General features: G+C 38.8%; 1 protein-coding gene across 3 annotated transcripts; it reads right to left on the reverse strand.

Annotated features, from left to right (window-relative positions):
- Positions 1-29,636: 29,636 nt before the first annotated feature.
- LOC136707621 (CD209 antigen-like protein E) lies at positions 29,637-53,154 on the reverse strand. Of its 3 annotated transcripts, XM_066681801.1 has the most exons (13): positions 52,896-53,154; positions 48,990-49,076; positions 46,264-46,302; positions 44,658-44,813; positions 44,451-44,477; positions 43,327-43,389; positions 41,954-42,016; positions 37,593-37,655; positions 37,358-37,420; positions 33,144-33,203; positions 32,295-32,443; positions 30,956-31,083; positions 29,637-30,790 (listed from the first exon to the last, which is right to left on the reverse strand). In XM_066681801.1, the coding sequence occupies exons 1-13, from the start codon at positions 52,969-52,971 to the stop codon at positions 30,628-30,630; spliced, it is 1,137 nt and encodes a 378-aa protein (XP_066537898.1). In that variant the 5' UTR covers positions 52,972-53,154; the 3' UTR covers positions 29,637-30,627. The 3 variants fall into 3 exon arrangements, with proteins under 3 accessions (XP_066537898.1, XP_066537899.1, XP_066537900.1); XM_066681802.1 differs by lacking the exon at positions 52,896-53,154 and having other exon boundaries at positions 44,658-45,783; XM_066681803.1 differs by lacking the exon at positions 52,896-53,154 and having other exon boundaries at positions 44,658-45,497; positions 48,990-49,067.
- Positions 53,155-72,089: the final 18,935 nt, after the last annotated feature.

The raw sequence follows: 72,089 nt of genomic DNA on the forward strand, positions 1-72,089 counted from the left end.
ATGTAGGAATAAGGAAATAAAGGAAAGGGTGGCAATAAAAAAGCATTCTGTTAATGTGTGAATGAGTCGACTATGAGAATTGTGTTGAAAGTGATGGGTGTGTAAGCGCTGTTTGGGGGATGTTGGATGATGTGTATGTGTGTGTGCTTAGTGAGTTAAGAAAAAAGGAGTGTCTTGCTGTGTATGTGTGTGTGTAAACTGAAAGAATTTTTTTGAGAGTAAAAGGAGAAAGTGGGGGAATGATCAACCCCCTCCCTTCTTTGGTTGTTCATGAATGTGTGTGCGCTGTAAAGAGCCATACTTTTTCTGTGGGTGTGTTTAGAGAAAGGGGGAAAGGACACCTCTGCCCAGAGAGTGTCAGAGAGAGAGAGGAAATGTGATGAAGAATGAGAGATTTAGAAATTAATAGGGAAAGAAATTTGTAATGGTAAAAATTATGAGCTTCGTTCAAGGACAGTTATTTAAAGGATTATGAACCTCAATAAAATGAGGGTTTGTTTATTTATGACAATGAGCCTGAATGGAAGACGTTTTTAAATTAAAAAATATAAAGTAAAAATAAATTAGCTTTCTGGGAGACAGTAAATTAAAGAAAACAGTAGAAAATGAGCTCCAGAAAGACGATTTTATGAGCTTTCTTGGAGACTATACATTAAGAAACTATAGACAATGATGCTGAGAATAGGAGAAAGGAGAGCGAGGTTAAAGCTGAGTAATTAATAGGGCACATTGGGGAAACTGTAAGGTTTAATCATGGGAATTAAAGGGAAAATTGTTATTGGGGAAAGGAGAGATTTTGAAATCTCCATATGATGGCTTTTATTGGGAGAAAAAAAGAGATCAGAGTTTGGGTTCTCTTTGAATACAATAGTTTGATGAAATTGAGACACATTGAATGGGGTAATTGTTTTAGGCCATTGGAACTGAGGAATTGCCTTATATGTTTGGTTGGAAGGTTGAGCTTTAATGTTGCTCATTTGGGTTTAATGAATTACAATTGTTGCTCAGAAAAAGAGCTGAAAAGGAGTTGAATCTTATAGTCTCTGGTGTTTAGATCTCTGTGAAGTACTGTTACTTTATATGAAAAAAAACAAAACAAATGTTTAGCTGCCAACTGATAAGTGAAAGTACTGCCAATGTGTGAATATTGGAAAACTTTGAGTATTTGACATGGGTGCTTTCTGGGGTTTAAACATACCACTGCAATGGTTTATATGTGAAGATTACAACATAGTACATTAATCTTATCTTAGTATATAAGTTTGAAGAACCAAGATGCAGGGTTGAAAATTTACTATCAAGTGATCATAAAATAGTATGTGACATGTTTATGTTAAACTGGGAAAGCAAAACCAGATGTTAAAGGAAGCTGTATTGAGGATGGACTTAGTTTTGCCATCAATCACTTTAGACCCTTTCTAGGGGGGTTGAGAAAAAGGTCAGTTAGGCTTTAAGCCAATGAAGAGATTTGTTGGAGGTGTTTACAATATTGAATGAAGGGGGAAAATGTTATGAATGAACTAAATGTTGGTAAATAAAATACAAATAAGCATATTGAATGTTTAATTACTAAGAAGTAAGCTGAATGTATTAAATTTCTATTTGTCTGTTTCTTTTATCCTGTGGGGTGTATGGGTGTGTGTGTGTGTGCGTGTGTGTGTGTGTGTCTGTTTCTCTCATCTGTGAGGGTGCGTGAGACGGTGAGATGAGGAGCTGGTTGGGAAAAAGGGGGGTCGAAGTTACCCAGAGCAAAGCGGACTACATAAAGGCCAGTCATTTTATCCACAAACTTCTTTCACAAACACCTGCATTGATACATTTAGATTAAATCATTAATAGGTCTCATTATTAAAAAGTAATAATTGGAAATTCATTGATTTGTTTATCTATTTGCATTTAGTCCATTATTTGTGCTACAATACATGACATATACTTTTTCAAAGAAAGCTTGGCAACAGGTTGTTCATTTTAAGATAATAATTTGATTATAAAGAATTAACAACGAGGTTTATGAAGAAAAATAATTATTGGGAAAGGAGTTTCTGATTTAAGCTTTGCTATAAGTGTAATGGGGTTTCAAATATTTAGTGGTAATCATATTTAGAAGTGCTTGTTGAGCCTTATATAAGTTTGTATATTCTTTAATTACAAGGTAGTTATTGAATGTTTAATAAATCTAGGTTTATGGTGCACTTAGTAGTTATATCACTTAGTAAAGGGGATTGAGTGGTGTGAATTGTATTGCATATTAAGGTTTGATTTCTCTGAAGTTGGCAAATTCAATTGGGGTTTAATTTTTATTGTTTGTGTTAATATAGTGGCCTATAAACAGAGAGAAATAATTAATAAGTCTAAGTTGGGAACATATTTAGTCATTATTATGCCAAAAATGGGCACTAATGTTTCAAAAGGGGTTACTCCTGTTGATATAGTTAAGAAAAATAATCCTTTAATAAAAGGCATTGCAAGAATATCAGAAAAATTTTATAAGCGATGGCCTGACATAGACCAACCATGGCCGGTAGAGGGGACACTTAACCCAGATGTAATTAAAACAATAGACGTACTTGTATCAACATATAAGGCAGGACATAAGAAAGGGCATCAATGAGAAAAGTGAAAGGAAAAAAGAGAAATAGAGCTTGGCATTCTCCGGTTATTTGAACAAGAGAGTCAGAAACTGATAAAGGTGGCAAAGGAAAAGAGGGAGAAAGGTGTAGAAGCAATAAATCAACGTACAAAGAAAATTGAAAACCAGATGGCAGAAGTTAATGTGTCTTTTTCACATTTGGACTCAGTTAAGACACCACCACCTTATGAGAAGGAAGTGAAAACTGAGAAAGTCTATCCTCAGCTTCCAGTGATTAGTCAAGGCGGAAGTTATCACATTGAAGACGAAGATGAATGCATCATTGAAACAGGACAAGCAGAGACAATGATAAAACTGTATCTGAGTTCCAAAAGCAAGAAGGAAACTCGACGTCTGCAGACTAGAGGTGAACTGAGAATGAGAAGGAGGACCACTGGAGATGAGGATCTGAGTGACCAGGAGGAGGCCATGGGTGGATATGACCCAGCTATCAGATGAATGCTGGCTAAAGCAGAAAAAAGAGATGTGAGTAGAAGGAAAGAGGACTCAAGAGAGGGAAGTTCTGATGAAACAGAGAATGAAGAAAGTGATGATGGATGGAAGAGTAAAGGATCTTTCTCTGGAAGAGGATTCTTTCCTGCAACATCCAGCACAAAAGGAGAAGACGACAGACGGAGAGCTTTGAGAGAAGTAGAAAAAAGTATAGACCAATGTTTATTGAACTTAGATAATGCTTCTAGCTCACTGGAGACACAACTGAAAGATTTGCAGACATATGAGGAGGATCTAAAAAATAAAGACACTAAAAAATCTGAAATACACATTGCGTCCAAGGAAAGGGAAAACACTTGAAAAGATGTGTCCAGTGAAAGTCTGTGGACGGAACTTGGAATACAAGCCTTGGCAAAATATAGGTATGTCAGATATCATGGAAAAGTTGCCTACTTTGAAAGAAGGAGTACATCCTTGGATTTCAAAATTGGAAGAGCTTCTGGTGGGAACGCAGCCTTCAATAGGTGACATAAAGAGACTTTTAGCAAATCTCCTGGGAGTTCCAGCCATGGAAGAAATTCTACAGAAAGCGGGCCTAGATCGATATGTAAGAACTGCTGTTAATGATCCAGAGCTGTTTGCTGCAATCATAGGTCGAATGTGGAGAGCATTGAAAGATTCATTTCCAACCAATGTGCATCCTGACAATATCCTGATTGAGCCTTTGGGAGAAGAAGAGAACCCGAGAGCCTTATGTGTCAAGAGTCCATCAGGTATGGAGAAATGTCACAGGAAATGATCCAGATTTAAATCAGATGGAGCAGTCAATTTTGCGAGCCAAATTACAGAAGCGACTACCCTTACCAGTGAGAAGTAAACTGGCAGAAGTAGTGGGTCTCGGAAGCATGGCAAAGAGTGTCTATACAGATCATATAGCCCATCAAGTGGAGCTATATAGAAAGAAAGAACATGATCAGAAAATACAGGATGAAGAGACCCTCAGAAAGCTGAACCAAATACAACTGGTGGACAACAAGAAAAAAGAAAAGAAACAAGCTGTAGTCATACAAAGTCAGCCTCCTAATCAGCCAGGACCACATCTGGATCAGACTCAACCTCAAGTGAGCCAGTCAACATCAGATGCTCCAGTGACTCCCTGGCCACAGCCAGTGTTTGGTCAGGTGCAGACATGGAGAGGAAGAGGCCAAGGAAATCTAGGAAGAGGAAGACCAGAAAGATTCAGTCTGAATCAGCAGCCTCCTGAAGTGTGCTATAATTGTGGACAGTTTGGTCATTTTGCTCATGAGTGCAACAGGCCAGGAGGAAACTTCAGGGGATACTTTAGAGGAGGATGCAGAGGAGGATTCAGAGGACAACCAAGGTCAATCAAGGGACCTGTGAACCCTTATAGGGGCCCGGAACCAGGATTCTAGGGATGCACGGAGAGCTCATGTGGGAGGTGTCAGTTGGTAGCAATAGGGCCGGAGAGAGATCCAACAAGAGAGGTGAAAATAAATAATCGGCCATTGACAATGATGGTAGATAGTAGAGCTGCTTTCACCTGTATTCGGCCTGAAGATGCTATACACCTCCCCAGGTCTGGTCAGATGATTCGGAGGAGGAAGAATTCTTGGAACTGGCCAAGATGTGGGAGAAGTTTATTGTAGCAAACATGCCTGATGCAAAGACTCCAGAGTATCTATTTCATTGTACACTGAAATATTTTAAGGATGCTGAACAATCAGATGCAGAACAATGGCTGAGTCATCAACCAAAGCAATTTGAATTACGTTCATGTTGCATAATTTTGGGACCACAAGGAGCTGCTATGAAGATAGACAAAAATGATTACTTGCATAAAGAGTTTGAGATGGGAAAAAGTGTACCACATGCGACTTTACTGGTGTCTGAAGATTGTGAGCAGAAACAAATAGGTGAAATGATGGCAGAAGCAGAAGAAGTTGTCTTTAAACTGCTAAAAGAGAATCTTTCCATCTGGAGGAGTGAAGATCAGCGATTTATTAAGATTATGATTACTGCTCAAGGACAAGGACAGCCACAAGCCATCAGGATGACACATGGATCACTTTACAATGAGAAGATGGATTCAAACTCTTTGAAAGAGGAAATGCTGCGATATGTTCCAAAATGTTTATGGTCACAACATAGCACTGACATTGGATTTGTGAAGTCAGCTCAACCAGTGAAAGTTGAACTCCGACCGGGAACAAAACCTCTTTGGAAGCCTCAGTATCCTTTGAATGAAGAAGCAATCAAAGGCAGATGTTCTGAAGATAACACAGAATCTGCAAAGTAATACACCTTTGTTGCCTGTGAAGAAGCCAGATAACTCTTATCGTTTAGTACATGATTTGAGAGCAGTAAATGAAGTAGTAGCAGACTTTCCAGCAGAAGTGCCAGATCCACATGTTTTGTTAGCCCAAATTCCTCTGGATGCAAAGTATTTCACAGTATTAGATTTATGTGGTGCATTTTTTAGTGTTCCACTAAGTATAGAAAGTCAGGGTTTATTTGGGTTCATGTACAAGGGACAATTCTATGAGTATAAGAGATTACCACAGGGATATAAACATAGTCCTCACATTTTCAATAAAGTATTGAAAGATGATTTAGTTGGGGTAGATCAGAAGTTAAAAAGTACTGTCATTCAATACATGGATGATATTCTTCTGAGTGCACCAGATGAGGAAATAGGTCATAAACTAAGTGTAAAGATGCACAAACTGTTGTCAAGTTTTTGTGTAGAGAAGTCATAAGCAGGTGGGGACTTCCAGATCGAATATCCTCAGATAATGGGAAAGAGTTTGTGGATAAAACAGTGAAATTAATTTTGCAAAAATTGGGAATTAAACAGCATCTGGGAGCTGTGTACCATCCGCAAAGTCAAGGGATTTGTGAAAAAAATGAATGGTGTCTTGAAAAATCGGATTGTTAAAATCTGTCAGCACATTCGGTTAAATTGGATAGCAGCACTTCCATTAGCATTGATGGTGTGTCGCTCAAGTGAGCTGCGTGATTTACACATGACTCCTCATGAGTTGATGACAGGCAGACAAATGCCAACACCATGTTTGCGTACAAGTGGGAAAGGTCCAAGTTTAGCCCTTTTAGAATATGACATGCGAGCATATGTTTCATACTTAGCTAATTTACATAAAAGAATATCCACATACATTTCAGAAAAGCAAAGAAAAGAGGAGGAGCAGGAGAGGCTGGATGAGCAAAGGAAGAACACAGTGCAGCCTGGAGACAAGGTGTTTGTAAAGATATTTAGAAGAAAATGGTATAACGAACGCAGAGAAGGACCTTTTGAAGATGTTTGCAGTACTGGAACGGCAGTTCGTGGTATCATTTATCTCACTGTGTTAAAGCACCAAGTGAAGAAAAGCCTTTCTCAAAGGGAGGAGAGGTTGCAGGTTCAGGAGAACCAAAAGAACAGGTTGAAAATAACATGCAAGAAACAAACCAGAGTAGATCTCCTGAAGAAGAGATTGTCCCTGGTTTGGATGATGCTGATGACTCTGTGTATATTTCTGATGATGCCAGACATGACACAGCAGATTGTAAACAAGACAAAAAGTTTGGAGAAATTGAATTTCAATATGTCCCAGAAACAGCAAGTCCCATTCCAGAAAGCAGTAATTCCATTTCAAAACAGTTCAGAGACTTGGATCAAGAAAAGAGTCCATGACCAGTTCGGAAAAAGGTTAGACCTAAACGGTATGAGAACTAAAGAGAATGAAACTTTAGAGAATTTTACTTTTCCGGTACTGAAAGTTAGTGAGGAGGTAAATGGATCACATCTAACTACACTAATGCCTTTGTAATGTAATTTCAATGATGATGTAATTTCAACAACATCATCACCTTTCAAGATGGTGGTTAAAGCTAAATTAGGTAAATCAGTTCATCTTCCCTGTAAATGTGGAAGATTTAATACAGGGAGTAATAGTCCTCCTGAGTGGAAAAATAGTCATGGTGAAGAAGTGGTGTTAACAGGACCTGAAGTTGATAATTTGCCTTGTGACCAGAGAAAGTATCTTTTGTTTAATGCCTTTAGGTGGTTCAGAGTTAGAGATGATTGTTCAATTCTTTTGCGTAATGTTACATGGGAAGATCAAGGGGAATACACTTGTACTTATTTGGAGCCAGAGCTTAAATTTGTGCCATTTCAAAATGTGTGGAGAGAAGGGTACATAACTCGTACAGTGATAGTGATGATAAAGGACCCGAGTCCTATTGAAGTTTTTACATCTACTAAAAGAGTTCAGGACCAAACCACTATAGCAATGACTCTGAAGGTTACTAAAGAACAAATTAAACCAATTACTTTAGCTCCAGAAATAAGAAAAGGAAATAATGTAACAAATCAGGTTACTACTATAGATATGCAATTAAAGGAGATGAATAGTATTACACTGCCAATGATAACTTCTGCTTCGGGTACATCTGAATCTATCACAACTGTTGAAAATGGAAAAATAACAAGATCAGATAATGTTGTCAAAGTAACCCAGACTCCAGAAGTAATGTCCTTTCCATTGCAAAAGGAAATAAACATAACACAGGGATCAGAGTTAAATATGGATATTTTGACTGGACCTCTAAAGAAATGATTGACCATTATCATGCATTACAGAAAAGAGAAACAAAATGGAAAGCATATGGATTTGATTCTTCAGTGTTACAAATCACAGACCCATGGGCAGCTAGACATTTATGGTTTCAGCAAATAACCCATTCCGTAAGAATGAGTAAGATGTTGACTGGTCCATGTGTGGTGAAAGTTCCATCACCAAGCACATGGCCATCAATTTTAGAGACAGTACCAGAACCACTGCATGCTATGTGTCAATCTTATGCTTTATCATGATTATTATATCAGCAAAACTCTGAAGAAGATAGAATAATGGCTTTATCAGTGCATTTGTTTAGACCTAGATTAAATTGTACTTGGTTGATGAAGTTGCCATATGTGAATTTCCTTGATCAGCATGAAAATCTACTGACAGCACAGCCTGATGCGATGGAAGTAAAATCTGTGGAGACTAAAGACTGTTTTTGTTCCAATGATACTCACAATGGACAGGGGATGTTTATGGGAATATCTGATTGTGCTCGTGATAAGATGAATTTTAAAGAGCTTAAACCTAAGGATGTTTTGTTTAAAGTGAATTTTCATACACCAGATAGGAAACAGAGTAGAACATTAATGGTGCAGTATGACATTTTGCCTGTAAATGTGACTATAGGAAATTTTAAGGTTATTTGGTGGGTTTGTGGAGATAAAGCATACATATTTCTACCATATGGGTGGACAGGCTGTTGTTATATGGCAACATTAAAGCTTCCTTATGAGGTTTATACTCTCCAAAAAGTTGAAGCAACTGATGAAGGGAATTCTGTGAGAAGAAAGAAAAGGGAAATGGCTCAGTTTCATAGCTTGGAAGCCTATCATTGGAGAATCAGTATAGGAGAAAAATGGGGGTATAGGATTATTCCCATGGTATGGTGTGACATTTTTAGCGGATCATATAGATAATATTACGTACACTTTACAAGGGTTTGCTAGTGAAACAACAAGAGGGTTTCAGTATTTGTCAAATACACAAAAAAGTCACAGATTAACATTGTTGAAACATGACATGGCTCTGGATTACATTTTAGCTAAGCAAGGGGGTTTATGTGTGGCTTTGAATCTAACAGGGGATGCCTGTTATATTTTGATTCCGGATAATTCGGATAATATGACTAGTGTTATAGAAGCATTGAAACATATAAGGGAGGCGTTTGGTCCATCACAAGGAGCTGGATGGTCTGTGAATGCTTGGTTATTGGAGAAATTAGGAGCACTTGGAGCAATGTTGGCTCAAGTTTTTGGAGAAGCTCTTTTAGCAGTGTGTATAATGCTTTGTTTTTGTACACTTTTGTTAACTTGTGCAAAAGCTATGATTTGAAATGGGTTGGAGTTGTAATGCCTGGAGATCAAGTACAGATGCCATTATTAAGTAGAACCGACTCAGACAAACATGTGGAGGAAATTTTGGAAAACAACCTGGTGGAAAGATATCCATTTTGAATATCCACCATTATATATTTTTCTATTCACTTATGTCATTCTTTTCTTTTGTTAGGTTTATTATTTAGTAATCAATTATAAAGATTGTAGAATGAAGTATACACTGTAGCTTATAAAATGTATTAATCCATTAGTATTACTATTATTAATGTTTTATTTGATGTTTATTTGCATCTTTCATTTTTGCAAAAGATACTGGCTGTTGTTTCTTTCTTCCAGAAAAAGGGGGGGGGGGGGGACCACTGTAAGGGAGGATGGTTGTTCGAGATTCCTGAAATGCTACGGGGATCCAAAAACTCAAAAGAGGACAATAAAACAGAAGGACTTTGAAACTAGAATGGTGAAGACTTGCTGAAGCTTAATATGTCATCAACATCACATCAGAAGACAAAATTGCTGAAAAGACAATATTATGTCATATGTTCCTATTGAATTGTTTATTATTAGTAATCTTTGGTATTGATAAACCATTATATGAGTGACACTAAAAATTGTAACAACTGTGTATTATGAAGATTTATAGACTGATGAAATGTAATCTGTGTAAGTGTATTGAAATCTCAGATTTTTTGTTTTTATCGATGTTAGGGCCAAGGGGTGTGTCAGGTAGGGACAGGTCCATTCAGGACCAGCCTGAATTTGGACATGTGTATGAAAATCTCAGAAAATAAAATCAAACCAATTTACTTAAGTCAACTCCCTACACATATAGAGTAAATTTAAGTGGACTGGAGTACAGTTTTGTGATCACCTAGGCAGAGGGATCGTGGGGGAATTTTTTCTGTCTACAGTGTTTGAAGGATTTTCAAGAAAGATGGCTGCCTGGCAGGTTTTTTCGCCCTCACACTGCATGAAATTTTGTTACATCATAATGCATGTGATGTTAAAATTGTGTGTAGGAAGGTATCACTTATTTGTTATGACATTAACATGTATGGGTTGCTTAATTTTACGAGACTTTAACAGTCTCGAAGGGAGGAAATTATGAGGTATATTTAATCAGAAGGCCTCATAAGGCAGTATTAAGGAATGTTCACTGTTTTTCATGTTCAGCCATATGCTCTGTGTCTGTGCTCCACAGAGAGGAATGTTTAGGATAAGCTGTCAGTGAGGGCAGGAAACTATAAATTTTACCCCTCCCTTAAGAACATGCGATTGTAAATTATCCTCTATGTTTACCTTATTTGGAAAGGAGAGGACTATATAGATCGGGGTCCTAGCCAGGAGGGAGAGAGAGATTTTAGACATGGGAGAGAGACTTTGAGCGCTGAATTGAACACTCCTCTCACGGGATCCTTAAGAACCCGTAAGACACTGTTTTGGTAAATAAAGATGTATTTACACTTTTAACCGTGTCTGCGGAGGTTCTTTTCCATCACCTGTCTTCACAACACAGCAAAGAAACAACACTTGCCTTGAAGATAGAGATACTGTGCCATGAGAGTATTTCACTACTTTATCTTGAGGGCCACAAACATATGAAAAAGTAATGCTTAATATTATTGTCTTATGAGGTGTTCCAGTCAGTGTTTACCACAATTTATCTCATGAGTACCATGAAGACCTGCATGAACATCATGAATAAATGTCACCATGTTTTTAATCTTAATTCCTACATTAATTAGTACATTTCTTAATAACTAATCAACTGATTAACTAATCAAGAGCTGCAAATAACTAACTTGTTTCAAGGGGTCCATCACTAGCTCAGCAACAGGCCTGGACTGAGGTGAAGTAGAAAAATATCCTATGGTCCAACAAATCAAAGTTAGAAATTAATTTTAAAAGTTCATTCATTCATTCATTCATTAACCCCTTATCCAGTTCAGGGTCGTGGTTGGTCAGAGCCTACCTGGAATCATTGGGCGCAAGGCGGGAATACACCCTGGAGGGGGCACCAGTCCTTCACAGGGCAACACAGACAGACACACACACATTCACTCACACCTAAGGACACTTTTGAGTCACCAATCCACCTACCAACGTGTGTTTTTGGACTGTGGGAGAAAACCGAAGCACCCGGAGGAAACCCATGCGGACATGGGGAGAACACACCAACTCCTCACAGACAGTCACCCGAAGTGGGAATCGAAGCTGAAGCCTGGAGCTGTGTGACTGCGACACTACCTGCTGCGCCACCGTGCTGCCCAATTTTAAAAGATATGGATCCAAATGTGTATAAGCATACAGTTCAAAAGCCAGAATCTGTTATGATGACAGTGTAAATTAGTATGCATAGCATAGTTACTTGCACACCTGTGAAGGTGTAGGTACTGCTGAACTATATACAATGGGACCTCGTGCTACAAATTTAATTTGTTCCAGAATCGAGGTCTTAACTGGAACTGCTTGTAACTGGAACGAATTTTCCCCCATTTAAAACAATGGAAATTTAATTAATCCCACCCTCTGACAAGTCCCCAAAATGTCCTAAATTATGAAAAAAATGCATGTTTTTCAATATGTTAGAGTCACACAAAACTTAAAATTACACAACAAAATAAATAAAGGGAAGAACATATACCAAATAGATTAAGAAACATGTATAAAGTATGGTACAGTAATCTTAGCTTGGCAACAGATGAGTGTAGCTAACAGAGCGGCTGAGGAGAGAGGGAGGGAGGGATACTGGCATGGAACCAAGGGTAGATAACAGGACTTTCTTACACTTTAAACAAAACTACAATTGCAATTTCTTCCACTAAGCCACTACTAAAAAACTTGTGAAACTTTATAATGAACCAGATACGACTTTATACTGCACGGTAACTAATGAGAAGAACGTGATGGCTGTGAATCTGTGAACGAACACCACGCCAACTATCGGTCGGATCCCAAAGGTCAGCTCTTCATAACTCCGGAAAACATTCGAAACTGGATCAGAAATTTTGCTCTCACCTCTACTCGTAACTCAATTTGTAAGTATTCAGAACACTTTGTAACTCGAAGTTCCGCTGCATACAGGTTTTGGAAGAAAATACTGCCATCCAGAAAACAATTTTTATTTTATTCTGGGAGGGCCTTGCTTATTTCTGTAAGGCAAGGCCAATTCACCTTCAGCATGGTTCCTTACTAAAAGGAGTCCAGGTGCTAACTAGGCCAGACCTTTCACACATTTAGCATTGTGTATTATGTAATCACAAATGCTCTAATGAAGACCCTGAGCAGGTGAGTAGCTGAAATCCTAAAACAGGCAAAGACTGGAAAATATTTTACTTTCAAAACCACAGCATTCTGTGTCCTCAGTAAGCAAACACTCTTGATAAAAGTATCATGTAGCACATTAGTAAACATGTCCCTGTCTAAATTTATTCGGAACAAGTTGCTAGCATGAAATTCCCAATGTGTAAAAACTATAAAAAGAAAAACATACACTTTCCTAGTTTCATCATTTAAATGTGGTCAATTCAATCAGGTTTGAATTATTTGCACATAATTGAAATTAGTTTTCATTTATATTGAGACCCACATCATATTTTTTATTTATTTTTTTTTCCTTCATAAGCAACTTGATTCTTCAACTTCATAAAACTGAATTGAAAACTATTTAGGGATATATATATATATATAGTCAAATACATATAAATGTATTTGCAAAAATTATATGGACTTAAGTAGATACATTTTAAGATATGACTGATGGGAAGCTATAAACAGAACTCTGTTGTTCCTGCACTGTAATCATTTTGAAACCAGTAAAAGAAAAGCAAAAACAAAACACTCACTGTTGGAGGGCTCACCGTCTCCTGTCTCTCTTTCCTGATATGTTCGATAATTTACATTGGAGTAGATAGCTGCCATTGAAGCCGTACCCGTGGGAAGTGCCTTTAATTGTCTGTACAGTCTTATGATAAACTTTGAATAAACCAAATTGATCTGTGATTACTCCTCACTCTGTATCTATGACGTTCTTAACACATCAGAGAAATTCAGCAGCTTAGACACCACACTTTACTACTGACAGAGTAACAATTTCTTATCACATATACAATTGTAAAAATAAAGTGTGAAAATGTGGTATATTTAAGTGCTGGACCCCACACCCCTTAAATATGCAAAGTCCCTTTTTCACATCACTTTTAGTTCCTTTTTTTCTCAGAAGTCCAAACACATGACTTCTGAGCTCACATCTTACACTGTGGTACACTTTCCGTTGGGTTTTGTGTTTGCTGTCCAGTATGGATAAATATGGTTCATTTAATGTATTGCCCTCTTGATGTTTGGTATTCTCCACAAAGCCTCCCCCTTTTCTAGAGTCAAACATAAAACATCTGAACACTCTTGGCACTGCTTGCTTAAATTTTTACTATTATGTGAATTACTATTGATCATTTACATCATTTTGCAGATGCTCTGATGCAGTTGTGGACAGTAATGAAGTAAATATAATTTGTTACTGTACTTAGGTAAAGTACAGATACACAAAAAAGTATTAAGATTTCCATTTAGGGAGAATTTTTACTTTAACTCCAGTACATCTGTCGTTACTTTTTGGTTTGTGTGAATAACACCGAAACGTGTCTGACCAAAACAGATGAACAATCACAGTTGCCGTGCTAAAACAACCACACTTCCCTTTCCCTCCACCTCCCTACCAATTACAGCAGTGCTGTAAAAGTTAATTGCACTATGGGGAGCCCCAGGAGCAGAAGAAATACCTCAAACCTCACCAAGTGTTTGAGTAAAAAACTGTTATGCGTAAATTTCCTATGCTGTTATAAAAGTTTATATTTATGCGTTGGCGCCTGTGTCGCTCTGCCATTACACCGCCAAACCACTTGCAAAGATGTTTGGGGTGACTTGCAAACATCTTTGTTAATATTTAGTATAAAGATTTGAGTTAATATTTCTGAACTTTTGAGCCATGTTCATCCAACTGCAGACCAATCATAGTCGTTATAACCTGTTTAGATGCAACAAGTTACATTTCTGGAGAGCTGTGAATTAGGCCACACTGCCTATCGAATAGGTTCAACACAGAAATATTATTTGGGCTTAATACTCAGGAGAGAGCGACTTCTGTTGGTCTGGAGGGGCAGCACAAAGACTGGGGAACCAAGAGTGACACTAGATTCTTTTCATGTGTTAAGCATGAGTCTTGTGACAAAAATGATGATAGGTCATTAGAGCCATAATAAATCATAATACTTTTACATTTCATACTTAAATACATTTGAACTTTAACTCAATTAGAGATCTACAACCTACCTTCTACTGACAGTATATGTGCACATTGTAGTTCTACAATTACAAACTGTAGTTCATCTGTTGCTCCACCCCGTGTTATCAAATGGCCAGGCCCAGACAGTTCACAGAGTCAGAATCACAAGTTTGGAATCTGTGATATGGTTAGGTTGCACTTTTTGTGGTTGTTGAATTTGTGGATATCATTTATTTGGTGGTTCATTGGAGGCATGTTCAAAAGGCCTTGGCATGCCTCCCCTTCACAATTCTCTTCTGTTAAAAGCGCCTCCGCTCACATAGACATTAACTGGAGGTTGATTGTGTAGCTTGAATAGCCTGCATTTTAGGCTGAGCCGTTAAGGCAGCTTGTATGGTGGCATTATTTTGAGGTGTTTGTGGTAAACATTTGTTTTCTTCTTCTTGTTTATGAGTTCACTTAGCTGGGCTCTTTTTAGTTGCATTGTTAACTGTCCTTTCATTTCCTGTATCGCTCTACAGTGTACAACAGGATCCTTAGAATGCTTGACAGTTAATGCTGTTCAGGCCTCAGCATTACTCTTACTTCTAATAATAGTCTATGTTTGTTGATTTGCTCACTGATACAGGTGTTTGTCTGGGATCTAGAGTTGCCACCTTTTCGAAATTTAAATAAGGGATGGCCACCACGGCTCCTCTGGGCCATGGGTGGCTATCCAGTCAAGGATGTGCCTCTTCCCACTCACGCCTGCACTTTTTTTTTTTTTTTTCAATCGTTCAATCAAAAGCAATCGTTTTTGCTTTTGAGGACGTGGTGGAGTATCGGGTGTAGTGGACATTTTTAAAAGGCGTGGATGTTGTGTGTGGTGTCTGTCTCTTGGCAACCGTGACAGTTCACAGGTGTGATGGGAAAATGCAGCCCTTAAGGCTGATTTGAGGATTCTTCAAATCAAATCAAATCAAATTTATTTGTATAGCGCTTTTTACAACTGACGTTGTCACAAAGCAGCTTCACAGTTTCAAAACAGAACATTTAAATAAAAGCCCAATGCAAGCAAGCCGAAGGCGACAGTGGCAAGGAAAAACTCCCTCGAGGCTGGAGGAAGAAACCTTGGGAGGAACCAAGACTCACAAAGGGGACCCATCCTCCTCTGATCAAACTATAGATTGAATTTTAAATGATCACCAATGAAGTGTCATTATGCTACATAATAATAATAATAATAAGGTGAGCAGCTGGTCTGGTCTGGTCTGCAGGAGAATCCAGCAAACAGTCTTCCATCAGTGGGCCACCATTCTCTCAGAAAACAGTAAAACGGAAGCAGTTAGTTTAGTTGAGTGCAGCAGAGAATAAGAGCATGTGAATATTTTCTTTAGTGTAGTGACGGATCAGACTGTAACAGACTGGGAGTAGGGAAACCACTTCTTCCCCAGGGGCAGTGCACTTCTTCAGTATGTAGATGATATGTTGGTGTGTTTGTCTGATGCTGAAGCATGTCATGAAGATACTGTTGCATTGTTGTGTTCTCTTGAGGTTGTAAGTCCACAGGTGCATATTTCCCCAGCAAAACTGGCCATCCTAGCTTCCACAGATATCATGGTGTTAAAAAATTTTGATGTTGACGGTTCAACATGAGGTGTTAATGATTTTTGTTTCCCAGAATAGGAAAAATTTCATATGTCAGCTGCACGCTGGTTATGACATCATGCTTTGTTGCTTGAACTGCAGTGTTGCACAATTCTAAAGCCTGCACAGGATGATGGAGAGCCTCATGATGAGAGACATCTCTCAGGTCTGCTCCTTGAGACCTGATTTAAGGGATATTCCAATTCCTAACGCTGATCTTAATTTGTTTGTTGATGGGTTAGCATCCCATGACACTTGTGGAAAGAACCAAGTTGGTCCGAGGTTGTTAGGGGCAATACCTTCACAAACAGCAGCCAAGCATGTCGCTCAAAATAACCCATTGTTTCCTCTCTTACAGGAAGTGTGTGTTCCAGCCCGTCTCACACTGAACTCACTTCAGTCCTCAGATGCATACTGCTTGACGAAAAGATGGGTTATTCCCTGACACATTGGCTGTGACAACAGACATTAATACAGCTCAAGGAGAAATTGAACATAGAACTGAAATTGCTTTGTGCATAATATCCACAAGGTGTATGTTAAATGGAAAGAGGAGATGCAACGATCAAAAGCAAACTACAGAAATGTTGTGCAGAAACAGGGCTCAATTGGGTGCAGGCATTGCCACTGGTCTTAATGTATATGCGCATGCGAATCAGAGTCAGAGCTGGTTTAACACCTTTTGATATTCTGTTTGTCATACCACCAAGATGGGGGTTGGATCCACCAGGATATTTGAATGACAGCAGATAGTTGGAAGACCATATGTTGATGTATTGTAAGTAATTACTAATAACTTTATGCTCTGTTCAATCAGGCAGCAGCAGCTCTCCTCAACCCATTTGAGGGGAAGTTACACTCCTTGAAACAGAAGACTGGGTGGGGATAAGAGACCACAGGCGTAGCCATTGGAAGCAGCAGCGGTGGTCAGGTCCATTCCAAGTCCTGCTGACTACGGAAACCACTGTGAAATTTGAGGGAAGTGTGCCTTGGATCCATGTGAGCAAGCTCCATCGTTACAAAGCAACAATAATTCTGTAAAGCAAAAATGAATGTTTTTTTGAGTGTCAATCACTTGGCTGAGGTTATTGGCACTAACTTTGTAAAGGCTATATCGGCACGGAGACCATACGATCTGGTATTAATCTCTGCTGTTACAACATGCTGTTACATCAGCTACTAATTCATCATGTTATGTTTGTATGAGCGCTTGGGAAGTTTCCATTGTCATGCCATTTCCTTACAATGCTACCACTTGTGCCAAATATGTGAGATATATGCATCCAGAACCATTAAAAAAACAGTGTCTATTACATGACAATAAAAGTAAAGTATGTGAAGATCAGACATCCTAGATCAGTCAATGAAGGGAGGTTATATGTGTCCTCGAGATTGTGCTCTTGCAGTTGGCTCTAAAGCGTTCAATTACTCAGTAATCCAACGTGAATGTCCTACTTGGTTAAAATCTTTTCTAATGTTAACACCTACAGGAATGATTGAAAACCCAGATGACGACAGTGATAATTTGGACGCACTGTATGAGTGTTTCATGCGAAATTTGTCAAAAGACAGTCTACTTAATAGGTAATCATTCTTGTCCGTGTGTAATAGAAGTGGTACATTTCCCAGGGCATTGTTAAAGCATATGGGTTGTTGTTCAGAATCTAAAGGTGTTCCAACAGGGCTTGGATTACAAAGCCACGCTTTAAAATGTGTATATGCATCTGGACTCAACGGAGACCAAAGGCTGATATATTTTGGTTATGGCCACGGAGATCGCCTTAGATCAACCCTTCCTTCAAATTGGACATGTACGTATGCACTAGTCACGTTGGCAGAGCTGACACTTATTTTCCCTAAATTCAAATTATCTGACCTGGAGGGTGGGGTCTCGCCTGCTCAACTCACGCCATCGCGCGAGGGCCTCCCTCCCCAGCTCAGTGCCCCCTGCTGGTGCCACGGATCTGGTTCCTGTCTGCACTACTGGGCCGGATCCTGCCCCGACTTCTGTTCTTTCTCTTTTGTCTCCCCTTTTACATGCTTCTGAACTTCCTGTCTCTCTCTCTCTCCCTGCTACTACTTCTTCCACCTACCCTGTTTTCCCCTTATCATCCCAACCCCTCCCTTTATCATCCCAAACCCTTCCCCCATCATCCCAACCCCTCCCCTTCACAGGCACGCAGCACCCAGTTTTTTGTCATAATGTTTCTCTCTGCAGGTTTTGCAAGCCAGCCTCTCGCCCTGGTGCCCCGGGCTCCTGACGCCACATTCTCTCTTCACCACTGCTCCAGGTCCTCCTCCTCCCAAAGCTCGTGTCTTCAATCCACCCCTGGTGCAGCCTACGCTTCGTCAGCGGATTTTCCAAGGTGCACGTTGACTTGTCCTCTCTATTGCTTCCCTCAGCTTCCTGTGCAGCACCCCGCTCCATTGACGTGGGGGATGTGACCCTCTCATTGAAGATTTCAGAGTACAGAGCTTCCAAACTCCTGACGACTTCCGAGTTAAATCCTTCCCGCAGACAGCAACTGGACGATTACCTTGCCATCATCCTTGACCTTGCGGTCCGTTTTGGAGGCTCAGGTTTTTACGACTACCAACGTCTCTTCTCCGCACGGGCCGCCGCCCGCTTGCAGCAGTGGAATATTCCTTCCTACACAGGTGCGCTCAACTTGGAACTTTACTGTCGCATTTTCGCTGGCCAAACTGCACTTTCCTGCTGGCTGTGCGGCAATCTTTCTCATCCCACTTCTGCGTGCTCATTGGTCGCCCCGGTGCCCATGCCGGGCCCTAAATTTTCCTTCATCCCTGACCAGGCCCCCACTCAGTGTATCAACTCTTCTTGCTCCCATGATGCCTGCGGTAGACAGCTGTACTTTCTTAATACCTCCACGTATGTAAAAACTGCGCTCAAGCACACGCTGAGCTGCCTCAAGCGGCCGCCTAAGTTCGGTAACAGCTGACTGATCTGATTCCTTTACCATTTCCTTTACTATGATGCACTAGCTAAACCAGAGGACGTTGATTTGTTCATCGACGCAGCCCTATCTGTGGGGTATGGAGGTTTTTAGAAGGGACACTGGTTCGCATCTTTCTGGCCTGATCAATTCACCCATCTAGCGCTAGACTCCGGTGACTCCATTGTGCTCCGTGAACTCTTTCCCGCTGTCATTGCTGCAGTTCTTTGGGGACATGAATGGACTGGCCGAGTCATCCTTCTCCATTCAGATAACGAATCAGTCGTTCAAATTATTAATAAAGGACGCTCCAGTTCACCCAGTCTCATGCCATTCATTCGCCGCCTCACTTGGCACTCAGTCGTGCATCAATTTCTATTAAAAGCAGTTTACATTCCTAGTCACATTAACCCTATTGCTGACTCTGTCTCATTTCCAATGTCAGAAGTTCAAGCTATTGGCTCCACAGTCCGACCTACATCCTACTCCTGTTCCACCATTTTCGGACCTTATCTTCTATCTTCCCACAGACTCAGCAATCTGACTCTAAGATCCCAAGATTTTATCCTAAAATCTCTGGCACCAAACACTTTGTCTACCTACTGGACAGGATGGCAATGCTTTCTGCGCTTCCATCACATACACTCTATACTGTTCCCTTCTTCTGATCTACACTCTTTCACAGCATTCCTCTCATTCGCTAGCTCTCAATATTTTATCTGTTCATCCACATTAAAAATCTATGCAGCCGCTATTAATGAATCGGGTTCGGTCGCCACTCGCCACTGGTTTCAATCCCACTTACGACGAAACCTTTTAGCCCATCACATTTTTCCGCTCACTCTTTCAGGATCGGGGCTGCCTCTACAGCTTACCATCAAGGCCTTTCAGATCATACCATCCAGACACTCTGCCAATGAACCTCTCAAGCACATCATTTATACATACACACCCATCTCCGTGATCTTTTCAAAGCTCACCAATATATCGCTTCCCTGTAAATTTTGGGGCCCTCTTTTACACACGCTCAAAACCGCTCTCTACTCTATTCCTAATCCCCCCCCCGTCAATTTAATAAAATTGTCAGTTTTAAAGCAAATTAAGCATGCTATTTTAATTTTAATTCATACTTGTCACTAACTAAAATAATGTGAAATATTCATGGAGGTCCATTAAGTGGTGCTTAGGATTTAAACAGCTATGCGAAACTAAAGCTAGCGCTAGTTTTTATAAACATAACTCGTTTTGAAACACTTATTTCCCATTTTATCCATTTAACACATGACCAAGTGCACATCGTGTCACTGAAACATCTATCTACCAGTGAAACGCTTATATTTGCTGTGTGCTACCAAAATTTGATTTCTTCATTACAACTAAAATAGATGAATATGTGAGGCTTTTCATCTCATTTTACTCTGTCTCTGGTCATGGAGATTTTTAGAAGGGCAGTGGGGTTTTTTGGGTCTGGTAATATATATCATTAACACTGATTGGACACACTGGACATTTTATGACTAAGACTAAAGTAAATATCCTAGGGTTAGATAAGAAGTGTAAGAATAAGTCTAATAATAATAATAATAATAAGTCCAAGTTAAGCTAAATTTACAAGCTCACTAAATAAACTAGTTATCATGACTAGGCTAACAGTTGAAAATGATCATAGCTACAATGCCCAAATATATATACACCCTTTAACAATGCTAAAAACCCTTTAAGGGGAAAAAACAAACAAACAAATAATAAAAAAAAAAAAAAAAAAAAAAAAAAAAAAAAAAAACACACACGGTTGAGTAACATTACAGACAATGTGTAACAGGCCAGCTATCTACAGGAGAGACTCTGATAGTAGTCCCGTAAAGTTTACCAAAAGGAAAGACTGAAGTGCAGATAAGAGTGCTTTGCACACGGTAGGAATCAAACCCGCGTCGTTTGGGTGCAAAAGCAGTGTGTACTATGTAGGAGATAGTGGTAATTGTGACAATTTGTTTTAAACCAAGAGAGGAAAAACTCCAAATACAATATACAATATTCTCTTCGGGAACGAAAATCAAAAGGAACAAACAGATGACAAAGCAGAAAATACTCAAACACAAAAAACCCACAAGTAACAATTGTGAGAGAAGCAGCTAACAAACCCGTTGTGTCATCAGGAACCTTACAGCTGCTTTAACAACAGAAGAGGGGAAGAAGAGAGCCCAATAAAGGTGAGAGAAACAGAAAAAAATGTATTCATTTATTTATTTTTTTTTAAATGACAAAGGAGAAAGCAAGGCAGTGAGACCAAAGTCCCAACAGGAAAACTCTCTCCAGACTGCTGGAGAAACGAAAGAAAAAGAGACCCATGATTCAACCCAAAGGGTAGCAAGATCAAAAGGAACCTGAAAAACTACTTTTGGAGAAAAAACACCAAATTACCAGCATGGTCTGGTTTAGTACAAACTCAAGACACAGCACTGAGAGAGCAGCGCGGAGGCCTTATGAAGTGTCAGCACCAGCTGTTCTCACTTGGGCTGATTACTAGGCATTACTAGCCATATTACTGGAGCGTGGTCTCCCTCTGGAGGTGGGATGACCATGGTGCAGGTGGTCCCTTACACAATGCTTCTACAAGTGCTTTACAAGAGAGAATGGATCTGGATGTTAATCGAGGACTGCAGCTAGACAAAAATAAATAAATAAATAAATAAATAAATAATAAAAAAGAAAAACCTTTCCCACAAGTCAAAGGGCATTTACCATGACACCCAAACAACCACTACACATTTAAAAGGAACCACTGCACTAAATTAAAGTAGGCTATGTGCCAGTATACCTTTATATGCTTTCATATTTTTGAGTTTGATCTTAATACATCAAATATTATTACATATAAAAGTTATTCTTATTATTTAAACTGCTTATGTTTATGTGCTTTAATCACGACATGGCATGGACGAGTTCTTTGAGTGTTGCAACTCCAGTCTGTATTTCAGATGGTAAGCTCATCTACGCGCCCTGCTGTACTAAGTAACTAACCAGTACAGACTTTAATAAATAACATGAATCAAGTTTAGTGAATTTATGGAGGTATATTTGATGCAGAACCCATGAGCACCTGTGACAGTGAAATTTATAGTTGTAGAAAATAGTCAAGAAAATCTCTTTAGGAGTTTCAAATCTGTAGATTTTCTTTCCTCTACCACAAATACAACTTATCATTATACTGTTCATATGTACAATAACAGTAATAATGTGATTAATAATATGTGCAATAATTCAGAGATGCAATGATCTATACAGTATAATTTATCTTTATTAAAATATACTGTATAGATCATTATATTATCAAAGCCAATGTCAAAGCCACTTTACTCTATTTTTAAGAATGTATATGTGTACATATTGCAAATTTCTCTTTGTTTTAAATTATTATTAGAATGTTTATTCTTTACATAAATGGTTGCAACTGTAATAACTGCAATTTCCCTCTGGGATCAGTAAAAAAATTCTGAATCTGGAACAGAGAACAGTGCTGAAATTAATTATTCCTGGTGATTCAGCACTTTGGACAGAGTCTGATTGAGACAAATATTGATAATAAACAGGAAGAGAGAATATTAATTTAAAATAAATTAAAATAAACCTTTCCACGTCCTTATGTTTGAAAGAATCTGCCTGTCTGCCTCACTTTTTTAAAGCCAATCATATCATAGACCCTTTGCAAAGTTATCTCATTTATTTCATGAATAAACAAGAAAATATATGAACTTAAAATGATTGAAAGTAAAATCAATCAGATTTGACATCTGTACAAACAACATCATACAATAAAGAGAGTTCTTAGAACTGTCCTCGTCACATACAGACCCCCTACAGTGGTGGTCCTGGAAGGTGGGAATGTCAGTGCTGTGTTCTGCTCAGATATGAATCACAGTGTTAAGGGAAGAGTGGGTTAAAATGGACAGGATCTGAAGTGAGACTGGAGGGAGTGTTACCTGACAGGACTGGGGCTGCTATTACAGCCACTGGAGTTTTAACTAATGAATTGATGTATGAGACTGATTTTTCATCCATGACGTGTACAGAAGTGGAGCATGATTAAAGATGAAAGTGATCAGTCTCTAAAACTCATTTGAATAGATTTTAAACACACAGAGGGAGTTCTTTCTACACTGAGTTCTTCCTCTTGAGATTCTCACTCTTTTGTGGCTGTGGACTGATCGGTTTGAGCTGGAGGTCAAACACAAAAACATTAAAAATGACTGAAAAAGACCTAAACATTAAAAATGATCTGACATCAGTAATTTACATAAAAAATATATATACATGGTGGTGACATGTTAATTTTGCACGAGTAAGAGTAGATCAGACAGTAATATTGCTGAAGTTTTTAAAAACCTCACCCAGACACATTTGCAGTGCATCAGTGCATCTTTATGGTAAATGGAGCGTAAAATGCACAGTCAATCATCTTTTTATTTTTTTCTATCAGTGTTAACTGAGTTTTACCTGCTGACATGTGACCTTCGGTTCAGGATCTCTAAGAGACTGACAGTGCTTGTGGATCTGCTGTGTAACACCCTGGTAGTAGACCATGGAAGAGTCATAATTCCCAAGCAATGCATATTCCCATCCCTTTCTGGCATTTTCAAAAATCTCGGTTAAATTCATCATGAAAGAGAACGTTCACAAAGTCCAAACTGAGGGCTCACGGTAACAGTATAGTTGCCAAACCAAAGGTGCTTTCGTTGATGTTGTTGACTGAAGTTATAAGATGTAATTTAAATATTCCTGGAGATTGAGGCATATATTAGGTTACATATTTTGATGTAATCATATGAATTACAATCAAAAAATTTTTATTACAAATGGGCGTACAAATACAGCTCGAAATCAAGCATCAAAGCAGGCAACTGATCAAACAATACAAGAAAAACTCCAAGTGATTTTATATATATAATATAAATCTATATTTTACATTTAGCTCTATCTCAATGGCTGCGCCCAGGCTTTATGACAGACTTAAACATCTCCTGGGTGACACAAGGCTATAGTGAGCAACTCTCGCCCACTACTTGTTCTATTCTTGATTACACATTAATTACCTTAAGAATAGCCTTAATCTTCTTGTGTAAAGATTAAATCACCAGGCCTCAATCCCCGTTCTCACATGGAACAGCAGGAGATTTGACCTGCTGTACAAGATAAACACCTTAGAGAAGAAACGAGGCATTTCTCTTTCATTAATTTGTCCAAATTACAATCATTTGTAAGAACAGAACCAACCTTCACCTTGGAAAATGCATTTGACAGATTTAGCCTTACAAAATGCATCTAAGATTTTCTGTTCTCTGTCAGCAGAATGACAATCATCAAGAAATCCCTGTTAGCACCATCTACAGCGAGGTGCGCAAACCACGGACTCCAACAGGGAACAGTGCCGCAACAACGTCACCAACAACACTCTACGATGTTCCTTCAAATCGTGTAAATTTTCCACATCTTCTTTTCTTTCGCTGAGCTCAGATAGATGTAATTATACACAGAATGTCATAGGTTAATATGTTGGTGAGTAATCGTGGCAGGGATGCACACTTCTCACGAAAAATATCAATGGCAGGTCAAATATCTTTTGCCCGATCTCAGCAATAAAGCCTTACTAAAAAAGTCTTAATAAAGGGCTTAGTTTCCCAAAAACATCTTAGTACAAACAAGATACTTAAGGGGTAGAGTGAGCATCACACTGAACATGCTCTCACCCCTGGACAATCTTAACACAAATTTGTCTTTGGGAAACTGGGCCGAGGTTTCTGAGATAGTAGGATTTCTGTAGAAGAAATAACCCTTTCTTATCGCTAATTTTTGTTACTGTACATTGATAAAACCTATAAAAAAGTAAATATTTTACTGCTAAACATATCTATTCTGAGAGGCCTTTTAGTCACAGTATACAAAATTTAAAAATAGCCAAATACAGGAAGAAAAAAGGCCCAAAACAGTGACAGTCACACTCCAGTTAGTGCTTCAGATTCCTGTGCACAACCCACTCATGAGGAAATGTTTCAGATTAATTCTCTAATATTTAAATGAAGCTATTGTTAATTTTACGACATTTTGTCTGTCATGGATTACACTGAAGGGAACTTGCATAAAAAACAACCTTGGTATTAAAAGACTCTGGAGAGTCGTATTAAGAGAATCTGGACAAATCTATTTATTACTGTTACTTTAAAGACTTTGATTCTAATTGACTTTGATTCTAATTGATTCTGTAGTGGAAATCAGTGCTCAGTAACAATTCTCACACACACTGTCCGCCCACATTACACCATGCAAAGTGGAAAACACCAAGCACCAAAAATGCTGCTGCCTACACTGCTGCCAACCAGATGATCTTTTTTTCCACGGAAAGGCCTTGCAACATTGCCATACTCTATTTGGCACATATTGCAACAGAAAGGCATTGTAGTAAAAAACAGTCTGTGTGAAACTGGCCTACCTGCACTCCAGACCTGTCACACAGTGAAAACACAATTAAAAACTATGAGAAAGAAGACCTTGAACTGATGAGCAGCCAAAATCCTGTAGCAAGCAACAGTGGGAAAACATTTATCTTTCAGAATTTCAAAAGTTGGTCTCCTCAGAACCTAAAGAACCAATATTTTTAATATTATCTTGTTGCCATCATATACAAAATCAGCATTTAAAACAGTAAATAAATAAACGTTTTGCTGAATAAAAGACAGTCAACAAAGTCAATATTTTTGCATTTGAAACCAAATGTTTCAGTGTCCAAAGAAGACAATTTACATTTGAACATTATTAGTTCAAACTTATTTTAAGGTGGGATTATTGAAATTGAAAATTATTTATTTTTTATAGGTCAAGGCTCCCCAAGGTGCAAGTGTATAAATGTCAAATGAAACTCAGAAAGCACCTTTGGAGGAAAAGAAAATACGTGTGATTGCAGAAACAGAAGAGGAATCTGATGAACAACTTACAGTTTACTGGAAACTGGGGCAGAAATAACAACCAATACAAGTAACGTATCTGAAAAACTCATCACTGTTTGTAATCTACACAACTGAGATTATTTCAGTATTACTTTCATCATATATTTAGACATTTGTCTTTATGCAATTAAAATTATATGAATAAATATATATATATACTATATGAATAGTTTTCCTTGACATCTTTATCCACAGATAAAGTTCTGCTGAAATTTCTATCACAACCAGAGCAGTCATATCAGTATCAGTTTCCTGCTATGCTCAGGAAGCACCTCTGAAAATGTTTTGAAGACCTAACCAAATGAACCGTTTTGTACAGCCAAAGTTCAGCTAAATGTTTCTTAAAGTGACAGTACAACAATAATCTAGTTAGCTTCACAGATAAAAAACTTATGGTTTTCTATCAGCTGCATTCCCAAATCCAATTTATTAAAAACTAATTTGTAAAATTCCATACAAAGGTACTACAGACAGGGCTAGAAAGAGTCAAAAGGTAAATAAAGTTAGATAAATTGATTGATTAAATAATCCTCCATTAACCCCACAGCAAAATGTCAGTTAATAGCAATGAAGACGATTCTACAGAAGTATTGAGAGTATACACAAGTGTTAAAAGTCAAAATATAAAAATATATTTGTATATACAATTAAAGGATACACCATTTCACAATTTGTATACACTGAACTAAACAGTCAAAAGTGATAATGCATGGCTGTTTTGTCAGATTTGGTGACTACTGATTGTAGACTACTGAGAGCAGACTATTTTACAGAGTCTGACTGCAGCAATAAGGAAAGACCTGCTGTATCTCTCACTACTGTTACTTACTGTATCTACTGTCACTAATGGAGCTGTTCAGTGCTCTCAGAATGTGATGAATGGGATGGGACATATTCTTCAACATGGATTACAGTCATCATTCTCCTAACTCCAGCTCCCACATTGGCATCTGGAGAACATCCCAGGACAGAACTGGACTTCTTGCTCAGCTTAATAAGTGTCTTCTTGTCAGCAGTAGCTTGCCGCAGCGAACCACTCCATAACATTTGACTGATGCCTGCAGATTGTAAAAACTGGTCTTCAGCAGTACCTCATGCAATCCAAAAGACCTGAGCCTACTCAGAAGGTGAAGTCCAGTCCAGTTTACTGCTCAGGTGAAAACCCAGGTAATAGTAGGAGCTCAATACCTCTACATCCATTTTTTTGCATGTTCACAGACACAGGAGGAGACAGTTTATTCATCAAGTGTGATGTCAAAGCCATGGGCTTGTAGCTGTGTAGGACCTTGAGGTTGGGGTTCTTTGGCACTGTTTTTTTCCACAGCTGCGGCACTATCCCCAGCCACAAGCTGAGGCTCAGGTTGGACATGTGGTAAATTATCCCACACATCTGGTCTTCACAGGACATAAGAAACGTTGAGCTGATGCCATCTGGACAATTCTGAGTTGTTTCCTCACCTGGTTTGTGATGGAGAAATTAGATCCGGACAGTTGTGTGCTGAGTGCAGTGGGACGGGGTGTGGAGGTTGGGGGAGGACAGTGGGGTTAGCAGAAGGGAGGAATATACAATTCAAATCAAAGTATATTCATCATATACATAGTCTCACACTCCACAGCCAGCAGTGAAATGCTTTGATGACTGTCCAGTCCCATTAAATATTAAAGTTAAAATGTGTAAGATAGAGATAAGTGAAAAATATATGAAGATAAATACAAGGATATAAAATAAACATAAGAAAATGACAAACATATAACAATGTAAGCAGCTAACAGTTGGTGCACAATAAAGAAATGAACTGTACAATCCTGTGATGTCCTGTGAAAAAGTCTAGTGTGTGATGTAATCATATTTACTGTTCTTGATTCAGAGCCTAGATGGCTTGTGGGAAGAAGTTCCTCTTATCCTTACTGTGTTTACCTTTAGAGAGCAAAAGTATTTCCCTGTCCGCAGCAGAGAGAAGACGCCATTGTTTGGATGGCTGAGGTACTTCACCTTCTTGGGCCTGGTTTGATGTAGAGGTCTGCAGGTCAGGAAGCTTGGTACCAACGACATGCTCAGCTTAACACACCTAATCAAATCTAATATATTTGTATAGAGCTTTTTACCACTGCTGAGAGTGAGGGCCAGAGCCAGATATGTAACATGGCTTAAAATTAAAACATTTTTTTTTGTTGTTTGTCTAACCAGATCATTATATCAAACCTCAAAAAATATCTTTTCTTCCTTGCTTATAATATTCCATAAATTTTAACTATTCATGCTTGTTTTGTACTGTTTGTTAATGTTCTGTATACTGCATTTGCTCTGTTTTTATATGTGTATCAATGTTTACTAAGGATTGATTATTGTAAAAGTTTTTGAGTTGAAATGTGCTATTTAAATATAATGTACAATAACAACAACAACAACAACAACAATAATAATACATTTTATTGTATTCTGAGATTGGCTTTGTGGTGCAGCAGGTAGCGTCGCAGTCACACAGCTCCAGGGACCTGGAGGTTGTGGGTTTGAGTCCAACTCTGGGTGACTGTCTGTAAGGAGTGTGGTGTGTTCTCCCTGTGTCTGTGTTGGTTTCCTCCAGGTGCTCCAGTTTCCTCCCATGGTCCAAAAACACAGGTTGGTAGATGGATTGGCAACTCAGAAGTGTTCGTAGATGTGAGTGTGTGAGTGAATGTGTGAGTGTGTGTTGCCCTGTGAAGGACTGGTGTGCCCAGTGATTCCAGGTAGGCTCTGGGCCCTCCGCAACCCTGAACTGGATAAGGGTTACAGATAATAAATGAATGAATATTCTGAGATATCTCACTTTATAGAGTAACCCAAGTAATCCATTTGAGAATATGTAAAACCTGGCACTTGAAATCCCACAAGGAAAGCTTTGGGTAGAACACAGAGGAAAGCCACTTCCAATCTCTCAGCTGGAATACCTGAGCTGCAGGCTACACTGACCTGAACACAAGGAAGTGGTTATCAACCTTGTGGCCACAACCTACCATTCACTACTGAACTGTCTGGTTCCTGAGCATAAAAAGAGAAACGATTCCTATATTAATGTACTATATGTAAATTGTTTCTGGGCTAAAAGGTCATTGACTTACAGTGCCATCTACAGGACAGTCCAGGCCTTACAATAACCATTCCAAAAACAGCAAAATCTTAATGTAGAGCACGGTTATACACTTCAAACCCAGAACTGGCTGAATCTCTTTCTATATATATTTGCCATGCTGGGTGATAGTCCTGGCCACAGCTTACTACGACACAGAAATGGTGTCATAATTGGTGAGACGTGTTAGGTGTGGGAATAGATAACTTGTAAACACAGGTTACTTATTGCATTTGCCCTGTCACTGTGTGATCGTTGGCTTGATTCCAAGTCATGCATCAGCTTTCTGAGACTGGGAGTCAGATAGAAAACTGGTCTCACTCTCTTTGTGGGTAGGGTGGCCCTAATTCTCTCTCATCACTAAACACAATGCTAGGCACGACATCTGCTAACTGTCCAGTGGTGTTGTTTAACTGCAGCTTGGAAAGAAGCATGGTCACAGAAGAGATGATGTTAGTCTCACCCTCCCAGGTTGGTAGTGTAGCCCAGGTTAATCAGCTTATTTGCTATGGATATATCATAAGTTAATCATAGCACCCAACCCTGCATTATAGTTTATTCCATGTATTTGTCATTTATAGACAACCATCTTCATCTTCTTGTGCCACTTTACATTGTCTCTAATAACTGTGTAGAGAGAATATGCTGTTACAACTATGAAGATCCACTTGTGTAGTTACAAAAGGCAAAAGTAAAATTGATAAACATAAGAAATTACATAAGCTTTGCTACTGTAATCCATCTGTAACAGGCACTAATTCATCAGTTGTTACAATGTTGTTGCATATGTTGTTCATATATGACTACACAGTAATTAAAGGCACTTCATATAATGTGGGACCGCATTTTCTTGTTTATGTAATTACAGACATGTAATGATATATAAGAGCTACACAAAAAATAAGAAGAGTATGTCAATCAATAATCTCACAGCACCTTGTGTTCATGTTTCATTCTCATTTCATTCCTATCATTTAATGTAAATCCACACAGAAGCAACAAGGTTTTGAAGAAAACCAATTTAACAAGATTTAATTTTAACATTTCATTTTCACTGGAGGAGAGATCCAGAGAAAAGTGTGTCAGTGACTCGTCATTTCTGAAAATGTTAGTAACAGATAATAACACTTCATATTCATACAGATATTTAAGGGCTGTATACTGTGAAAAAATATCTAATAAATTAATTATTACTAAATCACATTAGCTCATGACAACACTAGGTTCTTAATATCAAGGGATGGAATAAATGTTAAAACTTTATATATCAGTCATCCTCTGATATTAAGATCCCAATGTTGTCATGAACTAAACAGATTTAGTAATAATTTATTGGTTTGATTTTTTCACACCCCACCACCATCCCAAACCCTCCTTTTCAATCAATGACCCTGGCTTCAGCTTTTGTCCCAGCAGCAGCTGCCCAGAACTCCAGCCCAAGTCTTTCTGAGCTCACCTTCCTTGCATTTCCTACTTCAGGCTCAATTAACAAAAATAAAATGAATCAATTAAAAGTAAAAGACAAGTAAAATGATCAGAAAAAGTATAAGGAGCATATATTTTTAGAGCCCTCTCATTTCTGTCATAATTGTAATTTGTTTATTTTATTTGTGTTTTTGCCTCACAGATGCGATAAAAACTGTCATCACAGAATTTGTCAAATAAACCATATGACGTACTACTTGGGGCCATTGCAGCACAGTTCTCTCCTTGTTTATCTCTCGGTCCCTTCCAGTTATCAGGCTGGCCTGAGGACCACATCCTGGAAAACAAATAAAATAAATCATTATTTGTCACAATGTGCCATTTTTAAAAATATATTAAAAAGATATTTTTACTAAATCAGAGCTAGAGCTGTAATCTACAGTAGATATAGCTCAGAAATCACGGGTGTGGTATTTTACAGCTGAGTCTGAAATGGACTTACCGTGATTTAGCACTGAGTGATGTTCCATCTAACCAGTGCCAGTCTCCCTCCGTCACAGCATCAGTCAGACCAACCCAGTAATAATGGTGTCCAGTATTAAGAGGTAAAATCCTCCTATTCAGAAAATCCTACAAACACAAACACACTGCTAAGTGAACTGTACAGTAAACATTAGACAGCTCCAGCAGAAAAAGCTTCAGTGTCTGATTAACTACACCATCAACAAAAAATGTAAACTTTATTTTTAACAGCAAATTTCAGCTGAATTCATATAACTTTCCTCTGTGTGAAGACAACACTGAGAACACTATTATACTACATTAGTGTTTCTCAATCAGCGCTAAACCTGGAGGAACTCTGTAATTGTACATTCTTGTATTTCTCTGCTCTAACACACTCAGTCAAACCTGATCAGCTCATTAACAAACACTGAGTTGAACCGAGTGTTTTACAACACAAACAATGGCTAACACTGTTGGATCAATCCCTTGATGATGTCATCCATTAACATGACTCATCTTTATAACTATTACACTGACTTTATTGCGTTATTTGATTAAAACTTGATTTTATTCTGTTATAAATCCCATTTACAAAGCAATTGTGATGCTTTATAAAATGTAAACAAAAACAAAATCAATAATGAGCCAATCATTTAAATATTTATTAGACAATTAGTACAAATACAGTAATGCTGACACTAAGAAAGTTTAATATATTTTTTTAAATACTTGCCCAGCAACACCTTCCAAAAGTTGGGACAGAGGCATGTTTATCACTGTGTTGCATCACCTCTTCTTTTAAACATACTCTGTAAATATATAAGGAACTAAGGAGACCAGTCTCTGTAGATTTAAAGGTGAAATATCTTCCCATTCTCTGCCCAAATTCTCGCTGTTTCCATTGTTTTTCACTTCATAATGCACCAGTTGTTTTTCAAATGAGTTTTTCACACTAACACACTACCACCATGTCAGTGTCACTGCAGCGCTGAGAATGAGCTACCACCCAAATCATACCTGCTCTGTGGTGCTTCTGCAGGGGTCCAGACCACTGAATATATTACATTACTGTAATATATTACTGTGTACAGCTTTACCCTATGACACTGATTACAAAGTATCACACAGAGTCTACTGCTGGCACTGTCTGATTTGGTTTTCTACATCCGTGATTGTATTTCTTTAATATAATATAATAATAAAAGCTACTGCAAGCAGTGGGCCTTATTTAAAACTTGTAAACATTTGAAGCAATAGGAACTTAATGCGGCTTAATCTCCACCCAATCTATCAGTGAGTGTAATGGAATAAGTCACATTTATATTTGAGTATCATACCTGCTCTTCTGTACTGCTGGCAATCACCAAGTGTCCTCCCTCAGCCACACAAGCATCTCTACTGGCAGTCCATGTCTTTTTATCTTTAGAAAAGTAGTAGCACTTCCCACTGAAGTATTTCCAGCCCTTAGCACAGCAATCATCACCCTCTTTCAGAGCAGAGAACATTTGTTAACATTTTGAGAGAAAATGTTGGTGAGATTGTGATGGGAAAATGCAAATGAACACAGTAATGATGATGATAACCCAATATACTTTTTAATAAGTATTACTAGTAAGGCTGATTGAAGTGTAGAACATATTGATGACCTTAAAGTGCTTATTACATGATGTACTCAGGACATGACCCAGGAGAGACTGTTGGAGGAGGGAAAGTGATGAACATTGTACTTTTGTAGTTAGATTAGAGACGGAAGGTCCATAGATAGATTAGAGCAGTCTAATGAATATGGTGAAGAACACCCTGAGTGGAAAACTTGACCTATCCTCATCTGCAAACATTTGAGCTTTTTTGAAAAAAAACATTAATTCAAATTCAAAATTATTGTTCAGTCATTCCTCTGCTGATGCACACCATTGTTCCTCATATTGACGTAATTGACCTTACTGTTCATGAAAAGGCATTCTAGATGCAGGAGCATTTATTTGAATGTTTGAATCATACTAATGTATTCATCTGCTGTGTTGGGTGTACTTCCCGTACTTGTTCCTGCTTGTGTTGCTAAGCAACTGAAAACTAGCGGCTGTAGTGAAAACAGACTGTTTTCCAGTGATGCAATTTCCGTCTTTTTTTTTTAATCAGTAAATCTGACTTTTCTAAATTTCAATAGTGATAATAATGTATCTTACTTAATTGTTCACTCAGCTTTTGCTTTTCTGCCTCAAGCTTCTTAATTTCTTTCTCTTTATCTGAAAAAGACAGAATATCATGATGGTTAAATTAACCACACTACAGAATGAGGACAGACTGACACAGTTAAAGGAGCAATCTGTAACACAGCCTATATACTGTACTCAATCATAACATGACCAAGGTGTATCATCTGAGATTAAGCTAACTTAAGTCCAAATTTAAGGACTGTCCCATAAGACTCTCCCTCAGCTCTGTTCTTATTGGACAGGCTTTACTTTGGGCTTAAGTTATCTGGCTAAACTGAGAAATCTTGCTTTGCGGAAAATGCCCTGCATGGTGTCTCTGACAGCAGTGCTGGAGCCAGTATATTCTCTTTGAGAAGCGCCCATTCTGGAGTGGAGCTCTATCTTGAGTTTAAGTCTGAGATCCCACCGTCTGTCCAATCACATTACAGTCCAAATACACCGGGTTGCCAGTACACACAAAGCGGACACAAACAGTGTCCTTCAGCCATGACATAAAGTGAACAGAGATAATGGTTTTAACTGAAAAATCTAACAAATTTCAGCTTCCTTCAACAAATCTCCACGACCAGAGACAAATGAGAAGAAATACTGGCCATGTGTTTGAAAGATGGAGGCAGCTTAGAAGCTAATCGCTTTACAATGCCCCAGTGTCTGTAAATAGTTTTTGTCTATTCTAAGTCTTGGTTCAGTATGCTAGGCTTTCTCTCTCTGCTCACAGCAGAATAACACCATCTGGAGGTTTTTAGACAAGTATTGTAGACCAAATATTAAAAAGCATGAACCAAGATGAGGATATTGCTCTATTTCTTCTCCATAGGTGGGTAATATTGACTGATTTTTGCTGTAGATGGAACTGAGCGCTAACTGCATGAAAGTAACTGAAAGTGCTGCTAATCTAAACAATTCAAGTTACAAATGAGTTTCTGTGGTAATTGAAAGTTAATAAAACACTTAAAAAAAATTAAGCCACATACAAACAGTTGTATATTTTAGCCTCAAACATACCACTGCACCTTAAAAGATGCAGAGCTTCTGAATATACACAAATGTGAGAACAGAGTTTATACAGAATCATAGATGTGTCCTAAAAGGGCAACAGTTCAGAAAGGAAACAACTTGCAGCATTTGGACTTGGTGTGTAGAGAGGTCCAGGGGCTAGACACCCTTCTGGCTGATGGTGAGTCCCCAAAAACTATACATTTCCCTACACACCAATCCCAAACAACACACAGAAACATTATTGTCAACAGATTAACCCCAAATATCCCCCTAACAAGTGCTAGGGTGAGTTGCAAGGCATGCTGGGAGCCCTTTCCAGTCCCCAAATTTCTGTGTCCGTTTCCTAGGCTCAGTGAACTGATCACTAGTCACAGTCTCCCATTGTGTGTTATTTGGGGCTATTGTGCCACTATGACTCCTTCTTTTCTTGTGAAGTTGCTACTTTTCATTTTTTCATTCGTTTTTCATTGGACAGCAACACTATAGACCTAACAGGAATAAACAAATGGGTTTCTCACTCAGATTATGTTTGTCCTGTTATACAAGTCCAAATCTACACATCACTGTCTACAATTCCCATTTGTATTTAATGTTTAACTCTTGTAGAAAATATTTTACATTTCACCTGTGATATTACTAGTCAATGTTTTTTGTCGTTAACAATAAGATTGTTCCTAGGATTAGGAAAAACAACATATATATATTATTTTATTGTCTGTAACTGCTGTGGTGTGATATGATGAATGTGCATTAATTTCTAATAAGAAATTTGACTTTCTGAGATGTGATTTTAATACCCTTAAAAAGTAAACTTTAGCTGGTTTCAGAGACATCTCCACAGAGCAGACTCGTAAACCACTTTCCAAGAAGCTTTATGACCCAAGGCCACACAGGGTCAAGAGGAGAATCTTTTGGGCGACACTCCTGATGATCAGTTTATGCTCTGTATAAAACTGCTTAATGAAGAACTTAAGTTAAGAAACTATAGAATTAAACCATAATTCCCATTGGTTTAAAACAATCTGAAGTTACATATGGGCACAACTGTTTGAAATTAATTCCATTTGGACAATCAAAAAGGGTGGGATTAATTTACATGCATTTAAAGTCATTTCTTTTTCATATGAACTTATGTAGAACCAAGGTAGCCACATACTGTGTGTGTAGTTGGTTAATAATTATGTAAAACATGGTTGTCTTAATGATATTACTTTGTGTTAACATATAATCTTTTATATTGCAAAGTATGATTCAGAATCCTGGGACATTCATTCAAAAAGGGATGGTCTTCAAGACTTTGTCTTGTCAAGGGTCATCAATTTTATGTGATGTCACTACTAATGTACAGAAAACAGCTAAACAGGATCAAGAGAGGCTCAAATCCTCAATCTTTGAGATATTCAAGGCGGGCTTTTTAAATTCTGGTAAAAGCCAGTGGTGCCAAATGAGGCTACTCTCCAGGCTTCGGATTTTTGGCTTCCTCTTTTCACACACCTTCGCTTCACTTCACACTTTTTCTCTTTTAGCCTTTTTCACTTGGGTTTTGAAATGACTCTGCAGGCTCCTCTGCAGGCGTCAGACTCATATGGCTTTCTTAAACAGTCTTGGGCCCCTCAAGCGTGGTCCAGATAGAACAGAAGTTCTATTTAAATTTTATCTCTTGCAGAAAACTATAGTTTAAGGAAAGCTGTAGTTTAACTCCAGCAAAATTCAACACCACAGCCAGAGCATGAAGGAGACTTCAGACCTTCAAAGTGATAACAAAAGCTTCCGGACCAGCGACAAAGACGGCCACACGCACCCTCAGAATGACCTCCTGAGATGAGGCCCAGGAGAGACCTGCATAGACGTGTCTCTCTCAATGCGGCAGATCAGCGATGATGGAAAATCCCCACAGAGAACTTCAACACGACACCAGCTCTGATGGAGGGGTCGCCATGTCTGAAAAGGGGGAGAAAAGGAATGCCCGCGACTGCAACGCTACAAGGCCCACGGCGGAAAGCCCGCATTGGAAAGCACAGCGTGTCCGCAACATGATCCCAGCTATCTCCAGTCTCCAGCATTTTCCGGGATATGTAAGGTCACATGGTTTCATTACTTTCATTGCTCAGGAGGTTGGTGCTGAATCTTTGCTGGGATAAACAATAGCCTTTCTAGAATATAGGGTAATTATCATAGAGAAATTCCCTCATATATTAATCTCCCTGTTCCCTCATGTATCACTGTAATCAGTTTCATTATATGAATGTATAATCAATATTCAATATTTGATATTATTATTAGTAAACCAATTGTGTGATAAAACCAGTCCTTGGTTATTTGTATGTACACTTTTCTTGTACGGAATTATTCCTTCTATTTCATATTCAATTTCAGAGTCAAGAACCTACGGCGGGTCAATGAGCATAATTCATTAATAATAATTAATTCTAGCTAATTCTGCTATATAGTATGTGAAGATGGCCTACTTGTCCAAGCTAAAATTGGACAGGTAAAGACACTACATATTATTTAATGACTCCCAAACATGGAGCTTATCAAAATGAATTAAATAATTAATTATTAATCAAGTAATAATTAATTATCATTGACTCCGCTATATAGTGCTTATGCAACTGCAAGGTGTGCATAACTATTCCCACTACACTGCTTATCCAGTTTAGGGTCACTGTGGGTCTGGAGTCCACCTGGAATCACTGGGCATAAGGCAGGAACACACCCTGGAGGGGGCGCCAGTCCTTCACAGGGCGACACACACAGAGTTGTGCATCCACGTACCAAAGTGTGTTTTTGGACTGTGGGAGGAAACCAGAGCACCCAGAGGAGTCCCACAAGGAGAACACACCAAACTCCTCACAGACAGTCACCAGGAGCGGTGCTTGAACCTGACACTACATGCTGTGCCACACTGGGACAGTGTAAATAATTGCGATAAATAAAAAAAAAAAGTGTAATTAATTGATGTTGTTCAAAACCATTTTCTGCACTCTCTTCTATATGGCACATCAGTAAATCAGATTGTGAAACTGCTCACACTGTAAGTGAACACAATTCTTCTTTATCTGTGTCTGGTTTATGGTTAAAAAACAAAAATGAATGAGTAAAAAACACAAATCCCTCATAAAACTCTCAATATTCTCGTTTATTATTGAAATCTTACTGAAAGTTAAAGATGAAGATCTGACCTTGAAACCTTCTGTTAAGTTCTTCCTGTATTTTTTTGAGCTGTGTAATAGTCGCCTGATTTCCTGAAAAGTCATGATTTCACATCAATAAGTTCAAGAAGTACAAACAGATGCAGAAAAATATAGAATAGAAAAAATGGGTTTATCATTCAGATTATCCTGAATAAACTTTATGCAATTCCAAGACTACAATTCCCATTTTTATTAATTATTTAACTGTAGTCGAAGATCTCACCTGTGACATTACTCTGCAGTGTTTTCTTTTCTGTCTGAAGCTGCACAATGTTGATTTCTTTTTCTGAAAAGTCAGGGTTAACATGTTAATGAAAGTGAGGATCAGATTAAAGAAAATTATCATTTTAATATATACACACACTAATGAAAAACTGGGAAATAGCTATAATCATAAAGACATAATAGAGAATAATATAAAACTGAGAACCACCAATGCATTAAACAGTATACTCAGTGTATACTAAACAACAAAACACTGTAGTAACAAGACAAGAATAGACACTATAAAATGGTGATCAGAGGACAACAGGACTAGATAACTTAAGGAACAATCCACAACCATAAACGACAGACTATATCCAATGAAACCATTAACATAGAAAACTGAGCACAACCTGCTCAGGACGAAGAACCAAGACCAATGACACCATTGAAGACAAAAGGCGTGGGCTGGGTCATAGGTAACCTAGTGGTTCTCAGTCCTGGTCCCGATGGGCCACTGCCCTGCATGTTGTAGTTCTCCTCACCCCATCACACACAATTCAACTTCAGAAAGGGTTGGTAATGAGCTCATTAGATGCATGGTGTGATGGGAACAGAGGATTCTCTGGAAACACTATGGTTAGTTCAGTATTTAAATAAAGTGTAGTTTAAAGACTTTTAACACTTTGATGACTGCTTTGGAGAACAGCAGATAGAGTTCAGTCTGGCGTAGTACAGAAATATCATTATTTGTTTAGCAGGCATTGGTGCCCCAGTAAAATGTTGCTGTGTTTCACTAAAATCAGTCATAAAAGTACATTTTCTCCTGAATGAAAGAGTAGAATGACAGGACATTCATTCATTATTGGTAACTGCTTATCCAGTTCAGTGTTGCGGTGGGTCCGGAGTCCACCTGGAATCACTGAGCGTAAGGTAGGAACACACCCTGCCAGTCCTTCACAGGGTGACACACACACACACACACACACACACACACACACACACACAGAGTTGTGCATCCACGTACAAAAGTGTGTTTTTGGACTGTGGGAAGAAACTGGAACACCCAGAGGAACCCCAAGAGGAGAGCATACCAAATTCCTCACAGATAGTCACCAGGAGTGGGACTTGAACCCTACGCTACCTGCTGCACCACCATGCCACCCTTGATCTTATATGAATTACTTAATTTTACATTAAATATTCATTCTTGGGCAGCATGGTGGCGCGGTGGGTTTGATTCCCGCTCTGGGTGACTGTCTGTGAGGAGTTGGTGTGTTCTCCACATGTCTGCATGGGTTTCCTCAGGGTGCTCCGGTTTCCTCCCACAGTCCAAAAACACACGTTCGTAGGTGGATTGGCAACTCAAAAGAATGTGTGTGTGTCTGTGTTGCCCTGTGAAGGACTGGCACCCCCTCCAGGGTGTATTCCCGCTTTGCGCCCAATGATCCCAGGTAGGCTCTGGACTCACCGTGACCCTGAACTGCATTGTCAGGCTCACGGAGCGGACTGACTGAGGGTGGACGCACTCGCTAAAACACAGTAAATGTTTATTAAAGGAAAATAACAAAACAAAGAGACTTTTGACAGAAGGTAAACAAGCTAAACTGGACACTAGGAAATAAACAGAGTAAATCGGACAGACGGACAACAAAGCAAAACGACGACAAAGGAAATGAAACGACGACGGGGGAAACTTCGGAGACAGACAGATAACATGACAGACTTGACATAGAACAAAGGTAAAATGTTCAACAAACAGGAAGTGAGGGAAGGGGACTTAAATACACGAACAGACGAGACACACCTGAAACAGATAACGAGGGAGCAGGTTAACAAATGACACAGACGAGGAGGTGGAACAAAGGCGGAGACTAGAACATAAACAAACATAGCCATGTGCTAAAAGAACACATGGCCGGGGGAAAACATACTTGACAAGACAAGGGCGTGACATGGATAAGGGTTACAGATAATGGATGGATATTCATTCTTAAGAAGGAACAATGTAAATAATTGTTATTAATTCAAAATAAACCGTGTGATTAATTGATGTTGTTCAAAACCATTTTCTGCACTCTCTTCTATATGGCACATCAGTAAATCAGATTGTGAAACTGCTCACTCTGTAAGTGAACACAATTTTTCTTTATCAGTGTGTGGTTTGTGGTTGAAAAACAAAAATGAATGAGTAAAAAACATAGATCCCTCTGTAGTGGAGTATGGACCGAATACCAGATAACCAGATCGAAATGAAGAAATGAAAAGTTTGAATTAAAACTTTTCCATTCTGAAGAAGACCTTTCGTCTGTGACCAAGTCACATTCCACAGGATTGTTTGTGCCCGCGGGGGGGGGCAAAGGCCTTGCAGCCCCCACACACACGCACCCACCTAAGAACACTTTAAAGTAACACATGGCCCCAACGACCCCCCCTCTCTTCAGGAGATAACCGATTTTATAATGCTTTTAAGAGACAGGAACCTCAAACAAAAGGAAGGGTTATAATCCCGTTTATGACAAAGTGGCACCTCAATGTCTCTCGTTATCTCCCACGGGAATCAGCAGATGTTTAGAAGGGGTGACCTCGAGTTGAACCCCATTGACTCATCTACAAGACAACCTACACATGGAACAACAAATGGACACTGGCGAAACTACGCCTCGCTCGGGGTCGCCTAAAACAATAGCGGAAAATAGTCAAACTCTGATTAAATGTGTATAAACAAATGTATTAATGTCACTTTCTGTACCCTCAGATGAATGCCTACCTCTTAATGAAATGTTGTATATTGTTGATTGTTTCTATCATGAAAAGAAGTTCTGCCTCTGAATAAGAGAAAACGGATTAATATTCTTTTCCAGCGTATCATCATGAATTGGACGTAAAACAACGTACTCAAGATGGGATCTTATGTGGATGTTGGATACTAACAGTCCAGTGTACTCATTGTTATATATTGATAACAGGTATAAGAATTTCGATACGCGAAATTTATATTATTTCTGTGCGAATCACTGATTCAAACCCCCTCCTACTCTCTCTCCCTCGCGAGAGTCACGTGAGGCTGAACTTGTGCCCAATCAGGAAAGGACACCTCCCGTTAGGGCGTGATCGCGCAGACTTTGAAAAACAGCAGCTCGACTGCTGGCAGTAGAATCACGAGAGCTCGACAGAACAGAAGTAACAGTTCACGGAGAAGAGAAGACGACAACAACAGCGAGAAAATCCGAGAAACTTTGAAACAACAAAGAGACGCTTTCTTCTCCACGCCGACAACGAAACAAAGAAAAACCTCAGAGACTTCATTAAAAGCTTACGAGAGACGTCTTGAAATTAGCTAAGAGTATGAAGTTTTACTAATACGTCGAGTAATTTGAATATCTTCTTTTCTTTTAATCGTGTTTATGTCTTATAGCCCAATCTAAGTTTAATCTCACGACTGATCGAAGCAGGTGAACTTATTCGTGGCCAGAGTAAGGAAACACTGCCGAGATACCAGAAAGTCTTAGAATAAGTGAGTTTATTGAATCGATTTTCAGTTCTGGAGCTGCAGTAACTAGCGAACCTTTCGTCCAAGACGTCCATACTTTGGACCCTCCCACTCCGGACAGAAAGCCGAAGAGAGGATCCTGCCGCCTGAGGATCCGCCTCACACTCCGGGTACGCCCGAGACAACTTAACCAACGAAGAAGGATTTCCACGCTGACTCAGCCTGGACGCTTCTGCGGTAAAAACCGCGAGACTAAGTGAGACGCCTTCACTCCCAGGACCTCAGAGAGCCTCTGCATCCAAGCGAGTGGTGAAAACTGACGAAAAAGTAAGCTAAACTTATGCATTTCCAGAGCTGAAAATCGAATTAAGTTCTTGATAAATTTTGTATTAATTAAACCTTAGTTAGCAACACTTTAGTCACAAGCTAGAAGCGCCTAGCTCACCTTTAAGCTCGAATCGGTCTACCCTGTGGTGACACCGTGAGATTACAAGGTTATGCTATGTTAATCAAATATCTTTCTTTTGTTAATAAAGCTTTCATTAGTTGAAGTAACAGTGTGTGCAGTTTGTTCATTAGAATTTCTGAAAATCCTGACGTACTCACTTAGCGTGATTATTATCCATTCTCAAACTAATTATTAATGTTTTAATTACTTAAGCCAATTATAAACCTCAATTAATATCATTAAGTCAAATATCAGAAATTATAAGAGTTTGGATAAGGTCAACGCTATAAACACAAATTATAAATATATATATAAAATATATATTTACAAAGGTATCGTGACGTATGATTAAAACCTAACATACGCTACACCTCACTAAACTCTCAATATTCCTGTTTATTATTAAAATATTACTGAAAGGTAAAGATGAAGATCTGACCTTGAAGAGTTCTGTTAAGTTCTTCCTGTATTTTCTTGAGCTGTGTAATAGTCTCCTGATTCCCTGAAAAGTGAGGATTTCACATCAATAAGTTCAAGAAGTATAAACAGATGTACCTGTACCATACTGAGATAAAGTATGTTAGGGGACTCTTAATGGATGAGCGATACAAGGTTAGTAGCAGTCTTTTCTCCAGGTTGTTCTTCCTGAGGACCCTCAGGAATTGTAATCTCTACTGAACCTTCTTGATGACAGTTGTGGTGTTGTCTGTCCAGGAGAGGTCAGCAGAGATCAAGACACCCAGGAACCTGAATGTGTGGACCCTCTCCACACACTCACCATTGATATGGAGGGGGGACAGGCCAGTTTTCCACAATGATCTTTTTTGTTTTTGTGATGTTCAATGGCAGGTTGTACTCTGAGCACCAAGTAGTTAACTTCTGGACCTCCTCTCTATAAGCTGCCTCATCGCCCTTTGAGATTAGTCCAATCACTGTAGTATCGTCTGCAAATTTGATGGTGGTGATGTTTTTGTGGGCTGGACTGCAGTCGTAGGTGTAGAGGTAGCACAGAAGGGGGCTTAGCACACAGTGCTCAGTGTGCGGGTGGAGGAAAAGTAGGTGCCAAACCTCAAAGTTTGGGCCCGGGTTTTATCCAGGCACATGTGGGGGAAGGGAGGCTCAGGTTGTCCAGCATGGTGATCAGAATGTTTGGGATGATTGTGTTGAAAGCTGAGCAGTAGTCCACAAAGAGCATCCTAGTAGAGCTCTGCTGTCATTCCAGATGACTCAGCACACTGTGTAGAGCTATGGTGATGGCATCCTCTGTGGATCTGTCCACCCGGTATATGTACTGATGGGAATCCAAGGTGGGGCTACAGTCTTTAATTTGCTGAAGAACCAGTCTCTCAAAGCACCTCATGTTTACAGGTGTGAGGGCAATAGTGTGGTAGTCGTTTAAGCTGGTATATATAAGCTGGAGTATACAGCCCTGGCGGGTCATCTAGGGTTTCTGGTTTGGGAAAACCTGGACGATTTTATCCTCAGTCACATTTCCAATACAGAACTTGATGTAGTCCAGTACTGATACTGTGAATGTTTTCAGATCCTGGTAATCAAATAAGTTCCAGTCTGTGTTTTGTGATTATATTTTTTTCAATAGACACTATATATATATATATATATATATATATATATATATATATATATATATATATATATATATATATATATATATATCAGTTTTTTTTGCCTGTGTGTGATTTGTGGTTGATAAACAAAAATGAATTAGTAAAAAACATAAATCCCCCATTAAAATCTCAATATTCCTGTTTATTATTAAAATCTTACTGAAGGTAAAGATGAATATCTGACCTTGAAGGGTTCTGTTAAGTTCTTCCTGTCTTTTTTGGAGCTGTGTAATAGTCGCTTGATTCCCTGAAAAGTCAGGATTTCACATCAATAAGTTCAAGAAGTACAAACAGATGTAGCATAATGGGCAGCAATGTGATTTTCTTTGTCTGGAAATTCTGGATCAACATGTTAAAGTGAGGATCAGATTAAACAAAATTATCATTTTAATATATACACACACACACTAATGAAAAACTGGGAAATAGCTATAATCATAAAGACATAATAGAGAACGATATAAAACTGAGAAACACCAATGCATTAAACAGTATACTGCTAAACAACAAAACACTGTAGTAACAAGGCAAGAATAGACACTATAAAATGGTGATCAGAGAAGAACAGGACTAGATAACTTAAGGAACAATCCACAACCCTTAACGACAGACTATAACCAATGAAACCATTAACAAAACTGAGCACAACCTGATGAGTGCTTTGGAGAACAGCAGAAAGAGTTCAGTCTGGTGAAGTACAGAAACATCATGATTTGTTTACCAGTCTTTGGTGCCCCAGTAAAAATGTTGCTGTGTTCCACTGTAGTGTGATATGATGAATGTGTATTATTTTGTAATAAGAAATTTAATTTTCTGAGATGTGATTTTCATTCATTCATTCATTATCTGTAACCGCTTATCCAGTTCAGGGTCGCGGTGGGCCCAGAATGAGATGTGATTTAAATAACCAAACTTTAACTGGTTTTCAGAGACATCTCCAAGTCACACCAAGCCAAGATTGGAATTTGAGATAAGTTTTTCAGCAAGAACTGGCCCCAAACTGGTGCCTGAAGGTCTGTGTCAGCGTCATAAAACTGACACTATAGGACATTTTAAGGAAAGTTTACAACACAGGGTCTTGGAGGATCATGCAACTTTTCTTAAATGCAGAATGCAGAGAGACACACATAGTTAAAAATCTTTCATTCTGGCTGAAGTTTAAACATTTAAAGTACTTCCTCAAAGTAACTTGCTTCATGTTTCTTGAACATTATGTTCCCAGCACAGACAACAAAGCACAATAATAAAAGGAGACCATTTGGAGAAATGTAGTACTTATTATCACACACAGTTGCTCATGACACAAACCTCTTAGCAAAGTGTTTCCAAGGGCATCTGAGGAACAGAAACAGAAGATCCAGTCTTTATAATCAATATAAATTAAATAAGAAAAATAACTGGCAAGAGTCTTTTCTGACAGCAACACTATTCAGAAAGAAAGAGGAAATTTGCTGTGAGAATCCATTCATTAAAATTGTTTGTAAAATATTGACATATATTTCAGTTTGGACTCACAGAGTACTCCCAAGGTGAGGGCCAAAACAAAGAAGAGACAACACAGAGAAATCAGCAGCAGTCTCTCTGTAGTGTGCCTAGACGTTACAACCTTTGATGCTGTCTGAGTCAAGGGGTCACCATGATGATGCTGAGCCTTGCCTCGCTGAGGTGGATCTTGAAGAATGGCCATATTAAAAAAAAACAATTATTATACATACAAATCAAGAGAGCACTTTTAGAGATATAAAAGCAGGTGCTTGTGCTGCTTGGGGTTTGTCAGTCAAGTGCCTGAGCTTAAAGATGGGAAACACAAAGTCTGAGTAGAACATTTTCATATTTGAATGAAGAGGTTAAGTAGACAGTCCAAATGTACAAACAGCAGAAAATGAAATAACTAGAAATTACTCCATTCAAAAAGACAAGAACTGTCTAAATGTCTTAACGCCTGGAAAGTGTAGCTTTACCATAAACTAGTGGTTTATTTATATCACTGGTAAATGTACACTGGGTTTAAACAGCTCCACACTGCTGTGACTGATACACTCAAAACAGCACAACACACACTGCCTCTGTACTGCTGCAAATGCGACAAACTTAAGTAATACACTAGCTGGGTTCACACTGTGTTTGTGTACATGAACTGATTTCAATGAGATTGGCAGTGAAAGTGGAATTCCGCATACACAACTTTGCCTATGAAGATTTGCTTGAATTCAACTCTGACATGCAAATCTGCATCTTCCAACAACAGTGCTGCTGCTCAGGGTGTGTGACCTCTCTGCTGTGTCTGAAGGAAACTGGAGGAAACATGAACCTTTGTGGTTTCAACACAGGAGACGTTGTACCACTCTTTTTTGTCTGTGTGGATAAAATATAACACAAGTGAGAGTAAAAGTAAATAAAGAGTTTACAAAACACTTCTCTGAAAACTCTTCATTTTTTCTGCTGCTGCTGCTGCTATGATACCAATGCTCTTCAGATGTGTCACTGTGGAAGTGTGACAGGGTGTATGTGACAGATTTTAATCAATAAAAACTTTTTATAAAACTCTGAGGCTGTTTTCCTACCATTTGCTGCTCTCCAGTCTGTTTGAGTGCTTGAAACTGATGTAATGTGTTAATGAAACTCCATTGTCAGTAAAGGGCTAAAAAAAACAAATGGTCTCATTCAGACTTTGCTAGGCTTCCTCTCTCGCTTTACTGAAGTGAAATGGCATATGAGGTTTTTAGAAAATGAATAGACACCCAAACATTGAAAGGCATGAACTGAGATGTGGATATTGCTCTAATTCCTGTTCCATAGGTGGGTAATAGTGACTTATTTTTGCTGTAAATGGATCTGACTACCTGCATGAAGGTAAACACAGACTAAAAGTGCTACAAAACTAAACAACTTGATTTACAAACATGTTTCTGTGGTAATTTAACCAGTAGATAAAAATGTATGGGATGAGCATGGCTCAATATGTAGTATTTGTTTGCATCAGATGTGTTGGTGCACTAGTACGCATCCTGATGGCAAAATGTCGGATAGCACACATTTAAATCTAATAATAAAAGTTAAAACAAAGCAAGCATGAGCTGAATCTGAACAAGAATGTGTATGAATGGTCACAATGACTCACCCAGAGTAGGGAAGCTCACTGTGGAGTAGGTGGCATCAGCTGAAAAAACATTAAAGTGTAATAAATCAACTATTACATGATATGCTGCGTTATACTGGTTATGCTCATGTTATACAGGTGTAATACATTTTTTATTTTATACATTGATCATTAGAGAAAGAAAAGTACAAATGTTTATATTTATATGATTCTCTTGGTGTTGGGTATATTTTCAATTGAAGACAAATATTAAAAAAAAAAAAAAAAACTGCAGCTATTGATGACTAACCCAACTTAATAAGAGCCATAATAAAATTTCCATTAGCTCACTCAAACAAGCTGCATATATTCTGTTTAGCTACTTTTAGACAACACTACACTACATACCTATACTATATGTATTATACAAAAAAGCCCATTGTAAATGTATAAGAGATATAAGAGAAACCAAAAGGGGATATCTAAAGTCTAGATTCTCTTTCAGGGGTGAAAGAGGCATATGAATAACAGACAAATGCTCTGGGTTTTCACCTCTGTTAAATTTAGCACTAGTTAATATAGTTACATATTACCTTATGTTGAAACATGTGTATGACATGGAAACAAGTAGAGATTTGAGCACCTTTGCTGAATTACTTACATGTAAGAAAAAAAAAAAAACTTTTTTGTACTATACTGCTATAAGAATATATTTATATTTATGTTCCAGGCCCAGGCTGACTAAGCCAGCCTCAGGGGGTTTCCACAAGGTTTTAGATCGGAGTGGAGGTATCACTGTTAATCTGCATCTCGACCCTCCCTCACAGCTCAGAGCAGGCATTGATATTAATTAATGTTAATCTTAAAGATATGCCCAAGAATAAACTTTTACCCATGTAACATTCAATGTGTATTGATATAATAATAGTTGAAATGCTCTACAAATCCCTATGTTTAGACTAACATTTATTATACAATGCATTTGCAAATATTTTTTCACAAATTGTTATGATGTTGCCTTGTGCACAAATTTAAAAAGAAGTTTTATTTACTATCATCCTTCACTCAGTAGTCCATAATGAGAAAGTGAAAAGAGAATATTTAAGTAAGAAAAGAAAATTTAAATAAAGTTTGCAAATTTATTAAAAAGAAATTTCTCAGTACACACCTTTACTCAGTACTTAGTTGAAGTAACATTGGTGGCAATGAGAGCCTTTTGAGTAGGAAGCCATAAGGTTTGCACACCTGGGTTTAATAATTTTCTGGCATTCTCAAGCTCTGTCAGGTTGGATGCTGACTATTTGTGGACAGACAGTTTTCAGGTCTCTCCAGTGATGTGCTGTGTGACAGCGACATTACCTGCTGCGCCACCATGCCGCCCCATTTACATTTTCTGTTTTGTTTTCACATACTCATTATGGGGTACTGATTGCATATTGATGGGGCAAATTTAGCTCCAAAGACCTACATAAAAAATGTTGGAAAAAAAGGAAAGGGTCTGAAGATTTTCCAAAAAATGAGTGGACAGTGGTTTTAGTACCCTTCATGTGTCGAGTTATGTTGTGTTTTTTTTATAATGTGATTTCATTCATTAATTAATTCATCCAGTTCAGGTTTGCGGTGGGCTGGAGCCTACCCAGAATCACTGGACTCAAGGCAGGAATACACACTGAAGGGGGCACCAGTCCTTCACAGGACGATACACATTCAGTCACACTTATGAACAATCTTTAGTTGCCAATTCACCTTCCAAAATGTGTTTTTGGACTCTAGGAGGAAACCGGTGCACCCGGAGGAAACCTATTAGGACACAAGGAGAACAGACCAAACTCCTCACAGACAGTCACCCGGAGTGGGACTCGAACCAACAACCTCCAGGTCCCTGTAGCTGTATGACTGCCCCACCATGCTGCCCCTATGATGTGATTTCTTTATTTATATAAATATTTCTTTGTTTTCTTTTCTACAGCTTGTTTATTTTAATATATCGAGTGTATTTTTCAAATATAAAACATGCTTCATATTTAAAGTATGTTTGATTATATGTAGTGTGCTTTCATATTTTAAGCATGTTTTTATATGTAGCATTGTTTCACACACAGTTCATGTTCCCATATTTGTGGTGTGTTGTGTTTTCTTTGCAACTGTGTTTTAACTACATAAAAAATAAAGTTTATATATAAAGAGTCTTTAAGGACAAAAGTGACATATTTATATTGTAATCTGCACGAGTGAATGTAGAGTGGGCGATAACTAGTTTGGCTTGGTTAGATTACTGTATCCAAGGTTACATTTATTCAGATAAGTTCACGCTTTGTTTGATTTTAACCATTTTGAGATCTGTTAAATTCTGGTATGTTGTCACTAAATAATTATATAAAAATATATTATATATATATATTTATTATTTAGTAAATACTTTATATGTTTATGTGAAAAGCTTCTTGTTAGTAGTCTATTTATCTACAGCTTTGGTACTTGGAAAAAAACAATTATATTGTTATTGCAAATGTGCAATTTATGTTTCATACTTGTGACTAAGCATTTAGTATTTAGATTATTAGAATAAACAAAATTTGGGATGCTTGAATTACATGCATGAGTCCACAGCTTTGTGTGTGCTACTCAAGCAAAAGTAACAACTCTTCTTCAAGCTTTAAAACTCAATTATATATAAGAAACAAAAAATGAGAGTTCTTGCAGGTCCCAAAGTACAACAAGGAAAAAGTTGGAGATGAGAAAAGCTAAACATTATTTCTTTCACTTACCATCAGTTGCTTTTATTTCATTTGAATGACATGGTTGGACACGGCGGACTTGAGAGTACAAAATGTCATCATTCAAATTTGAACTCCCTGGTGATTTAAATGGAGAAAGTATTAAATGACAGAGAGAAAGAGAAAAATGGAGCTTCCTGTATTGTGCAAGTCAGAAAAACAAGAAAACTGTTACAAACCTGTCATTGATTGTAATCGTGTTTTGTCACTCCACTACAAATAAATGTTCAAAATTCAGGATATATTTCCCAAATTGCTTAACAAATGACATTCTTTTAAGTAAAGACAGGGATGATTGATTTGGTGAAAACGCAGTAGATTAAGTAAGAATTCTTTGATTTACTGTTTAAATATAAAAATGTATGGAAAGTTTAATAATATGAAAATAACATGAATATTTCAGAAAGATGCAGCTCGTACCACAGGATGGTATTTTGAAGTCTATAATGCAGTTTTTTCTCACTAGTGCTGAAAAAAATGATCAAAATCATTTGATCAAAAATGATCAAAAAGAATTGAGCCGATTTTCACTGAGAGCTTGAATCAATTTTGGGGCTCTCCATTTGAATGTAATGAAGACAAAACAATGGATAAACATATGGAGAACACAAAGTGTTTGCTGTTGCTTGCTCTGTCCCATATATAAACACCTTTCTGAGATGCTACATTTCTGAATGTTCTGATATATATATATATATATATATATATTTGTTTGAATCATGTTTACTACTTATGTAAATTCTCTTGCATCTATTATCTTTGCAATTTCTCATTTTAAATAATTTTGAATGAACACAGTGTATAAATAGCATGCAATCAAACTTGCCTTGTCTAAACTGTTACAGATATTGGAATTAAAACTGCAGCCTCTGTGGTTTGAAAACTGCACTCTTTCAAATGCTGATTTTGATATAAGATGTATTGAAATTTCAGCCCCATTTTTCATTGCAGCAAATACAGATATACAATAATTCTTTACCTGATTGGAGGAATATAAAATATTCAAATATAAAATATTCAAAATTCATATTCAAATATTTATGTCATCGATTTAGCTCCAAACTCTATGCCCGATCTTCAGTAACCATCCAGTGTGGGTCTGGACACTACACAGAATCCCTCTGTGCAAATTGAGCATACACCCTAAAGGGTCACCAGTAACTCGACATCAATGCTAACAAATATGACCCTTATAACTTTTGACATCTTTTAGAATAAATATTAATAAATGTCTGTGTATGCTGGGTCATCTGTTATAAAGAACTTATGCAAGTGTCATGTAATTTTTAAAACAGTGCCCTACAGTAAAATGTTACAACAAAAACTCAGTTCTGTAAGTGTTAGTATAACTTATTTAAAAAGTACATGTAAACTGTTGTGAACCAAATAACACATTCATAATACATGAGCAAGGAAGGGCCTTATCCCTGTACCAGACGGACTAAAAAAACTTTGCATTCTTGTGGGTCTTTACATTCTGCAAGCAAAGTATACCTTAGAGAATAGTTCAAAAGCAATCCAAGCACCTGGAAGAGTTTGAGGGGGGTCACATCATAGGGCTCAGAGAAGCTGGATGGTCTTATCAACTGTATTGCTTTTTTTTTAATACTGGTCAAATACTGTATTTCCATTGCACACTTTTGGTAGCAGTGAATCAAAGACAAGCATCAGCAACATGAAGGATCTAGGAGATCTACATGAACCACGGGAAGGAAGAACAAATGGATTGACTGACATGCGTGGAATGACAGAATAGAAATGATGTTGGACAATCAGCAAGCAGTGATAAATCATGCATGAATCAACCATTAATCATGCATTTAATGGCAGGACTTTAGGCAGATGGCTGCAAAAGAAAGGAACACATGCCTAGAGACTGATACAACACCACATCAATGTCACCAGAGACTACAATGGACTGTCATGGAGTCATGGACATGGACACGGAGGCAACATGGTCAGTGCCAAGATCAAAGGTTTGTTTTCACATGCCATATGTCCAGAGGGTCTTTGGTCATGGTGTAGGTTGAAATTTTGTACAATGCCAGATCATTTTTAGTTTTCATTACAGGGGCTTTACAGGCCAGTGTTACATTAATGAGGTCCTGCAACAAATGGCTCTACCTTTTTTGCACATGTGTGCTATTCCAAAAAGACAAAGCTTGTTTGCATACTACTGCCATCTCAAGAGCTTGCCTTGAAGACAGAGATACTATGCCATGAGAGTATTTCACTACTTTATCTTGAGGGCCACAAACATATGAAGAAGTAATGCTTAATATTATTGTCTTATGAGTTCCAGTCAGTGTTTACCACAATTTATCTCATGACTACCAAGACCACCTGCATGAACATCATGAATAAATGTCACCATGTTTTTAACCTTAATTTCTACATTAATTAGTACATTTCTTACTAACTAATCAACTTATTAACTAATCAGGAGCTGCAAATAACTAACTTGTTCCAATTGGTCCATCACTAGCTCAGCAACAGGCCTGGACTGAGGTGAAGTAGAAAAATATCCTATGGTCCAACAAATCAAAGTTAGAAATTAATTTTAAAAGTTATGGATCCAAATTTGTATAAGCATACAGTTCAAAAGCCAGAATCTGTGATGATGACAGTGTAATTTAGTACGCATAGCATGTGTTACTCGCACACCTGTGAAGGCATAGTTACTGCTGTACAATATACAGTGGGACCTCGAGTTAGAAATTTAATTTGTTCCAGAACCGAGTTCTTAACTGGAAATGCTCGTAACTGGAACGAATTTTCCCCATTTAAAACAATGAAAATTTAATTAATCCAATCTCGCCCACTGACAAGTCCTCAAAATGTCCTAAATTATGAAAACATGCATGTTTTTCATTATGTAAGAGTCACACAAAACTTAAAATTACACAGCAAAATAAATAAATGAAAGAACATATACAAAATAGATTAAGAAACGTATAAAGTATGGTACAGTAATCTTAGCTTGGCGACAGATGAGTGTAGCTAACAGAGAGCGGCTGAGGAGAGAGGGAGGGAGGGATACTGGCATGGAACGAAGCGTAGATAACAGGACTTTCTTACACTTTAAACAAAACTACAATTGCAATTTCTTCCACTAACCCACTACTAAAAACACTTGTGAAACTTTATTATGAACGAGATACGACTTTATACTGCGCGGTCACACCTGAGAAGAACATGGTGGCTGGATGCGAGAGGAATCTGTGAGTGCCAACCATGCCACGCCAACTATTGGTCGGATCCCGAAGATCAGCTCTTCGTAACTCGGGAAAACATTCGTAACTGGATCAGAAATTTTGCTCTTCACATTCTGGGAGGGCCTTGCTTATTTCTGTAACCTGAAACACCTGTCGTTTTATTGTGGGAGATTTCATGGCTAAATTGGACCAGCCTGGTGGCCAATCTTCATTAATTGGTACAGTGGTTCAAACATTGTATCCTGAAGGCCATGGCCTGCACAGTCACCAGATCTAAATATTACTGAGCCACTTTGGGGTGTTTTGGAGGAGCGAGTCAGGAAACGTTTTCCTCCACCAGCATCACGTAGTGACCTGGCCACTATCCTGCAAGAAGAATGGATTCATATCCCTCTGACCACTGTGCAGGGCTTGTATATGTCATTCCCAAGACGAACTGACATGGTATTGGCCGCAAAAGGAGGCCCTACACCATACATACACACACACATATACATTATATATATATATATATATATTAGTCAAATACATAGAGCAAAAATTATATGGACTTAAGAAGATATGTTTTAAGATATGACTGATGGGAAGCTATAAACAGAACTCTGTTGTTCCTGCATTGTAATCATTTTGAAACCAGTAAGAGAAAAACAAAAACAAAACAAAGCAAAAACAAAACACTCACTTTTGGAGGGCTCGCCGTCTCCTGTCTCTCTTTCCTGATATGTTCGATAATTCACATTGGAGTAGATAGCTGCCATTGAAGCCGTACCCGTGGGAAGTGCCTTTAATTGTCTGTACAGTCTTATGATAAACTTTGAATAAACCAAATTTCCGGTGATCTGTGACTACTTCTCACTCTGTATCTATGACGTTCTTTACACATCAGAGAAATTCAGCATCTTAGACACCATACTTTACTACTAACAGAGTAACAATTTCTTATCACATATACAATACAAGAGTAAAAATAAAGTGTGAAAATGTGTTATATTTAAGTGTTGGACCCCACACCCCTTAAATATGCAAAGTCCCTTTTTCACATCACTTTTAGTTCCTTTTTATAGTCCCCTTCCTTTTTTCTCAGAAGTCCAAAAACATGACTTCTCAAATCACATCATACACTGTGGTACACTTTCTGTTGGGTTTTGTGTTTGCTCTCCAGTATGGATAAATATGGTTCATTTAATGTATTGCCCTCTTGATGTTTGGTATTCTCCACAAAGCCTCCCCTTCTCTAGAGTCAAACAAAACATCTGATCACTCTTGGCCCTGCTTGTTTAAATTTTTACTATTATGCGAATTACTATTGATCATTTACAACATTTTGCAGATGCTCTGATGCAGTGGTGGACAGTAACGAAGTAAATATAATTTGTTACTGTACTTAGGTAAAGATACGCAAAAAAGATTTCCATTTAGGGAGACATTTTACTTTAACTCCAGTACATACCAAATATCTTATATTTTACTCCACTACATTACGTAAATCTGCCGTTACCTTTTGGTTTGTGTGAATAACACCGAAACGTGTGTGACTAAAACAGATGAACAAACAGTTGCCGTGGTAAAACAACCACACTTCCCTGCACCTCCCTACCAATTTCAGCATAGTGCTGTAAAAGTTAATTGCACTAGGGGGAGAAAAAATTACCTCAAATCTCACCTAGTGTTTGAGTAAAGAACTCATCATCATCATCATTTTCTTCTCCGCTTCTCCATTTCAGGTTCGCGGTGGCAACAGGGCGAGCAAAGAAGCCCAGACGTCTCTGTCCCTTGCAACATCCACCAATTTCTCCTGGGGAATCCCAAGGCGTTCCCAGGACAGCCGGGAGATATAATGCCTCCAGCGTGTCCTGGGTCTACCCCGGGGCCTCCTTCCAGTTGGACGTGCCTGGTATACCTCCAGTGGGAGGCGTCCAGGAGGCATCCTGATCAAATCCCCAAACCACCTCAACTGAGAGTAAAGAACTGTTATGCATAAATTTCCTATGCTGTTATAAAAGTTTATAGTTGTGCGTTGGGACCTGCGCCGCTCTGCAATTACACCGCCAAACCACTAGCAAACATCTTAATGTTTAATGTTAATATTTAGTATAAAGATTTGAGTTAATATTTCTGAACTTTTGAACCGTGTTCATCTGAATGCAGACCAATCATAGTCGTTATAACTTGTTTAGATGCAACAAGTTACATTTCTGGAGAGTGGTGAATCAGGCCACGCTGCCTATCGAATAGGTTCAACACAGAAATATTATTTGGGCTTAATACTCAGGAGAGAGCGACTTCTGTTGGTTTGGAGGGGCAGCACAAAGACTGGGGAACCAAGAGTGACACTAGAGTCTTTTCATGTGTTAAGCATGAGTCTTGTGACAAAAATGATGATAGGTCATTAGAGCCATAATAAATCATAATACTTTTACATTTGATACTTAAATACATTTGAACTTTAACTCAATTAGAGACACTTACATTCTACTGACAGTATATGTGCACATTGTAGTTCTACAATTACAAACTGTAGTTCATCTGTTGCTCCACCACGTGTTATCAAATGGCCAAGCCCAGACAGTTCAATCACAGAGTCAGAATCACAAGTTTGGAATCTATGATGTGATAGGGTGCACCTTTTGTGGTTGTTGAATTTGTGGATATCATTTATTTGGTGGTTCATTGAGGGCATGTTCAAAGACCTTGGCATGCCTCCCCTTCACAATTCTCTTCTGTTAAAACCACCTCCGCTCACTTTGACATTAACTGAAGGTTGATGTTGTAGCTTGAATAGCCTGTATTTTAGGCTGAACCTTTAAGGCTGCTTGTATGGTGGTGTTATTTTGAGGTGTTTGTTGTAAACATTTCTTTTCTTCTTCTTGTTTATGAGTTCACTTAGCTGGGCTCTTTTTAGTTTCATTGTCAACTGTTCTTTCATTTCCTGTATCGCTCTACAGTGTACCACATGATCCTTAGAATGCTTGCCAGTTAATGCTGCTCAGGCCTCAGCATTTCTCTTACTTCTAATAATAGACTATCTGACAGTGACAGTAACCGTGACAGTTCGCAGGTGTGTTGGGAAAATGCAGCCCTTAAGGCTGATTTGAGGATTTCTTCTTCCCCAGGGGCAGTGCACTTCTTCAGTATGTAGATGATTTGTTGGTCTGTTTGTATGATGCTGAAGCATGTCATGAAGATACTGTTGCATTGTTGTGTTCTCTTGAGGTTGTAAGTGCACAGGTGCATATTTCTCCAGCAAAACTGGCCATCCTAGCTTCTAGAGATATCACAGTGTTAAAAAAATTTGATGTTGGTGGTTCAATATGAGGTGTTAATGATTTTTGTTTCCCAGAATAGGAAAAATTTCATATGTCAGCTGCACGTTGGTTATGACATCATGCTTTGTTGCTTGAACTGCAGTGTTGCACAGTTCTAAAGCCTGCACAGGATGATGGAGAGCCTCATGATTTTTTGACAGCCATCTCTCAGGTCTGCTCCTTGAGTCCGGATTTAAGGGATATTCCAATGCCTAACGCTGATCTTAATTTGTTTGTTGATGGGTTAGCATCCCATGACACTTGTGGAAAGAACCAAGTTGGTTTTGCTGTTGCGTCTCTGCATGAATGTTTGTGTTCTGGCAGGTTGCCATGTTCCCCCTCAGCTCAAGCAGCTGAATCGATGGCTCTAACAGAGGCCTGTAAACTGGCTGAGGGGAAGATTGCCAATATTTGGCCTATTCCTGTGTTTATGATTTTTCAAATGATGTGGTAATACAGGAAGTTTCTTACATTCATAGGTAAACACATTAATCAATTTACTGGTGGCTTTATTGAAAGCAATTCTTTTGCTCAAAGCTGTTGCTGTGATTAAGTGTCAGGCTCACACTTAAGAAACTTCAGAGGTTGTTAGGGGCAATACCCTCACAAACACAGCAGCCAAGCATGTCGCACAAAATGACCCATTGTTTCCTCTCTTACAGGAAGTGTGTGTTCCAGCCCGTCTCTCTCACTGAACTCACTTCTCAGTCCTCAGATGCATACTGCTTGATGTAAAGATGGCTGTGTTTTCAAAATGGAGTATGACAGACCTTAGATGCATCATGTCTGCCCTCTGTGTGTTTTTCAATTTTCATTCAGAAATATTGTGAGAAGTGCCTTATTTGCATCCAGCATAATGCTGCATGAGGGATTAAAGTAACACCAGGGGCACATGCTCCACCCAATGAGCTATCTGAACATTTACAGAGGGACTTTTGTGTGAGGGAAAGAAGTAAGTATTGTTTGGTGATAGTGGACATGTTCTCCAAATGAGAGGAATGTACCAGAAAGCAAAATGTGCAGGCTGTAGCAAGAGTCTTGGTGCACATTAATACACATTGGGTTATTCCTTGACACGTTGGCAACAGACATTAGTACTGCACTCACTCAGCTCAAGGAGATATTGGACATAGAAGTTAAATTGCTTTGTGCATTATAACCACAAGGTGTAGGTTAAATGGAAAGAGGAGATACAATGATCAAAGCAAACTACAGAAATGTTGTGCAGGAACAGGGCTCAATTGGGTGCAGGCACGGCCACTGGTCTTAATGTATATGTGCATGCGAACCAGAGTCAGAGCTGGTTTTACTCCTTTTGAAATTCTGTTTGGCATACCACCAAGATGGGGGTTGGATCCACCAGGATATCGATGGATCACACCATCTGAGGGGAAGTTACACTCCTTGAAACAGGAGATTGGGTGGCGAAAAGAGACCACAGGCATAGCCATTGGAAGCAACAGTGGTGGTCGGGTCCATTCCAAGTCCTGCTGACTACGGAAACCATGGTGAAATTTGAGGGAAGTGTGCCTTGGATCCACGTGACACACTGCAAGCAAGCTCCATCGTTACAAAGCAACAATAATTCTGTAAAGCAAAAATGAATGTTTTTGGAGTGTTAATCACTTGGCTGATGTTATTGGCACTAACTTTGTAAAGGCTATATCGGCACGGAGACCATACGATCTGGTATTAATCTCTGCTGTTACAACATGCTGTTACATCAGCTACTAATTCATCATGTTATGTTAATCCAACGTGAATGTCCTACTTGGTTAAAATCTTTTCTAATGTTAACGCCTATAGGGATGATTGAAAACCCAGATGACTACAGTGATAATTTGGACACCGTATGAGTGTTTCATGCGAAATTTGTCAAAAGACAATCTACTTAATAGGTAATCATTCTTGTCCGTGTGTAATAGAAGTGGTACATTTCCCAGGGCATTGTTAAAGCATATTGGTTGTTGTTCAGAATCTAAAGGTGTTCCAACGGGGCTTGGATTACAAAGCCACGCTTTAAAATGTGTATATGCATCTGGACTCAACGGAGACCAAAGGCTGATATATTTTGGCTATGGCCACGGAGATCGCCTTAGATCAACCCTTCCTTCAAATTGGACATGTACGTATGCACTAGTCACGTTGGCAGAGCTGACACTTATTTTCCCTAAATTCAAATTATCTGACCTGGAGGGTGGGGTCTCGCCTGCTCAACTCACGCCATCGCGCGAGGGCCTCCCTCCCCAGCTCAGTGCCCCCTGCTGGTGCCACAGATCTGGTTCCTGTCTGCACTACTGGGCCGGACCCCGCCCTGACTTCTGTTTTTTCTTGTTTGTCTCCCCTTTTACATGCTTCTGATCTTCCTGCTCTCTCTCTCCCTGCTACTACTTCTTCCACCTCCCCCGTTTTTTCCTTATCATCCCAACCCCTCCCTTTATCATCCCACACCCTTCCCCCATCACCACAAACCCTCCCCATCACAGGCACACAGCACCCAGGTTTTTGTCATAATGATACTCTCTCTGCAGGTTTTGCAAGCCTGCATCTCGCCCTGGCACCCCGGGCTCCTGGCGCCACATTCTCTCTTCACCACTGCTCCAGCTCCTCCTCCTCCCAAAGCTTGTGTCTTCAATCCACCCTTGGTGCAGCCTACCCTTCGTCAGCGGATTCTCTAAGGTGCAGACTTTGACCTGTCCTCTCTATTGCTTCTCTCAGCTTCCTGTGCAGCACCCCGCTCCATTGACGTGGAGCACAGAGCTTCCAAACTCCTGACGACTTCCGAATTCATTCGTCCCCGCAGGCAGGAACTGGAAGATTACCTTGCCATCATCCTCGACCTTGCGGCCCGTTTTGGAGGCTCAGGTTTTGACGACTACCATCGTCTCTTCTCCGCACGGGCCGCCACCCGCTTGCAGCAGTGGAATATTCCTTCCTACAGGGGTGCGCTCAACTTGGAACTTTACTGTCGCATTTTCGCTGGCCAAACTGCACTTTCCTGCTGGCTGTGCGGCAATCCTTCTCATCCAACTTCTGTGTGCTCATAGGTCACCCTCATCCCTGACAAGGCCTCCACTCAGTCCATCAACTCTTCTAGCTCCTGTGATGCCTGCGGTAGACACCTGTACTTTCTTAATGGCTCCATGATCTGCAATAATTTCAGTTCTGCTGGGTGCTTTGTGTCTTCCTTCAGGTTCCTCCACATATGTAAAAACTGCGCTCAAGCACACGCCCAGCCGAGCTTTCACGCTGTCATTGCTGCAGTTCTTTGGGGACATGAATGGACGGGCAGAGTCATCCTTCTCCATTCAGATAACGAATCAGTTGTTCAAATTATTAATAAAGGACGCTCCAGTTCACTCAGTCTCATACCATTCATTCGCCGCCTCACTTGGTACTCAGTTGTTCATCAATTTCTTTACATTTCTAGTCACATTAACCCTATTGCTGACTCTCTGTCTCATTTGCAATGTCAGAAGTTCAAGCTATTGGCTCCACAGTCCGACCTACATCCTACTCCTGTTCCACCATTTTCGGACCTTATCTTCCATCTTCCCACAGACTCAGCAATCTGACTCTAAGATCCCAAGATTTAATCCTAAAATCTCTGGCACCAAACACTTTGTCTACCTACTGGATGGGATGGAAATGCTTTCTGCGCTTCCATCACATACACTCTATACTATTCCCTTCTTCTGATCTACACTCTTTCACAGCATTCCTCTCATTCCCTAGCTCTCAATATTCTAGCCATTCATAAACATTAAAAATCTATGCAGCCACTATTAATTTCTTTTTTAAACTGATTTATGGCTCTCCCCATCAGTTTACTAATCACCAAGTCGCTATGCTTCTTATTCCTTTAAGAAGGACTGAAGCTCATCTACCTCAACGCATCTCTTCTCACATTCTTTACAGCTGCCCAACTACTCTGCGATCCGGTTACGTATCACCAACTACTGATGCCACCCTCGAAGCAATGATCCTTTTAGCTTTTTTTTGGCTTCCTCCATTAGTCTGAATTCACAACCCCATCTTCTGTTCACTATAGTTCTCTCTACCCTTGTTTATCTGACACACTCGTGTTTACTATTAAACACAGTAAAACAGATCAATTTCACAATTCATCTCAAATATTTCTCTTTAAACTCCCTTCCCCTATAAGCCCTTATGAACCTCTTACATGCTACCTCCAGCTTAGATTATCTCAAGGTGCCTCCCAATTCGATCCATTGTTTACAACTGAATCAGGTTCGGTCGCCACTTGCCACTGGTTTCAATCCCACTTACAACGAATCCTTTCAATTAGTAATTTTAGCCCATCACATTTTTCCGCTCACTCTTTCAGGATTGGCGCTGACCAGCTTACCATCAAGGCCTTTCAGATCATACCATCCAGACACTCGGCCGATGGACCTCTCAAGCACATCATTTATACATACACACCCTTATCAATGATCTTTTCGAAGCTCACCAATGTATCACTTCCCTGTAAATTTTGGGGCCTTATTTTACACAGCGCTATGCGAAACTAAAGCTAGCGCTAGTTTTTATAAACATAACTCGTTTTGAAACACTTATTTCCCATTTTATCCATTTAACCCACGACCAAGTGCACATGTCACTGAAACATCTACCTACTAGTGAAACGCTTATATTTGCTGTGTGCTACCAAATTTGATTTCTTCATTACAACTAATAGATGAATATGCAAGGCTTTTCATCTAATTTTACTCTGTCTCTGGTCATGGAGATTTTTAGAAGGGCAGTGGGGTTTTTGGGTCTGGTAATATATATCATTAACACTGATTGGACACACTGGACATTTTATGACTAAGACTACAGTAAATATCCTAGGGTTAGATAAGAAGTGTAAGAATAAGTCTAATAATAAGAAGTCCAAGTTAAACTAAATTTACAAGCTCACTAAATAAACTAGTTATTATGACTAGGCTAACAGTTGAAAATGATTATAGCTACAATGCCCAAATATGTATACCCTTTAACAATGCTAACAACCCTTTAAGTGGAAAAAAAAAAAAAAAAAAAAAAAACACACACGGTTGAGTAACATTACAGACTGTGTAACAGGACAGCGATGTACAGGGGAGACTCTGTGATAGTAGTCCCGTAAAGTTTACCAAGAGGAAAGACTGAAGTGCAGATAAGAGTGCTTTGCACACGGTGGGAATCGAACCTGCGTCGTTTGGGTTCAAAAGCAGTGTGTACCAGTGTACTATGTAGGAGGTAGTGGTAATTGTGACAAAATTCTTTTTGGGAACAAAAATCAAAAGGAACAAACTGACAAACAGATGACAACGCAAAGAAAATACTCAAACACAAAAAACCCACAAGTAACAATTGTGAGAGAAACAGCTAACAAACCCATTGTGTCATCAGGAACCTTACAGCTGCTTTAACAACAGAAGAGGGGAAGAAGAGAGCCCAATAAAGGTGAGAGAAAAAGAAAAAACATGTTTTTATTTATTCATTTTTTTTTAAACGTCAAAGGAGAAAGCAAGGCAGTGAGACCTAAGTCCCAACAGGAAAACTCTCTCCAGACTGCTGGAGAAATGAAAGAAAAAGAGACCCGTGAGTTGATTCAACCCAAAGGGTAGCAAGTTCAAAAAGAACCTGAAAGACTCCTTTTGGAGAAAAACCACAAATTACCAGCGTGGTCTGGTTTAGTACAAACTCAAGACACGGCACTGAGAGAGCAGCGCGGAGGCCTTATGAAGTGTCAGCACCAGCTTTTCTCACTTGGGCTGATTACTAGGCATCCTGGAGCGTGGTCTCCCTCTGGAGGTGGGATGACCATGGTGCAGGCGGTCCCTTACACAATGCTTCTACAAGTGCTTTACAAGAGAGAATGGATCTGGATGTTCATCGAGGACTGCAGCTAGACAAAAAAAAATAAATAAATAAAAACCTTTCCCTCAGGTCAAAGGGCATTTACCATGACACCCAAACAACCACTACACATTTAAAAGGAACCACTGCACTAAATTAAAGTAGGCTATGTGCCAGAATACCTTTAGATGCTTTCATTTTTTTTTGAGTTTGATGTTAATACATCAAATATTATTACATATAAAAGTTATTCTTATTATTTAAACTGCTTATGTTTATGTGCTTTAATCACGACATGGCACGGACGAGTTCTTTGAGTGTTGCAACTCCAGTCTGTATTTCAGAAGGTAAGCTCATCTACACCCCCTGCTGTACTAAGTAACTAACCAGTACAGACTTTAATAAATAACATGACTCAAGTTTGGTGAATTTATGGAGGTATATTTGATGCAGAACCCCTGAGCACCTGTGACAGTGAAATTTATAGTTGTAGAAAATAGTCAAGAAAATCTCTTTAGGAGTTGCAAATCTGTAGATTTTTTTTCCTCTACCACAAACACAACTTAACAGTTGCACCTTTACAGATTCTTCATTGCAGGTGCACAAATCCAATTCCACACACACAAGTACAAATATACACTCACAGTTCTGCTACAGTTGCAGTGGTGAATATGGTGCAAAACACATTCACACACTCGTATAAAACATGCACAAAGTTGCACATTCGCAAACCAATATGTGAATCTGTGCAATGTGAGTTACACACCTGTATATTTTATTTATTTATTTATTTTTTAAGGGGATATTAGTCTTATAGAAACACAAGTCAATGACTACACCTGATAGAATCTGTGGCTACGAGTCTCAAATGCTGTCTTTTTCTCTCACACATGAGAACTTCCACACGCTCTCACTTTTGCATCAGATATCTCAGTCAGTGTAGTACAAAACTAATTTGTTCATCTGTAGAGCCGGGGGCGGGCACTGTTCAGAGATCCTTCTGACCAATCAGATGATGTAGGTCCTCCATGAATCAGACTTGTTTTCCCAACACATCCTACAGACACACAATTGACAATAAACTGGACTGGGCTAAGAACAAATACACCCTCTACAGGAAGGGCCAAAGTCTTTATTTTCAAAGGCAACTGAGGTCCTTCAACATCTGCTGGACTATGCTCATGATCTTCTATGAGTCTGTGGTGGTGAGTGCTATCCTACATGCTGCTGCATGCTGGGGCAGCAGGCTGAGGGTAAGCAGATGCCAACAGTGTTAACTGAGTTTTACCTGCTGACATGTGACCTTTGGTTCAGGATCTCTAAGAGACTGACAGTGCTTGTGGATCTGCTGTGTAACACCCTGGTAGTAGACCATGGAAGAGTCATAATTCCCAAGCAATGCATATTCCCATCCCTTCCTGGCATTTTCAAAAGTCTCGGTTAAATTCATCATGAAAGAGAACGTTCACAAAGTCCAAACTGAGGGCTCACAGTAACATTATAGTTGCCAAACCAAAGGTGCTTTCGTTGATGTTGTTGACTGAAGTTATACGATGTAATTCAAATATTCCTGGCATATATTAAATTATATATTTTGATGTAATCATATGAATTACAATCCATATTTATTTATTACAAACAGGCGTACAAATACAGCTCGAAATCAAGCATCAAAGCAGGCAACTGGTCAAACAATACAAGAAAAACTCCAAGTGATTTTATATATAATATACATCTATATTTTACATTTAGCTCTATCTCAATGGCTGCACCCAGGCTTTTTGACACACTTCATCATCTCCTGGGTGACACAAGGCTATAGTGAGTAACTCTCACCCACTACATGAAGAAAATGTAAGCAAATCAAAGTAAATGTCTCCATGTAAGGACTAAGGGTGCTTTGAGGAACACTTTGATGAGGCATAAATATTTCCAAGACATTTATTGTATATTTTATTTCTGCATTGCATTATTTAAGCATTGATTTAAAAGTCATTGCATTTCATATTGCTGCTTTCATAATGATGTAACATCTCTTCTGCAGTTCTTCATTACACATTAATTACCTTAATAATAGCCTTAGTCTCCAAACCAAAAACAAAACATCTCCAAACAAAGTTGGGACAATGTGCAAAAAGCAAATTATTATTTTATAAAATAAATGTTTATATTGTGCAATGATGTGCAAAGTAAATATGATCTTCTTGAATTTAATACCTGTAACACACTTCAAAAAATGTTGGGACAGCATTGAAGACCAACCAAAATACAGTCTACTGCATTAACAAGCTCAGGTCCAGAGTCGAATGCATAATATTTGCTACTGGATACATCTGTCTGCTTCTCACAGAAGATTTACTTGTCATAGGACATGTTCAGTAGGAAGAAATTAGTAGGAGTACTTGAAGAATGGATCACATAAAAAAAAAGTCTGTAAACTGCTGTTGTTGATACTGACATTAATATTAGAAATGTACTGGGAATTTTTACTGTCAGAAAATGGAACATTACAGTTCTCTACATTATTCATTATTTATTTTAATGTTATATTAAAATTATATTTATCAAGAGCTACACAACAAATAAGAAGAATATGACATTAAAAAACTCACAGCACCTAAATCCATAGACAGAAGCAACAAGGTTTTGAATAATAAAGGTCTACATTAAAAAACATAATTTAACAAGATGTAATTTTAACATTTCATTTTCACTGGAGGAGAGATCCAGAGAAAACTGCCAGTGCCTCATCATTTCTGAAAATGTTAGTAAACAGATAATAACACTTCATATTCATACAGATATTTAAGGGCTGTATACTGTGAAAAAAAATCTAATCAATTAATTATTACTAAATCACTTTAGCTCATGACAACACTAGGTTCTTAATATCAAGGGATGAAATAAATGTTAAAACTTTATATATATCAGTCTTCCTCTGATATTAAGATCCCAATGTTGTCATGAACTAAACTGATTTAGTAATAATTTATTGATTTGATTTTTTCGCTCCTCACCACCATCACAACCCCTCCTTTTCAATCAATGACCCTGGCTTCAGCTTTCATCCCAGCAGCAGCTGCTCAGAACTTCAGCCCAAGTCTTTCTGAGCTCACCCTCCTTGCATTTCCTACTTCAGGCTCAATTAACAAAAATAAAACGAATTCATTAAAAGTAAAAGAACCCCAAAAAACAAAAAATCTCCCACAAATTCCCCACATTCCCCCACGAAGTGAACACTAAAAATGATCAGAAAAAGTATAAGGAGCATATATTTTTAGAGCCCTCTCATTTTTGTCATAATTGTAATGTGTTTATTTTATTCGTGTTATTGCCTCACAGACGCGATAAAAACTGTTTTCCTCTGCATCACAGAATTTGTCGAATAAAGCATATGATGTACTACTTAGGACCATTACAGCACAGTCCTCTCCTTCAGGATGTTCACCGCTGTTTCCTTTCCAGTTATCAGGCTGGGGTGAAGACCACATCCTGGAAAACAAGAAAAATAAATCATTATTTGTCACAATGTGCCATTTTTAAAAAAATATTAAAAAGCTATTTTTACTAAATCAGAGCTAGAGCTGTAATCTACAGTAGATATAGCTCAGAAATCACGTGTGTGGTATTTTACAGCTGAGTCTGAAATGGACTTACGGTGATGTAGCACTGAGTGTTGTTCCATCTAACCAGCGCCAGTCTCCCTCCTTCACAGCATCAGTCAGACCAACCCAGTAATAAGGAACAGGAGCTGATTTCTTCAGAAAATACTACAAACACAAACACCCTGCTAAGTGAACTGCACAGTAAACATTAGACAGCTCCAGCAGAAAGAGCCATTATACTACATTAGTGTTTCTCAATCAGCGCTAAACCTGGATCTCTTTGCTCTAACACACTCAGTCAAACCTGATCAGCTCATTAACAAACACTGAGTTGAACCGAGTGTTTTACAACACAAACAATGGCTAACACTGTTGGATCAATTCCTTGATGATGTCATCCATTAACATGACTCATCTTTATAACTATTACACTAACTATATTACTTCATTTGATGATTTTATTCTGTTATAAATCCCATTTCCAAAGCAATTGTGATGCTTTATAAAATAACAATAAAAAAACTAAATCAATAATGAGCAAATCATTTAAATATTTAATAGAAAAATAATACAAATACAGTTATTTATATGTTGACACTAAGGTCGTTTACTTTTTTTGAAAAATATTTGCCCAGCAACACCTTTCAAAGGTGTTGGGACAGAGGCAGGTTTATCACTGTGTTGCATCACCTCTTCTTTTAAACACACACTGTAAATATATAAGGAACTAAGGAGACCAGTCTCTGTAGAATTAAAGGTGAAATATCTTCTCATTCTTACTTGTTTGAAGGTTTCAGCTGCCTAAAATCTCACTGTTTCCATTGTTTTTCACTTCATAATGCACCAGTTGTTTTTCAAATGAGGTTTTCACAATAACACACCACCACCATGTCAGTGTCACTGCAGCGCTGAGAATGAGCTACCACCCAAATCATACCTGCTCTGTGGTGCTTCTGCAGGGGTCAAGACCATTGAAGGGCATTGAAGACCATTAAAGAAAAAGCTACATTACTGTAATATATTACTGTGTACAGCTTTACCCTATGACACTGATTACAAAGTATCACACAGAGTCTACTGCTGGCACTGTCTGATTTGGTTTTCTACATCCATGATTGTATTTCTTTAATAAAATATAATAATAAAAGCTACTGTAAGCAGTGGGCCTTATTTAAAACTTGTAAACATTTGAAGCAATAGGAACTTAATGCGGCTTAATCTCCACCCAATCTATCAGTGAGTGTTATGGAATAAGTCACGTTTATATTTGAGTATCATACCTGCTCGTCTGTACTGTTGACAATCACCAAGTCTCCTCCCTCAGCCACACAAGCAGCTCTACTGGCAGTCCATGTCTTTTTATCAGTAGGAAAGTAGTAGCAACTCCCACTGAAGGATTTCCAGCCCTCAACACAGCAAGCATCACCCTCTTTCAGAGCAGAGAACATTTGTTAACATTTGGAGAGAAACTGTTGGTGAGATTGAGATGGGAAAATGCAAATGAACACAGTAATGATGATGATAACCCAATATACTTTTTTAATGATTATTACTAGTAAGGCTGATTGAAGTGTAGAACATATTGTGCTTAGACTTGTGACCTTAAAGTGCTTATTACATGATGTACTCAGGACATGACCCAGGAGGAGACCGTTGGATGAGGGAAAGTGCTGAACATTACACTTTTTATAGTTAGATTAGACACGTAAGGTCCCTAGATAGATTAGAGCAGTCTAATGAATATGGTGAAGAACACCCTGAGTGGAAAACTTGACCTATCCCCGTCTACAATCATTTGAGCTTTTTTGATAAAACATTAATTCAAATTCAAAATTGCTGTTCAGTCATTCCTCTGCTGATGCACACCATTGTTTCTAATATTGACTTAATTGACCTTACTGTTCATGAAAAGGCATTCTAGATGCAGGAGCATTTCTTTGAATGTTTGTATCATACTAATGTATTCTTCTGCTGTGTTGGGTGTACTTCCCGTACTCATTCCTGCTTGTGTTGCTAAGCAACTGATAACCAGCGGCTGTAGTGAAAACACAGTCTGTTTTAAAGTGATGCAATTTCCATTTTTTTTAATCAGTAAATCTGATTTTTCTACATTTCAATAGTGATAAAAATGTATCTCACTTGATTGTTCACACAGTTTTTTCTTTTCTGCCTCAAGCTCCTTAATTTTCTTCTCTTTATCTGAAAAAGACAGAATATCATGATGGTTAAATTAACCACACTACAAAATGAGGACAGACTGACACAGTTGAAGGAGCAATCTGTAACACAGCCTATATACTGTACTTAATCATAACATGACCAGGGTGTATCATTTGAGATTAAGCTAATTTAAGCCCAAATTTAAGTACTGTCCCATAGGACTCTCCCTCAGCTCTGTTCTTATTGGACAGGCTTTACTTTGGGCTTAAGTAATCTGGCTAAACTTAGAAATCCTGCTTGGCGGAACACGCCCTGGTGTCTCTGATAGCAGAGCTGGAGCCAGTATATTCTCTTTGAGAAGCGCCCATTCCAATCCCATTACAGTCCAAACACACCGGGTTGCCAGTACACACAATAGTGGACACAAACAGTGTCCTTCAGCCATGACATAACAAAGTGAACAGAGATTGTAAAAAAGGGAGGAGCGAATGGGCGGAGAAATAAAAGAAGGAAAAAAGAGCGTATTAAATGAGATAGAGACTTGTGAGATTGTAGCTTGGGGAGCCTCTAGCCCGAGGTACAGACAGCAGTAGCAGCTCTAAAGTAGCTCCAAGTCCAAGTTTACAGTAGTGTAACCTTGTATGTGTAAATTTGAAGTAAGTTGCTTTCCTTTACAATAGACTGTCTGTAGTTTAGCCTAATCGTCATACTAATGACCATTTATTAGCAACTAGCATTGTTTAGTGCTGTTGTTGTTCAGCTGTGTCGGCGAGAATTGTTCTGTGTGCACATCGAAGATGGTGTTGAGTTCTTATTGCACAGATTACAGTTATATTTGCTTGTATTAATGAGCGACTTGCACGAAATTATATCATTTCTACATGTATTAGAGGGCGGCACGGTGGCACAGCAGGTAGTGTCGCAGTCACACAGCTCCAGGGGCCTGGAGGTTGTGGGTTCGATTCCCGCTCCAGGTGACTGTCTGTGAGGAGTTGGTGTGTTCTCCCCGTGTCCGCGTGGGTTTCCTCCGGGTGCTCTGGTTTCCTCCCACAGTCCAAAAAACACTTTGCAGGTGGATTGGCGACTTGAAAGTGTCCGTAGGTGTGAATGTGTGTGTGTCTGTGTTGCCCTGTGAAGGACTGGCGTCCCCTCCAGGGTGTATTCCCACCTTGCGCCCAATGATTCCAGGTAGGCTCTGGACCCCCCGCGACCCTAAATTGGATAAGCGGTTACAGATAATGGATGGATGGATGTATTAGAAATGGCGCCGTCTTCTTGACGTTCTGAGCAGGTTGAATGTCTAGCCACTAGAGGGCGCAGAGAGACCACTTAAAAATATCTATATAGATGTAACTGCAGATAAGTTCATTTAATTATATATCGAGCATGCCTAGGCTGGTATTATATATTATTTCTGTTTTCTCAATGTACATGTCAAGAGAATAGGCCCTGAATCATTTGTAATTTATGTTCAGTGTATGTTTATTTCCAGAACCACACTCCTTTATATACAACTTGTGAACAAATTCATCGCATAATACCTGCTGTAACATGTGCATGACTGTGTTATATCTGAATCCTGTAAAACTCATTAAAGTGTAATAACGTTACTTTTGGGGTCCTGTCATATGTACTCTGACCGTACACTGGGGCGAACGCCATGACCTCCACCCATTCTGTCCGCAACAAGCTTTGAGTTCTCCTGTACCTGTTTGGAAGAAGCTGTTTTGATCGCTCTGGTTTTCCTGTTACTTGTTTCTACTGTTATTTCTGTACTTATTTCTGTTTTTATAACCTTCTAACCATCCATAGATCTATCTTATAGATTGTCTCCGCAGGAATATTTATTAAAGAGGCACTGAAACTGCCACCGGACCCTGGAGTAACGTGTTTGGTGTAAGTTATTAAAATCAACTAAAAGCGGTAAGTACCTGCAATTCCATGGCTACTACTGGCTGTTTTGCCTGCTCAGAGTGTGGCATGTTTAGTTTAACCCCCTTTTCCACCTCTAGCGACAATGACAGTGGTTGTGTTTGTGCTAAGTGTCAGCTAGTTAGCTCTCTGGTGGATAAAATGGACCAGCTAGAAGTGCGCATCTGAGCTTATTATTGTCAAGGGATAAACAGCGAGATTTAGTGCTAGCAACTCCAGGTGCCTTAGGAAGAGTTAGCACCCACTCGACTCCGGCGTTAGAGCCCTCACAGCGGGGTGAATGGGTGACGTCTTGGCGACATAGCCGGAAAGCTAAGGCTGATGCTAACGCTGAGGCCAAAGCCAGCCCACTGGGACACCACGCTCCTCCGATTCGCGCGTCAAACAGGTTTGCCCCACTCAGCGAAGCACCCGCTGAGGAGCCTGTTAAGAATGCTCTGGTTATAGGAGACTCTATTGTTCGACACGTGAAATTAGCTACTCCTTTAGGGGCGTCGGGAGCCAGAGCGCCGGATATTAGTGGCAACCTTAGACTGTTAGCTAATAGGAGATATTAGCTATCCTATCGAGGATAGTCATTCATGTAGGGGCCAATGATATTCGTCTGCGGCAGTCTGAGGTAACTAAGGGTAATATTAGAGAGGTGATTAAACTGGCCCAGACGATGTCCGATGCCGTAATCTGCTCTGGTCCCATACCAATGCGGCGTGGCGCTGAAGCCTATAGCAGACCTTCGGCATTAAACTACTGGATGTCCAAGTGATGTTCCGAAAATCAAGTGGGCTTTATAGACAATTGGTTACGTTTCGAGGGCAAGCCTGGTCTTATAGGTAGGGATGGTATCCACCCCACGCGGGAGGGTACTGCCTTACTTTCTTGCAGCATATCACATAGACATTTAGTTAGTCAGCAGAGTAGTGTAGACAGCTGCTGACAATCCAGAGCCGGAACCAGGCCGCAGACAGACAGGCTAAACCGACCGTCTGCAAACTGCCTTGAGGCGTCACTTAGGTTCAACTGTATTGAGACTGTGTCTTTCCCCCGAACTAAATGTAAAAGTAGAAAAACAAAATCAGCCTGTTTCAGCAACCTAATCAATATTAAATCATACACAACACCTAGCAGCAACACCTCAGAACTAAAATTTGGGTTACTCAACATAAGATCACTAAACTCAAAAGCAGTCATCGTAAATGATATCATAAGTGATCATAAATTCAATGTTTTCTGTCTCACGGAAACGTGGGTTAGACCACTGAATATTCAGGCTATAATTATGCACATAGCCCAAGATTATCAGGCAAAGGAGGTGGAGTATGTGTAATTTACCAAAATACCCTAGAAATTAGTCTTAAACAATGTGACACATTCACTTCTTTTGAGGTTCTCTCCACCATTATTACAAGTCCGGTCACAAAAAAGGAAGCATTTTTATTATGCAACATTTACTGACAACCAGGGCCTTACTTAGAATTTCTGAAAGAATTCAGTGATTTTGCTGCAAATCTAGCGGTTTGCAATCATAAAGTTATAATTATAGGAGATTTCAATATCCATTTTGAGAAGGAAAGTGACCCACTAAAAAGGCATTTACCTCAATCTTAGACTCTATTGGTATTAATCAAAATGTAACAGGGCCTACACACTACTGCAGTCACACTTTAGACTTAGTTCTGACATTAGGTCTTAACGTTGACAAAAGCAATCCTCAGCAATCTCCGACCATTACCTAATTTCATATGAGCTACGTCTTAGCCATAATATATGTAAGTCCCCTCGCTTTTCTACAAGGCGTATAATAAAACCATCTACTGCTCTACAATTTATAGAAAACCTCTCAGAAATATCAACCCCAGTTCCCACTCCATCAGACCCAATGGACCTAGATGTAACTGTAAAAACTGAACTAGTAACATAATGTAACTGTAAAAGAAAGACTTGAAACCTTTTACCCACTCCCACAGTTAGAACTAGAGAAGATTATCACCTCCGCAAAATGTACAACTTGCACACTTGATACAATTCCCACAAAATTGCTCAAAGAAGTACTACCAGCTATTATCAATCCTCTTTTAACTATAGTGAACTCATCCCTTAGCCTGGGCCATGTACCCAAAGCTTTTAAACTAGCAGTTATTAAACCTTTGATCAAGAAACCAAATCTTGATGCTAGTACACTGTCTAATTACAGGCCTATTTCTAATCTGCCATTTCTGTCCAAGAGCTTAGAAAAAGCCATTGCCCAACAACTTAGTTCATATCTACATAAGAATCATATATATGAAAAATTCCAATCTGGATTCACTTTCACTTCTTTTGAGGTTCTCTCCACCATTATTACAAGTCCGGTCACAAAAAAGGAAGCATTTTTATTATGCAACATTTACTGACAACCAGGGCCTTACTTAGAATTTCTGAAAGAATTCAGTGATTTTGCTGCAAATCTAGCGGTTTGCAATCATAAAGTTATAATTATAGGAGATTTCAATATCCATTTTGAGAAGGAAAGTGACCCACTAAAAAGGCATTTACCTCAATCTTAGACTCTATTGGTATTAATCAAAATGTAACAGGGCCTACACACTACTGCAGTCACACTTTAGACTTAGTTCTGACATTAGGTCTTAACGTTGACAAAAGCAATCCTCAGCAATCTCCGACCATTACCTAATTTCATATGAGCTACGTCTTAGCCATAATATATGTAAGTCCCCTCGCTTTTCTACAAGGCGTATAATAAAACCATCTACTGCTCTACAATTTATAGAAAACCTCTCAGAAATATCAACCCCAGTTCCCACTCCATCAGACCCAATGGACCTAGATGTAACTGTAAAAACTGAACTAGTAACATAATGTAACTGTAAAAGAAAGACTTGAAACCTTTTACCCACTCCCACAGTTAGAACTAGAGAAGATTATCACCTCCGCAAAATGTACAACTTGCACACTTGATACAATTCCCACAAAATTGCTCAAAGAAGTACTACCAGCTATTATCAATCCTCTTTTAACTATAGTGAA

This window comes from Hoplias malabaricus, chromosome 9 (genome assembly GCF_029633855.1).
Source record: "Hoplias malabaricus isolate fHopMal1 chromosome 9, fHopMal1.hap1, whole genome shotgun sequence".
In the NCBI taxonomy this organism is placed as follows: domain Eukaryota; kingdom Metazoa; phylum Chordata; class Actinopteri; order Characiformes; family Erythrinidae; genus Hoplias; species Hoplias malabaricus.

Bases quoted from the DNA above. Each gene is read 5' to 3' on its own strand.
- LOC136707621 (XM_066681801.1), bottom strand. From the start codon at position 52,971: ATGGCAGCTATCTACTCCAATGTGAATTATCGAACATATCAGGAAAGA. The intron at 49,077-52,895 runs GTGAGTGTTTTG...TTAAATCACCAG, and splicing joins AGACGGCGAGCCCTCCAAAA to GGAGTTCAAATTTGAATGAT. The intron at 42,017-43,326 runs GTCAGATATTCA...CTCACTTTTCAG, and splicing joins ACTTAACAGAACCCTTCAAG to GGAATCAGGAGACTATTACA.